General features: G+C 40.5%; 1 protein-coding gene across 1 annotated transcript; it reads right to left on the bottom strand.

The window, feature by feature from the left end:
* Nucleotides 1–5222: 5222 nt before the first annotated feature.
* LOC139655652 (fibronectin type III domain-containing protein 5b-like) lies at nt 5223–30708 on the bottom strand. Its single transcript, XM_071533104.1, has 7 exons — nt 30627–30708; nt 16220–16335; nt 12072–12173; nt 8207–8309; nt 7973–8062; nt 7064–7230; nt 5223–5264 (listed from the first exon to the last, which is right to left on the bottom strand). The coding sequence occupies exons 1-7, from the start codon at nt 30706–30708 to the stop codon at nt 5223–5225; spliced, it is 702 nt and encodes a 233-aa protein (XP_071389205.1).
* Between the last annotated feature and the right edge of the window lie 30240 nt (nt 30709–60948).

Below are 60948 nucleotides of genomic sequence, written 5' to 3'. Positions count from 1 at the left end.
AGAAAATCTGGAAGCAAGAAACTTTCTCCAAGACAATTTTACCAAGTAAATGTCCTGAAGTTACATTATCTGGAAAAAAAATGTCAGAACTGGTAAAAATGATCTGCCAGTGCAGTGAGATTATTTCACAAAGAAAAAATCCTAAAATAAGCTTGATAAGTCTGGATACAGGATAAAATAACTTCACAAGTTTATCAGGTTTTGCAGTGTAAAAGACGGAATCAAGGACGGAAAGAAAGAAGGAAGGAAGGTAGGAAAGGAGGGAGGGAAAGGAACAGAGAGAGAATAAGGCGGAAACGTATTTGTTTTTTTTTTGCTCTGTTCTACTTTTGTGTGTGAAGGTGAAGGAGGGCCTGCGGTGTGTGATGTGGAAGAGCCTCCTGTGACCTTTGACCCCAGAAGCCCGCAGCCTGGGCTTCATGCTCACTGTAGGGTGAAGGCGAGCCGGCGGCCGCGCTCCGCTGACATTTACCTCTATTCAAATGAGGCTGGAGGATTATGCATGTCGGCGCGCACGTGCAGCGGCTTCCTTATCTGGCTTTGTTGCTGCTGACCGGCTCCACCTCCAGGGGGAAGATGGGGAATTTTATTGGAGACCGTATGCTAATACGTACAAACAGTCTTTGACTCGTCTCGGTCTCCATTTTGACTCAGATTTGTTTCGTTCTCAGCCGCTACTGGATGTTGACTCCACTTTTTCCTGCCTGTCTAGAAATATAAAAAGGCTAGAAGGGCACTCGGAGAGCGCAGACCTCCGCCAAGGTTCGTGCTATTATTGCTTGTTCGTGAATCGGATCCGGATCCGCTTCAAAATTTTATGGGTTCTTCCTTGGCCCATGCTACACCCTTCCACGAAGTTTCATGAAAATCGGGCCAGTAGTTTTTCCGTAATCCTGCTAACAGACAAACAGACAAACAAACAAACGGCACCGAAAACATGACCTCCTTGGCAGAGGTAAAAATAGGTAATTACAATTCAGACAAAATCCACTGCATTGATTAGTTTAGATTTAGATTCATTTTTGCTCTTACCCACCTTTAATCTCATGTTGTTTCTTATGTTTCCTTTTATCAGCTTTCATTTACGTATTTATTTCTTCTTCTTTTAGTTTTTTTCTCTTGCTTGTGCTTCTTATTTTTATCTCCTTATGTATTTTTTTTTTTACTATTCTTGTTTATGTCCTGTAGAACACGTTGTAGAGCACAATGTACACTAAGTGCAACATAAATGTTTATCCATACATTTACAATACATTTAAAACTAAAATGAATGAAAACACTGTTATAATCATTTCAAGATATTTCTTTATGCATTCAACACTAAAAAGTTGAATGCTCTTTAGTTTAAATTTACAAAGAACAAAACATTACAGTCATCTTAACACAAACTCGCTAGCTGGACTTCATGAGAGGAATTCACTGGTGATTGAATAATTTTCTGGACTATTACAATAGTCTTTTTTCAGCTCCAACATTCATACTGATATTTACCTGGGAGTCATGTGCTGCTGGCTACTGGTCAGTTGCAGTGGAGAAAACAGGGGAGAAGAGTCAGTTATTCTTAGTTATTTCCCCGCCCAGATGTTCCCAGCTGGTCCAGAGATTCAAACCCACAACCTTCTGGTCACAAACCTGCTTCTCTAACCTCAAGGCTGCCAGCAGACACATTGTTATGATGGATTGTGTAAAGACAACACATGAACACAGGAAACAAAGGTACAAAGAAACACATGAGGCAAATGTGTATTCATGCACACATGAACAAAGACACTGAAGCACTGATGACATAAGGACAATACACACACACACACACACACACACACACACACACACACACACACATCTCACTCTATTTCTCCAACTCGCAGGACAGAATCTGAATCTGAATCTGACAGACTTCAGGCGCCATCTGTTGTTCAAAGCTCATATCTAATGTAACGTCATGTTAAAAATCCTTGTTTTTCCTTTATAGACTGTAGCACATTAAAACATGTATTAAATCTATAGCCAGAGGACAGTTACATTAGCCTAAAATAATGGAATAAAGTGTATTTGTTCCAACAAAATGCATGTAATTTTGCTGGCATCTTTTTTTTTTTTTTTTTTTTTTATTATAACCAGAGTGTGCTGCCATTAGTGACTGGCGCAGAAACAAAATCTAGAAATAATGTCATTATTATAAATTTCGCACAAGCATCATATCTCAGTCTGTTTGGATCTTGTCGACCTTGAAATGATAATTCAAGAGAAAGGGACTTTAGTTGCTGTTTCAAAGGTGGAAAGGTTGCTTTCATATGTGGGCACAGATATTGACAACACACATTTACACACACTGATCGAGATGAATGTCCACATGCGCGCACACACACACACACACACACACACACACGCACACACACACACACACACACACACACACACACACGCACACACAAACCCCACAATCTGTCACAAATTATTGATTTCCTGCTTATCTGCTAATCAACCTAATGCACTGCCTGGACGCACACGATGACCGAATGCTGAGTGTGTATCTGTAGCATGTGTCTACTGTCTGTTTTTGAATTATATATAAAGTCCTGTTGTCCCTTTAATTTGTGCCTAAATACACTTTTCTTATGACATTGGTTGTTGATATGTGTCTCCACACCAAGACACATTCCTTTACGTTTATTATACTTGGAGAATGAAGTGATTCTGTTTGTGAAATTATAATAAATCCACTGGAATACTCAGACTCACTAACATAATCTGATGATTCGCAGTGAGTTTCAGTCTACTGACAGAATGTGAAACAAAACAGACAATTTATTCCAAATTACAGACTGAAATTTCAAAAGTGATGTCATCATGATCTGCAGCCATTATCAACTATTACTTCTGTTGAGTTTAGTAAAATGTTTGTGTGTACAGTATTCACAACCAAAACATATTTTCCCTTTGAATAAATTAGTGAGTAATCCAACAAGTAATCACCGGCAGTACTGTGTAATCTGACAACTCTTCCATTCAATATGATTCAATAAATGGACTGTAATGAATTACAGTCCATAGTTACCGTTTCTGTAATCAGGTTACGATCATCTTAATACATTAGTTACAGTAATTACAATTGTACATAGGGTTGGACCAACATACTGGGCCGATACTGGCCTTTAAATAGAAATATCAGATATAGGCCAGTCGCTTTTACTAAACAGCTTCAGAGGCTTTTCTACCCCGACAAGAATACAATTCTAGGGGAAACACTGAATATTTTGGCATAAAAATCAAAATTCTAAACATAGTATCAACACAAAATATCAATCCAAAAATATCTGTATCAGCCTTCAAATACGCACATATCAGTCAAACCCTCGTAGTTCGTTACTAAGCAACTCTGCACCCAATCTGAGCTTGGATGACTCTGTAACCAGCCTCCTACAATGGCTGCCACAGCAACACATCTGTGACTGGAGGAGCATATTTCAACAGCAATAAAATATCCAGTCTTACCCACACTTTCTAACATCCAAGACAGGTTTCTAGGCATTCACCCTAGTTTAAAGACCCCATGACACGACATCTTTACTTCCTTGATTTGATGTATTTCCTGTTTAAACAGGATGTTGGGGCGGGACATAATGCAGGGAGGGATCAATCAAAAGTGTAAACCAATGGGAGATCAGTTAGGGAGAGAAAGGCAGTTTGATTTGATGGGAGGGGTGGGACTGCTCATCTCATGGGGACTTTAAAGCTACACCAGGCAACTTCGCACTTTGGCCTCCCCAAGTGGCAGCAAGTGATAACTGTTTTTTGTTTTGTTTTGTTTTTTAATTTGAAGGACTTCATTACCCAGAAATCATGTAACGTGACAAAAACTCTCAAACACTCCTTAGACCTAAATTTCATCATTCTTAGTGTCTGGCGAGGGTGCAGGTGGTCCAGTTTTCTCTAGACAGAGCACTTTTCTGCTCGCTGCAGCTTAGGAGCAAATTCTGGATTTCACCTTTTAAGTTTCAATTTGTCACTCCCTGTGCAACAAGAAGAGTATTCATAACCGACACTGCAATTTCAAATAAAGGCAAATAAAGGGCGATGGGATGCTCTTCTCTGTTGCAGCTCCAATTTGTTATTCAGACTGATAAGACGGGTGTATTTTTACATCAAAATGTTGCCTAGTGCAGCTTTAATAGGGATAATCCTATCAGATCCTGTCCATTTGTAAACATTGTGATTTACAATCTATATATATTCCTCCTCCAGTACCTTCATCCAATACATTCAAATATTTCACAGTTGTCTGAATTAATCTATATAACCACTGATTACTTATGTACATGTTCATATTACATATAGTACACTCTTTTACATGTTAGTACTATACATCCAGTGACTGAATATGGAATGGCGAATACAGGTGTGGTGTAGTTAAAATGTGGCAATCACAAAAATTATTAGAATTTAGTGGTTAGACAGGAATTTAGTCAAATACATGCACACACACACACACACACCTACACAGGCACACCACACACACACATACACACTTCTTCTATTCATGTATGAATCAATGGCTGACGTGATTCTATACTCTTGTAGTTGTTTCAGAAGTGTTGGAAATGACAGATCAATAAATCAGTGGCAGGCCAACATGCTGGCAAACGTACACAATAAGACTTTGACATCTGAGAGAATAAGTGAAACCGAAAAAAACGTTTCTGTACATAACAGGGAATCAGGTTGGGTGCAGTTCAGACTGTTTTGCCATCTTGTTGTTGCACTGGATTCTTCCACTGCTGCTCTGCTGGTTGCTACAGGCGGACCATGTTCAGATCAGTTCACATCAGTTCAATCTGCTCATATCAGTCCAGTTTATTCAATTCAGGTTTGTTCATTTGTGATTGCAATGCCATACCACTGTTCCTGCCACTAGAGGCCAGTACATAGCCGTCTCCGTTACAGTAAATGCTTTAGTCTTCTGCCACTAGAGAGCAGTATAGTCTCAGTATGGCGTCTGCACTTGTGTTATGCCACTTTAGTTCCATTGAAATTGCTTTTTTAATTTTCCCATATTCTACAACAAAATTTTGACTCTCAACCAGGTCTATAAATTCTGTTTTTGTCATTGTAATCCCATTTTAGTTCCTCAGGCGTAAGTCACTGTTGCTTTTCAGGCCCGTATAGCGCCACCCGTCCCGCGCCGTCCGTAGGTTGCCGCTGAGTCTCAAAACCAGCATCCCTCAAACTCTGATGATGCTGATGGAAGAGGAGGCTCTGTGAAGCTGAGAGAGGGAGAGAGAGAGAGAGAGAGAGAGAGAGAGAGGGACAGAGAGAGAGAACAGTGAAACAGACAGAGAGCGTTATATACATAAATACATGACTCATATACAGAGAGAGAGAAGAGAGAGGTAGAAAGAGAGAGAGAGAGAGAGAGAGAGAGAGAGAGAGAGAGAGAGAGAGAGAGAGTTACATACGTATAACCATGACTCATAAACATCCTGAAGGAAGTGTGTGGGTGTCCGTTCACACTCACATGCAGAACCACGTGTCTTAATGCACTCCCCATATGATGTGAGTTAAGGATTTATGAACTAATCAATGACCTATTCCACATTGTGTGTGTGTGTGTGTGTGTGTGTGTGTGTGTGTGTGTGTGAAGGCTTGACATTTTATGCTCAAGTGAAATGAGACCCGTCTGCACCCGATGGACTGGGGTCAGGCTGAGCTGAATTTCTCACTTAATTGCATTGGGTTTCCATTGCGTTCTGGTTCAAAAATATCAGACATTAAAAATATCCACTTTTTCCCTGTTTATACCTATTTCTAAATGGGATATTATTAACTAGGGGAGACAGGGGTAAGTTGAATCTGTGGGTAAGATGAGCCAGACAAAGAATGAATCATGTTTGGTGCAACTTGCTCCATCCTTATTCTCATTTTAATCTCTCATTCTCTCTCATTCTCATTTTGATGGGTTATACAATACCAGTCAAAAGTCTGGACACACCTGACTGAATGTTCTCTGTTTTTCATTCTCTTAAAGCCATTTTGATCTAAAGGCTTATGATTAAATGCTTGAAATATGTTTCTTAGACAAATATAAATAGTGGAGTTGATGCTTATGTATGAATTATATTCATACATAAGATAGTTATGATAGTTTTGATTTGTTTAACACTTTTTTTGGTCACTGCATCATTCAGTTTGTGTTATTTCATAGTTTTGATGTCTTTACTATTATTCTAAAATGTGGAAAATAGAAAAAAATTAAGAAAAATGTGGTGCGTCCAAACTTGTGTGTGATGGTAGAGGGCATCTCCTTTAGTAGGCGGGTCATTGGAACTGACAAGCAGTCCTCTCCCCTTTATAAGAACAGGTGTGTCAGTCGGTCTTGCTTTGTTTGAGCCTGACTAAGGTTTGGCATGTACCTCGCCTTGTTTTCTGCAGTACAACTGATGCAGGTAATGCAAATCTAGGATAAAAAAAAAAGACAGAAATTGTAATGTTTAGTTTGCAGTCTTACATGGTTTGTTAATTCAGATTTTATTGTGGCTTATCATCTGTGGTCCCTGTGTGGTCTGTGCTGTAGCCCAGTGGTTATGATAAATAAACTTATAAACTACTACTGCCCCTCCACCTGCTGGCTAATTACCTGGCTAACAAAGCCAAAAACCAACAGTTTGCTCCCGCTAACTTGAGCTAACTCTTCTCAAGTTACAGTGACCTAAACTTGGAAACAAATCTACTTTGTCAGACTATTCACTTTTACCCTTACTGAATGGATCTACAGCCACACCACAACAGTCTTTTTCAGGTATCTGTCTTTTCCTAGCCTGGTTGTTATATATTTAGCCAGGATGGGGCCAGCGCTGGTTGCTAGGAGATTTCTGACGCAGCCACAAAGCCTCTTTAGAGGAAACAACATATTCCTGGGAGCCTAGAATGATCATGCATTATAGAGAAGTGCCATAACAAAATAAAAGCCAGGGAGAGGGGGGGAAAAAGGTTGTTTTTTTTCTGCTTTCTGAATGAAGCCCGGGGGCAGGAAAGTAAAAGGAGAGAGGAAGTTGTTGCTCGCCACCTTGCTGCTGCGCACGGCCCCGTTGTGGTAGACGGGCGAGCTGTGGGAGGACGTGTTGTAGTAGGAGGTGGCGGCGCGGACCGACGGCCGCTTGGCTTTCTCCTTGGTGCTGTTGGAGTCGTTGTCTTTGATGATGTCGTACTGTCGGCAGAACAGGGCGATCACGGCTGGGGCGGAGGCCGAGGTGGCGAGCAGGGGAGGAGTCGGGGAAACATACGTGCACAGACACACACACACACACACACACACACACACACACACACGCACAAAATCAAACACTTGAAACAAATTCAAAATGTGTGTTCATGTGCATGTAGGCAAAGATGCTGAAACACTGATCAAATCAAGGTAAATGTACACACACACATACACACACACACACACACACATATCCACATACATACACACACATGTGTGTTGGGGGTAACACGCTACTTTGCATCATGAGTATTCAGATTTGTGGTAAGTAGTAACTTAACATGTTTTTCAATTCTTGTAATCTGTTTTTAATTACTTTTTTTTAATTTAAATGTTACATTTATTAATACACAGTCTGCTTGATCTAAATGAGATTTGCTTACAGCTTGAAAAACAGAGCAATCGTCTTGCATCGCATTTTAAAACGATGATCGATGAACACACTTGGCAGTATAAGCCATATTGCTACAGCATGCTGTTGAAGTTGGCAACGCAAAAGTTACTTTTAATAAAGACTAACTTTGTATTGTAACTAGTTACTTTTTAAGGTCAGTAACAATGTAAAATAACTGCTTTTAACTCTTAACTAACTCTTAACTTTTCCCAGCATTGACACAGATTCAGACATATACAAACACCTAAACACACACACAAAACTGAACATACACACGCACACACACACACACACACACACACACACACCAGCCTCACCTGCCCAGAGCAGCAGTACAGTGGTGATAATGAGCAGCTCTCCTGTCTGCAGGTGAGGAGTCATGCCCAGACCCTCCATGGCTGGTTCATCTGGCACAAACAGCAGATTCAACAGATAAAACTTCATTACCAGGGAAACCAAACAAGAAAAAATGATAAAAAAGATACATTTATACAGTGGGATTTGTATGTGTGTGTGTGTGTGTGTGTGTGTGTGTGTATGTATGTTTTTACGGTGGTCCAGGACTCCAGCTGGGTAATGGTCGCTCCTCTCCAGTGTCCTGAAGTGGACGGTACGGCTCGGCTGGCTGTCACCCTGAGGCCCAACAGACTGCACCTAACAACACCAAACACATAGATAGATAGACAGACAGACAGACAGACAGACAGACAGACAGATAGATAGATAGATAGATAGATAGATAGATAGATAGATAGACAGACAGACAGACAGACAGACAGACAGATAGACAGACAGATTTACTCACAGAAACTAGAGACTTGCAGTCTGCTGCACCAGTTGTAGGCTAGTTTGAACATATATTATGAAGTCTGAGTTCTCTGGAGGACCCAGAGAACAAATATAAAAACAAATTAATCCTCATACGTTGCACTAGATAATGTACTTATTTATGTTTGGTGACAGGGCCGGCCCAAGGGTTTTGGTGGCCCTAAACAAGAAATGTGTGGCCCCATAACACTAAACATTACACATGCGCAGCTGATAAACAAATTTCCTTGCTCACAGCAGTCATCACATATGGAATGAAACTGTACAGCCCGTTTCATACCAAAGCAATGAGCTGGGTAAAAGGTAGAACTGGTGGTGTGAAAGGGTCTAACCAAGGTCACCTCAGTAATGCAACCCAGACTTTTATTAGGCATTCAAAAACTTGTTATAGTCTGAAAACTATTTCAAGCGTGCTGTGTAATCTATCAAGAGAAAAAAAAAATATCATGCAAGGTTAGCTAGTTAATTGTAAGCCTGTGTGCATGGATGTGTGTGTATAGAGCGCAAACCTGGGTAACCTAAATGTAATTCAGTTTCATAAGTATCATTCAGCAACAATATTATAGCCTACTTTCTATGCCTGTTCATTATTATATTGATAACTGGGGAACTTGCTTTCCTGTATGATTTCACTGCAACAGTAGATCTATACACTCAGAGGATTCAAATCCTTGAATTATGAGGCCCCATGATGGACCACAGATGTGTGTGGCCCTAAACGAGCGCATAAACTGTTTATGCCTGGGGCCGGCTCTGTTTGGTGATGTTAAACAAACTAGGTTTATCCTCTTCCTCTTTTGCTTTCATATAAGTCAGCTAATTTTACCATTGATTGGGATATTTTTGACCATTTGTTTCCATTTTCAAAATCAAAAATGGATCAAAATTGACCAAAATTGAGCAACACTCTAAAACCTGGTGCAGTAACTGTTAGTGAGGGACTGGTGTCCCTCGGGTGTCCACATGTCCCAAACCCTTCTCCACTTTTCAGCATCCTATCTTTCTGATGGTGTATAACATTTGTATGTGATATCTATTGGTATCTATTGATCTTGTTATTAATTCCAAAACATACAAATAGGATGAAGAAATGTAGGGAGAAGCAGAGAAAGAATTGCAATTATAATTAGGGCATTTAACTGCTTTTATCCAGAAACAAATATAATATGTGGATCCAGAGAACATGCACAAGTTCTTTAAAAGAGAATGTGCAGTCTTCTTCTCCTGGTATTTTTTTTTAGGAAAATAGAGAAGCTGAGAGGGAGACATAGTACAGGAAACACAGGAGAGAAAGCTGTGGGGGGGATCTGAACCCAGACCAGCAGGAGTTCATGTGGTCTTTACCAACACAGCATCACTTACAGACAGAGGTGGGCTTGTTACGTAACCACTCATCACGCCACACCGGGCGTATTTCCAGCAGACATTATCGTAAGATGAGTCTAAGCAATGATGATAAGGAACCGGCTCGTCTGGGTATTTTTAGAGAGCTAATGGTTCTTTGTGTTTTTGGCCGGGATCCTGAACGACTGGGGGAAGACAAACAATAAGTGGAGGAGCAGACAGAAAGGTTGGACTGCGTCTCGCAAGATAATAAAGGGAATATAGATTTGAGCTCAAAACTCATTTGGGAACCCTGCCTTCTCCAGTCCGTTCTCAGTAACAAATGAGGATATGAGGGTGACAGGGTGGGCTGACGGTTAAAGGGAAAATCAAGCTTTTTAAAAACAGCTGTTGTCAGTGTACTTTGCATTTGTGGACACTTTTTGTTGTTTGGTGTATTTTTCTTATTCCTGTGGACAGCTGGCCAAAGATATTTCCAGCAGCTACAATGGAGTTTGATAGCAGAAAATGTTGCAGCGATCTAAAACGTCAATGCAAATGTCAAAGAAATCCATCGCCCCTTCTCTAGGGCTTGTTGAAAGGCATTCTGGGAAATGTAGGAAAGTAGACGTAGACAAGGCAGGTTGAGGAAAGTATGGAAAACCATAAAAATTAAACAACACTTCCATCACAAAATAATGCCTGAAATGCATTGAACATCACAGACTGATGATATATAGCAGTGGAAGAGAAGCGAAAGGTGGATTTTTAGAAGTTGTATCCGTGCAACAGCCGTGAGTCAAACTGCCCTTGAGCAAGACACTGAGCCTGAGCTCCAGGTCTCTCATTCAAAGTCACTCTGGATAATTATTTTATTCTTTATTGATCTTTACACTGTCCTCCCCCCTCCCCAGGGAGGTCAAAGGTCAGGGTCAGTTACAGAGCAGAGACCTTGGAGCTAGTGTCTGGCTCAATGACACTCCTGCAGGGCGGATCCGTATTGAACCCAGTCCTCCGATTGAAGGACAACTGAAGGACAACCTGCACAAGTTAAAGGCTGGCTGAAGCAAAATCAGAGCTGTATGCATTTTTAATTATCTCATGACTTGATTATTTTATTGTTTGTGTTTGTTTTTTTTCATTCTTTAAAAAATGTTCTATAATTGTATGATACTTCTCTTTTTCTCTTACGAAAAGCCTAACTAGGGACAGGAGTTGGAAACTAGCAATAGCTGTAATCTCTGTATGCAGAACATCAGTTACATCAACTTGTTTGTAACCAGTTGAAGTGGCACTATGTTCATTTGCATTGTCCCTATCAAATCAATCTCGGAACCCATCGTCTATCGGTCTGACGACGATTAGAATCTAATCGATCTAATAGATCTGATCTAATCGTCGTCAGACCGATAGACGATGGGTTCTGAGATTGCTATCAAATAAACTATATAAATAAAAAAAATTAAAAAAAGTCAGGCAGTCTGTAATAAAGCTAGAATGGATTATAAAATGTTTAATAGAGCCGCAATAATAGAGCCACAGATTAGATACTGCTCTATCATCCAGTAGCTGGAATTAGTGCTGGTTTATTATGTAGGGAACTATGAGCTATTATACACTTGTGCTGCATCAGAATTAATTACCAATATAATTAGTCATAATAACTAATAGATATGCCATAAAGAAAGTGTTACCGATATGTGTTGATGTTAATTTTATGTTGAGAGGAGATTCATAATTTCATAAGTTCATTTCTAAAATGCAATATATTCATTTTGGAAAATAAATCATAACCTGAAGTTCTTCAATTAAAAATTTAAAATCTTGCACAATGCAAGCTTTTTATGTAGAAAGTATCTAATTTGCAGCAGTTTCTAATTTGTAGCTCTCCATTGAAACCCAGGCTAATGAATTTCTTTTAGGTTTAGCAGCTCTTTAAGGCATTGTGACCCATTGCACCTATTCAGTGGTAGAGAAACCTTAGGAGACATTACTGCCTTTAAATGAAGAATTAATTGAAACATTTTGAACAGTGACATGTATAAATAAAATGTGATAAGAAAAGAACATTTCATTGCAGGTTTTACAGACTGTTTTTATGTAGCTCATCAGAGGCGGACGACTCTGACCGGCCGATATCTGATATTTAACGAAAATCGAATATGTAGAGCTATAAATGTGTTGAAAAGTGACACAGACATGCGTCATCCCAGACCAGACATGGTGACGCAGCCCTTTTAGAGAGGAGCAGAGTGCATCTCTCACCTGGACGCTGTAGTGTGTGTCCTCGTCCAGATCCCACAACACACACCAGCGGCTGGATGTGTTTACCTCTCGGATGGAGCGCTGCATCAGGCCGTCCTGCCTCTGGAGACACACGTGCATAAAATAATAACACGTGCCATCTGGTGGACGCTTTTATACCAGGCTCCTTACCTTGAGAGAATACATTTTTGGCACACCCACACACGCACACACACACACGCACACACACACACACACACACACACACACACACACACACACACAGAGCAATGCAGACACATGCAGATGCACACTCATACACAAACGTAACTCATATGCAAACTTAGCATCTAAATAAAAAGAATAAACCTTAAATATTAGGGATATTATGGAACTTTTCTTTTATTTTGATCGACTTTATTGATCCAAAGGGGAAAAACTCTTTGTGTTCTGTTTGGGGCGCAGATTCAGCCTGGTGGTACGACGCCCCTGGACCAGGTAGAGTCTTGCTCAAGGACACTTCAGCAGCTGCTATATGGCTATAAGGGGTTTCAGTCCCAGGCCCAGTTATGGCAGAACCTCTCTAACCACTAGGCCATCCTGCCTGCTTTAACTGTAGGATTTATTTGTTGAATCGATTGATGAGACAGAATAGTCGATGCTGGGAACATCTATTTCAGCACAGACATTGCACTGCACAAACATCCATCCCAGCAAGCAATTTCATCTCATATTAAAGGGGCAATAAGTAGGATTTGTATTGCCCCATAGCATAAAATGACTACAATATATCTGCAGGGTGTAGATAGGGATGTTGATCAATACCAATGACTCAACCATTATTATTATTAAGTGGCTTTCAAAACTTGTTTGTTTTGGAACAAAAACTCTCCACCAGCTGGAGTTTCAAGTCACTCACCCCATACACATTTCATCTATGAAGGCTAAAAAGCCTCGTTCTCAAGCCAAAAAAAAAAAAAAAGACACAGCAGTATTATCATTCCAATATTTAGCAGGATGATATATTACCTCTTCACTATATGTTTCTGTTGGATCTCTGCTCTAATAGGCTAACTTACCCATCTCAAAGTTGAAAGAAAATATGATATGAAATATATATGTTTCTGTCAATTACAGGCCACCGTAGTTCAGGGGAACAGGAAGGGGGGGGGGGGGGGGGGACTGTACTGAAGATCTGTTAAAGTTGTTGCAATTCTTAATGGTCACCAATAGAGATTGATAGAGGTACTCAATTACTTACAGCAATGTCCCTTTAAGTCTTAAGATATCAGTGAATCGATTTGAGTGATATATCTAACAGCATATGGCACATTATTCCTTTTGAGGCAAGCTGAATTGTAAAGAGACAAGTGAAATTATCTTACCCCATTGACAAATATTTCTCGCTTATTCAAAAGATATATGGATTTAAGACTTAATATGAGGAGAATTTGCTTGATAAATGGAGGGTTTTGCAGTGTTAGATTCTACTGTCTGGAGTGTTCATCAGCAGCAGCAGTCGATATAAAAAAAAGATCAAGGACAGTATAGTGTGGCATAAGGACACACAAGTGTTTCAACTAGAATTTTCTATAGCACGGATGGATGAAAAGGAGCTTTGTTGGTTACGGTTCAATGGAGGCATTTAGCTGATGCTGCAGAGCGTCTTCCAAAGACTGAGCAGATACGACAGGTTAAATGTCACGCTCAAGGACTATTCTTCAAAATATGCGGCTTTTGTGTGGATTTGAAGCTGCAACATCCCAGCTAGAGAACAGGCTCTGTGCTACTGTCCCCCCTCACACATGACCCCGACGTGATTTGAACACGCAACCTTCTGATCAGGAGCCTGGGTCCTGGTTTTGGTACAAGCTTTGGTTATAAAATTATTTTTATTCAGATACCATTGAAGATACAAGTCCAAATTCTAAGCATTGGCAACTTACAAAGGAAATATTGGCAGCCGAATCCATTTCAACTGTGGCATGTGGCGATCCATTCTATATAGGTAAAGTGTAAACAAATCTCTCCACAATTGTTGGAACAGGCTTACAGGCAGTGCTGAGTCAATGAAGAAACCTCAGAGCACACCTATAGTTTGGAACGGATACTATCTGCATGCTCCAAGTGCATTTAATTGATCAACATCCACCCACATTAACACATTAATCATCAATTAACCTTGTGTTTACTGTATATTATGGTTATGACATTTCAAAATGTCAGAACAAAAGCTCCATTTTGAGATTTTATTGCACCCATGCTACATTTTGTGGTGTGCAGATCCCCCCCTTTTGACATTTATACTTTTGAATTACAATTGTTGGGAGTTTTTGTGTCTCAGATGGGAAATCTTGATAATTAAGAGCAAATTGGGATGCTTCCTGTGTGTGTGTGTGTGTGTGTGTGTGTGTGTGTAACCATATACTGTATGAAAGCACGGTTACATAACGTGCGATTCTCACCAGTCTGTGCTTGGGCGTCTGGAAGGACTTCAGATGAGTGAAATAAACTCTTTGAGCAGATTCACTCGTCCTGCTTTCTCCTTTGAAAGCAGAAGACTCTTACAGTAAGATATCTGACATAATCTCTCTTATAGCTGAATATCTGAGAATTTGAGCCTAACCTAAGAATCTCACTATTCTTATGTTTTACTCATAACTGACAGTATTGCTTTCTAAGCAAAAACCAAAAAAGCAAAAGCAGTGCCTGACTGACAGAGTGCAGTAACTTTGCATATAACTGCATTTCTTGAAAAGCCAGTCCAGTCCGTCGGGTATATTTTACCTATTTTACATTTTCAGCATTTACAGTAGCCGACGCCGTTATCCAGAACGACTTCCACGGACCTCGACAGTAGAATAAGTCGAAAGATTAAGCTCAGTAGATAAAGCCCACTGGATAACCCGCGATACACCTGCCCTCGCCACCTTTGCTTTTAATATTTGAGTAAGGTTTTAACGTAAGTGCTTTTTGAGGTTATGGCTCGAGATGCTTCGGTGTATTTTGAAGCCGTGTTGCATTTGTTAAGAGGCCATGAGGTTGATGGATTCTGAGTCAGACGTGAGGCGACTTTAAAATCAGAGCTGTTTGGCAGCGCTGCTACTCGCGGCTGTGGATGTTCTCCTGTCAGGCGAGTCGCAGCCAAATAATTTCCTCTAATGGAGACAACTCCCACTCAGAGCCCAGCTAATGTCTAATTTGCCTTTTGCCAAGTTGTGGGTGGTAAAACCTGATTAAAATGATTCAGAGTGAGTAAGCAGGCTGGGTTACAGTAGATGTGCGCCGCTCTCTGCTTTGGCTGTGTAAGCCGAATGAAATGAGGTGATATATGATCAAAATAAAAAGCTAAATCCCCATTACAAGGTTCCAGCTCATTCTCTGCTAACTTAATTTCAAGGCTACTGCATGACATATAGCACAATTTCCATGTCCAATATTTGCGTTCATTTGTTACATTTTCGCTGATTCGGTGATTAGAAAGCCCCAGGCCGTGTTTCGGCTTGCTAAAACTCTTCTGTAATCAGGGGACTTGTTTTTTATTGTTCCTTCAAAGATGCGACCCGCAGCCAAGCTTCACATTAAATATCTTTTCAATAAATTAAGTGAGCAGATTCCCCTGGCATTTCTAAACTTTGAAGGAGACTGTCTTGTAACCGGAACGTTCCAGAGTTCAATTCCTCATCACCCCAAGTGTCCGCCATGCAGAAAGTGCCTTTGAGCAAGACGCTGAACGCCTGCTGGCCTCGTGGCTCACCCTGCATTTTTGAAACCCTCTGCGGATGGGACCAGGGAGGAAAAATCACATCCACTCATCAAGAGATAAAGAGTATCGCAAAAATACATAATTCAACGCTTAAAAAGCTACTTTTCTGGCCCTCAGCGTGGCAGGGTTCCAAGTTTTTGGCCATTCAATTTATAATTTAAATCCCTTCAATTTGTATTCCTGCAAAATTAATTGGTCTGCTACCAAATGAGCGCACAGCAGGAGAACGGGGTAGATCGGGATAAAGTGACAGGAGAGGGATTGACTGAAGTTAATGAGGAGTCTGAGAAATTAATTTAGGAGGATTAAACCAACAAAAAAAATCACACTTGGAGCTGAATTTGCATGCATGACCATTCCTAGTAGATATTCACGCACGCACACACGCACACAGACACTGTACCTGCTGTGAGATGGCATATCCAATGACAGTGTCTCCCTGAGGAATATTCCAGGTCACCATGGCCGAATGCGCCCTGAGCTGGGTGACCGATACGTTCACTGGGGCCGCTGGCACTGCTATTAAAACACACACACACACACACACACACACACACACACACACACACACACATTTGTATTACTGTACTTGTGAGGACCTTCAGTGAATAGATTAATACATTCATTCATTCAATCATTTATTTATACAGGAGAAAAAGGTTAAAACGCCACACAAGGTATCTGAAACACTTTGGCCCTACTCAGCAAAACTGCCGGTTTGCAGATGGTTCCTGTCCTGCAGCGGCAGAAAAAGAAGACAATAAAGTATTTAAAAGGCAGAGGATTCACAAGAGATAGAAGAAAGAGATAGGAAACTCCCTAACCCTAACCTTAACCCTCTCCTCTACATGCTTAACCTTAACCCTAACCCTAAACTGAACCTAGTCCTAATCCTAGTCCAAATTCCAATCTTAAAGGAAAGCTACTAGTGATGTACCTTGCAATTTTTGGCTCATTTTGTTGTTTGGTGGTGTATTTGTATATTATTTTAATCGTAATGCTGTCAAGGGAGGCTTGTCGATATGTCATTACAGAAGTGTTCATATCAGGAAGGCGGGGCATACAAAATTGTATCTGCCATTGCTAAAATCTAAAAGCATGTATCTGAGATTAGAGCAAAAACGAAGCCTTGATAATTGCTCTAATTCAGTACAGAAGATGGAGGAGAGCCAGTCAACGCTGGATTTGGGAGCATGAGACTTTGCTTCCTCGCCGTGTTAAAGGGGAGTTCAAGGTGAGTTTGATGCGGACAGATTTGAGTCATACTTCAGGTTGAACAAAGAGCAATTTGACATCCTGCTGGAGAAGGTGAGACCCCACATCACAAAGATGGACATGAGAAGGAACGTTCGGCCATCTGTCTCCGGTAAGTGGACCAGAGCCGTACATCTGGTATCGATTGTGCCGTGACACAAGCACTTCAAAATGAATCTTATGATTCATATCTTTCGATGTTTCAGCACTATGTTATATTGGGGTAATATAATATGTTCTGTACCCAATAGGTCTTAAGTGAGGTGCCTTTTATAAGCCAAACGATGGCTCAATGCCTGGAACAGCCAGTGTTTTTAAAATGACACACAACATCAGAGTGGACAGGCTGCTTCATGATGCCTCCAAACTGTAGAATATGGAAGGCTACCGCAATACTAAAATAATCAGACTCATTGATTTTTAAGCATCTCAAAACGTACTTTTACATTCATCATGCTTTTAATTTGCTCGTAGCCTCTCTCATATTTTATATCGACCTTGGTATTGCAGCTATTATAACATCTGGTGTCGCTCTCCCTGTTTTAATCTTCTGTAGCCTGCAGTGTTTTATTGTTTCATTCCCCTAAATGAATGGTATTTCCATTCATTATGTATCTAATGTTATTGTGAATTATACCTAGATCTTTCTGTGTTCTCCCAGCAGCTACCCTGCTACTGGGGATTCATGCAGCAGCATCGCCTCCAGCTACCGTGACAAGTATTGTACCCTCCGTTTCCAAGGCGATTCGGGACTGCTTGGTGGCACAAGACATGGCAGTTCCCAAAAAAGAAGATTGGAGAGAGATTGCCTGTAACTTTGAGCAGCGATGGAGCTTCCCAAACTGTATAGGGGCAATCGATGGGACGCACGTCGTGATCCGGTCTCCTGCGTCATCTGGATCACAAATCTATAATTGCAAAGGCACCTTTTCCATATTTCTGCTGGCTGTCGTCGATGCCAGGTATTCAGGGATGTTGGCTGTTGGAAGGAACAGCGATGGAGGATTTGGAAAGGCTCTCAAGGCAGCTGGATCTTACCACTCCCAAATCCTGAACACCTTGGACCGGTGTTACAGATCTACTGGTTTCCAAGTTAACTTATGAGCTTAGCTTGAATGCATCATTGGTTACTTGAATTTAGCGAACCTCGCAAATGCCTTAATAATTGCTGTGCCAATTTTAACTCTAATTTCAATAAATATTCATCTTATTTTGATGTTTATCTGTAAGTTCTTGAATGCAGATGAGCTTGTGACATTCATCAATTAATTCTCCCCCCAAAAGAAAGAAAAAAAAAGACCCCACACAGGATTTGATAAAAATACTACTACACTAAAGTCGGAGAAGAGGCCTTTCCTATGAGAAAAGCCTTTTCCAGCTCTCCAGAAACCGTCATGTTTTTAACTATCGTCTGTCACGAGCTAGGCGGATAGTGGAGGACGCCTTCGGGATCCTGGCAGCACAGCGGAGGATTAACTGTACCATTGCATCATACGTGTGTGCCTAGAGAATGTGGACAAGCTGGTGGTGAAGGCAACGGTGATCCTCCACCACTTCCTCTCCTGGAACATCACAGATCCACCAGCGTTAAACCAGAGGCTGGCAGCCCGACCCTGCGGGAAATCCCCAGGATGGGAAGCAACAGCGGAAGCCCCTGCTGTGAGGGAAACATACACTACATGTTTTTCCTCTGCTGCTGGTGAGGTGCCATGGCAGAACAGTCGAGTGTGAACTGAGCTGTTCCCCCTGTGTGTCCTGAAAAAAGGCTTTTTTTTTTAAAGCCAAAAGCCACAAATTCCAAAAAGCAAGTCTCACCACCTTCACATTTTTCATTAGTTCTGATGCCATGCTTGCAACTCTGCTACTCATTTTCATTTCATACAGTATTTACTCCTTATTTCCTCTTTAATTAAAGGGAATTCAGTGCACTGCTGTGTTGCTATTTTATTGCAACACTTTAAAGTGATCAACTCCATATGATGTAATTATATTGTGCATTACTGAAAGCTGGTGTAATGTACAACAGTAAATTGTTGACATCCAGACTGCATCATAAACATGTAAACAAAGAGCTGTGGAATCAAGACCAAACAGTGCATTGAAGCTTCATATTTGGAACTACAAGGAACCTGAGCATTTATCATGTGCACAGTAACATATATGGTGTCGCAACAGATGGAATCACACCAGTATTTCAAATCCATGACAAATTTGTTGTGAAAATCTATAAGAAATACAGTATATCACCGTACTCAACAGATTTACAACACCACAGTGAGCAGGTAAACTCAAACAAAGGCTGATATGAACTGCGTACTGGATACAAAAATCTGAACACAACTAAAAAGAAATTTTAAAAAACCCCAAATTTACATTTTTACCAAATATAAACACACCTTTGACAACCTCAAAAATCATGGAACACTAATGGTTAGCTGTCAAATGCTGTTAGTCCTTGTAGTAAAAGGTTCAGAAAATGAATTTCAGAGAGAAAAAACATGATGTTCTATGATAAATTTGAACAACAAACGAATCCAATACTTCAATACCAGATCCTGTCAGTTGGTTCCAGAGATCAAAACATTAGCAGCTGAGGCAAACTGGGCTTTGTGCAGTAGGCTACCGACAACAGTTCAATTCTGGTTTGACTTTGCTTCTCTGGGCATAAACTCCTCAGCATGGGGCCAAGGCTCAGGACGAGTAATTCCTCGGGGTCATGCTGTTTATTCAGCTCTAACATAATACTCTCTTCCATGCTGTCATCTGAATTTGGATGAGCTCTTTTTGCACTTGCTGTCCTGCCTGTACAGTTATTGGGCTGGGCGGTTGTTTTGGAGGGCTGGACCTGCTGAGCCACAGCCGGGTATTGGACTGCCTGCTGCAATGCTGGTTGTATAAAGGTGACTGCTGAGGTTTGGGCTTGGTGGGGTGTCATGGGGGGGCTAAAGAGCAATCTGTCAGAAATTAACAGGTTCTCGAGGCAAAAAAGCCCTTGAAAGTTCATAAAATGACCCCAATAATTAGAAGTACCTTTTATTGCATTTCACCCTGTTGAGAATATTCGCATATGAATGTGACTACTGTCCCCTGTGAGCCACCGTATGAGATTTGTGGGAGCCTATGACTGTGCTATTCTTTCTAATGTGTTCTGGGCAAGAAAATGGAGCGATTTTTTTAATCTGATAGCAGTAAAAGAAAATCCTTACCTTACAAAAACCACTGTCAACAAAAAAATAAAACAACCAATATTGTCAAAAACTGAACAATCGAGGGATGGAAGATGGACTGGTGGACCCAGCATCAGTGTCACTGAAAATAACGTCAGAGCGGCCGGACACGTCAGTCACTAGTGATTGGTTCGGGGAAAATCACACACACACACACACACACACACACACACACACACAGAAAACGGCTAACGAGGAGGCAATCTCAGGCTGAATAATGGAGTGGAAACTAAATGGCCATTCAGTCTGGGAACCCGTGTAACGTATAATAATCTTCACTCTATACTATCATTAGTAGGTCTCTCCTGCATAAAAGGTTCAAAATAGACAACAAAATAGAACTATATTTCCATCTTTTAATCCTTCCTTTTGCTTGCTTTCACTCTGTATTTTCCTTTCCTTTCTGTTTCTCAGGTTTTTCAATTTTTTTTTCACACTCATCCTCTGCAAAGACAAAAAAGAAACGCAATCGATGTGTTGCGTGTCATTTACATAAGACCTGTAAAATCATGTTGAGAGAACCAGAGAACCTCCTTCTATGGGGGCTGTCGAATGGCATTCTGGGAAATGTAGGAAATCACTAACTTCAGTAGAAGTAGATGAGGCAGGTTGAGGAAAAGTGGGTTCACCAAAATTGCATGACTCCATGCATCGAACATCACAGATTAATGAACACAGCATAAGAGCATCCGAAGGTGGAATTTTTCCTTTAATCCTAAACCCAACTCTAACCCTAAACCCCTTAAAGAAGTTACCACTGGCAAAATTTCCCCATCTTTCTATCCTTTTGAAGACATTTAGTTCTTATAAGTATATAAATAAAAGAACACACACACACACACAGAGCAAGAGAGACACACACAGAACACATTTTACATCCTTAATTGACTTAACTGGGATCAAAGTGCATTCCACACGCTGAGAACACGATAGTCCTCACATTTACACACACAGACATTTCACTGCACGGGAATTAAAAACTGCCAAAACAAGTTGTACTTTAATGAATGAACGCATTATGTAACAGCTAATGAATTTCACATGAACAGTGCAGCCTCTTACAGTGCAGTGAATGTAGTTCACACCAGGACAAATCCTCCTCTACACTAATACAACTCTCATTTCTCATTGCCCATTTTCTACTTTGTCCAAACACAAAAAACACAGGACAACCTATCCAGGATTTCTCTGACCGGAGCGGGTCCTGCTGGGTAAAATGCAAATTCCTGCCACACCTCGCAGTGTCCTGGGCTCTAATTGGACGTCCCGGACACTCAAACCGCAGCCTGCCACACACTCTTTCATGCGCACGTGTGTGTTGTTCAGCTGTTTCCATCAGCGGCCATGTGTCCTGTGGAAGAGTCCTTGAGCAACACACTGATGACGCCCGTCCACTCAGTCACTGTGATTCGCTCTGGATGGAAGTGTCAGCTAAATGGCTAAAATGTAAATGTATATTCACACGAAGAGACACACACACACACACAGACACATAGACATGTACAGGAGTGCACGGACACACACACACACACACACACACACACACACACACAGAGGCACGGACACACCCCTCCAGGCTCATATCAATTACTCTCTGGGGCGAAGTAAAATTGATGGGTAATTTGAAGTGTTCGCAAAGAGAGTGTGACAGTCATTATATCACTAAATCACTGTTAAAAGCTACGACCTCCACTCAGAGAAAGAGAGAGAGGGAGAGAGGGAGAGAGAGAGGGAGAGATAATCCCTTCCCTTTCCCTCCCTTCCCTTTCCTTCCTTCCCTTCTTCAGAAGGAAAACAGCGGGAATGAAGTAAGAAAGGAAAAGATAAATAAAAGCAAAAAGAATGAAAGAGAAATATACAAGGGAGAGAGAGATAGAGGGAGAGAGAGAGAGAGGGAGATAATCCCTTCTACCTTTCCTTCCTTCCTTCCTCCAGAAAGAAAACAGTAGTAATGAAGGAAGGAAGAAAGACAGAGAGAGAGAAGGAGAGAGAGAGGTAATTCCCTTTTCTTTCCTTCCCTCCTTCATTAGGAAAACAGTAGGAATGACGGAATGGTGGAAGGAAGCAAAAATTAAAGAAAGAAAGAAAGAAAGAAAGAAAGAAAGAGAGGAAGACAGATAGAGAGGAAGAATCCCTTCTTCCTTTCCTTCCTTCCCTCCTTCAGAAGGAAGGCAACAGGAATGAAGGAAGAAAGGGAGAAAGGAAAGGACAAAGAAAGAAAAAAGAAAGTAGGAGATGGAGAGGAAGAGAGAGAGATAATCCCTTCTACCTTTCCTTCCTTCCCTCCTTCAGAAAGAAAACAGCAGTAATGAAGGAAGGAAGAAAGAGAGAGAGAGATAATTCCCTTTTCTTTCCTTCCCTCCTTCATTAAGGAAAACAGCAGGAATGATTGAATGGTGGGAGGAAGTAAAAATTAAAGAAAGAAAGAAAGAAAGAAAAAGAGGACAGAGATAGAGAGGAAGAGAGAGATAATCCCTTCTTCCTTTCCTTTCTTCACTCCAGAAGAGGAAGAGAGCAAGATAATCCCTTCTTCCTTTCCTTCCTTCCCTCCTTCAGAAAGAAAACATGGATGGAAGCAAGAGAGAGAGAGAGGAAGAGAGAGAGAGAGAGAGAGAGTCTGATGGGAGAGATGAGGAGACATCCTTCCATTACCTTACTCTTCATAATGATACAATATCTAATGGCATCAATAACTGGGCTTTTTACTGAATGTCAGGAACTATTGATCAGTCGGGTATTGGTCCAATCTAACTTCTTTAGTGCAGGATAAGAATAGCACTTCACTTCACTTCACTTCACTTCACTTCACTTCACTGAAAGCAATTAACATGTGCCTGGAAGTGTGTATGTCCCTGTGTGTGTTTGTGTATTCGTTTATGTTAGAGTGTACGTGTGTGTGTGTGTGTGTGTGTGTTTGTGTGTGTGTGTGTGTGGTCCAAAAACACCATCAAAAGGGAAAAGGAGCCTGCACACCAGCCAATTAGGGCATTAAGCCTAAAAAAGGAGGATTTAAAAAAGCTGAGTTGGTTAAAAAAAAAAAAAAAAAAAAAGAGGTAAAATTCACTTTTTGCACCATGTCAAATTAAAATAAATTATTTTATTTTATTATTTATTTTTACTATCTCAGCTTCTGAATGCCATTTTTTGAGGCTTGATATGCTCCTTTTCCCTTTTGATGTTTTTGAACTTTGCTTTTGCACAGTATCATATATCTTTAGTCACAATTTCATGCATGTGCGTGAATATAAGTGTGTGTTTGAAAGCTTGAACTATGTTAAGTGTCCTCGAGTCTGAAAAAGGCACTCTTAAATCAAATTCATTATTATTATTATTATTATTATGAACTAACAACATGCCACCATGTTGGGGGAGTGACAGAAAATTGAGAAATTACAGCGTTATCGCCTCCTCCTCCCCGACAAGACAAAGGAAACTAATTTCTGTCGGCGGTAGGAGGATTGGCAGCGTCTCGCAAACCGCATGATAACCACTCACCAAACATTTTGTGACAGGCCTCTATTAAAAATTCAATAGAAAGAAAATTCAGTCCATCGCCAAATCGAAAAGGATCCAGTCAGCCTCCATTGAGTGTGACCAGGAACGTCAAGCTCTATTCCAGCTATTCTAACCAGCTAACCGCGGCTCATTTATGCAAACCAGCCTTCTCCAGCTCCCTGCAGTGCACACCGGCCCGCCTGCCAAAGCTGGTTAGCCACAGATACTCTTACACTATAATATACAGTATCATCAGTCAGTAATGTTCAGTGCTTTCCAGGAGTCATTTTGTGATGAAGTGTGATGTTTTTTGTGGTGTACCAAAACTTTCACTTTCCCTCAACCTGCCTCCTCTACTTCTACTTCAGTGATTTCCTACATTTCCCAGAATGCCTTTTGACAACGCCCCCCCCCCCCAGAGAACAGGCATGAGCTTGTTGCATTCAGTATGTGTGGGTGGAAAGAGCGATATAGCGATCGCATTGTAAGAGCAAGACAGCGAGTTTTCCCAGTTGGGAAAAAAAGCGAGAGTTGTGATCTTTTCTCAAAACACAATCTGTCTTCTGGCTGCAATTGCATTCTGGTCTATTGTGGGTGGAGAAATTGGTCTCTCGTCTTCTTCTACGATGGATTTCTCCCTGTGTGATTGTTGAACGTCTCTCGGTGCAAAATGGCGGCTCTAGAAAGAAGCCCTCGCTCTTTGATTCTGAGGGACTGAAAACCCCTCCAAAACCAAGATGTTTACCGCTGATGTTTTACATCCTGAAACATTTTCTCATATCAAACTCAGTTGTAGCTACACTGGAAATATCTCAGTATGACATCAAGTTGTTTGGCCAGTTAACCACAGGAAGAAGAAAACACATTGCCAATAGCTGCTTTTTAACAGTGTGTCTAACAAGTGTTTTGGGGTGGATTTTTCCTTTAAGTGGGAAAGAGAGCAGAATACATATAGACACGCTCGAACGCACAAAGCCACAAATATATGCAAATAGAAAAACACACACACTCACATACTACATTCACAAACATCTCCCACCCTCCCCCTCAACACACACCTACACACATATCCCACCGAGAAAATATATTCAAAACCACGTTCCTTGTCTCTGACAGCAAGATCCCCCATCACAATCCACGGCTGCTAAATCCCAACCCCTTTCATCTGCAAGGGCTGGAATGGAGTGCACACACAGTGAATAGACTTCTGCAATTACATTATACACACCAGGAGAGAGGAGATGAGAGGGAAGAAGAGACTTAGGAGTCGGAAAGACAGGGAGAGAGAAAGGGATGGAGGGTAGAGGTAGGGAGAGATAGAGAGAGGAGAGAGATAAGAGGCGAGAGGGAGAAATCGAGGGAGATGCAGAAACAGAGAAGGAGGATCAGAGGAGACATAATATGACAGAGCGATACAGAAGAGAGCGAGGGATGAATGAGTCAGAGGGGAAAAAAGATAGAGAGAAAGGAGAGAGAGATGAGTCCGAGAAAGAGCAATTATCTCGGACGGCTATCTCAAGAGATGGCGAGCGAATTTCGGTCTTTTTTGGCGTCGCGAGGAGACACGCGGGGCAAAGTGAGATGGATTGGAAGGAGAGGGAGAAAAAAAGATCAATGATGGAGGGAGTGGTAAAAAGAGAGAGACGGATGAAAGACAGTGGAGGAGGAGGAGGAGGAGGGGAAGGAGGAGGAGGAGGGGGAGGGGAGAATGTGGATATTGATTAAATGATGAAATATAGCAGTTCAGATAGACGTATGAGCATGTGAGGGCATGAGTTTGCGCACACACACACACACACACACACACACACACACACACACACACGTTCCTCCCATGTCCTTGTTTGTCCTTCCTATTGTATGCCTGTCTGTCCAAACTATTTATTTATTCATAATTTTTACGTTCTCCCTATCCCATCCCATTTTGTATTTTGCCTGTTTTTTTTCAGGCCCGCTTCGTAAATGAGAATTTCTTCTTAACTGGCCTACCTTGGGGTGTTAAAGGTTTTAAAATTGCAATTGATAAAAATTTAATTAAATTAGATTATTGAAAATTCTCATGTCAGCAGTGTCCAGGATGCTGAGGGCAATTGGGAAAGTCCCCATCCACTCTTGATCTCTCTCTCTCTCTCTCTCTCTCTCACACACACACACACACACACACACATGTTTGCATTAGTATACTTGTGAGGACCTTCACTCACTACCTTCATTCCTTAGCTCCTTCATAACCTTAACCCTCTCCACTACATCCCACACCTTAACATCTACCCTAACCTAACCCTAAACCCAACCTTAACCCTAAACCCTAACCCTAAACAAACCTTAAATGAGTTTCCCATTAAATGCCCCCTTAAGTAGTTTTCAAAGTTATAAAAAAAAAATACTTTTTCCATACTGTACGACAATGTTATATACATATTCTGTATCTGCTCGTTATGACATTTCATTGAAGCTACAGCTGCTTATATATTATAAAAAATATTAAATATTCAATCCCAAGATTCAATTTTTTATGGCTGCACCATTACATCAAATGGAAAAATCCAGATGTCTTGTGCATCATTTTACACACATTTCCCTGTAATTCAGCCTAACATATTTGGTATCTTTGGAAACTTTGGGATCTTGACTAGAATTTACAATAAAGTTCATGTGGGTTTGAACAAAGCTTGGCTGCGAAACGTGTTTGTAGTAATGATCCTGCATGAGGGACCTCAGGGTAGAAGTGTTAGCCTAAACCAAATCCTAATTCTAAATTTAACATGAAACCCAAGTTCTACTCTTAAACTGACGCTTTAAAGAAGTTAGGACCGGCAAGACGTCTTTACTCTGGAGGATTTGCCTCGTCTTTGTATCCTCGTGAGGATATTTGGTCCTCACAAGTATAGAAACACAAGGAAACACACACACACACAGGGGTTCGATCCCCACTGGGGCCGTCACGGTACAGTAAGGCGCTTTGGACAAAAGCTTCTACCAAATTACTTTCTTGTCAAATCAAAGGCAGTTTTTCCCCGAACAACAGGATCACGAGGGCGACTCCAAAAACAAAAACAAGCCTCGTGACAGCCCACTGTTTACATTGTGTTTCTCCTGGAGTGGAGTAGAGTAGAGTAGAGTAGTTTTGTGACGTACGATCTGCCTCGGACTGACGACCGTAAATCACAGGGAAGTGACGGTTTGCAGATAGACACAGACAGACTAATCTGGCTAATGGCTGGCCTGTGACGGATGGCTGTCTGTGTATAAGAGTGTGTGTGTGTGTGTGTGTGTGTGTGTGTGTATGTGAGTGGGTGTGTACTTGGGACTAATATTGTTGTTTCTGCGGTAGCTAATGTTCTGTGCATGCTGATTAAATTAACATATTTTAGCATTACATAAGGTGAGAGACGATTTTTTTTATAAATATGATTTTTGATCAGGTTTTTTTTTTTCGCTTTCTGTGAGGAAAACTCCAACTGGAGCCTCAACTTGCTAATGTTTTTTCTGATTAATGACCACATTATGCAACATTGTTCAACCTGACCCAAGTGGCAGCAATTAAGTGAGCATTTTAATTTGTCCTGAGCGGGTCAGGTTGAATCACGTCCCAGAAGGTCCCATCAGGCTTGAACATAAATGTCAAACTCTAACTTCTGCTGCATTTTTGAACAGGGCTGTGATGGCAGCGACGCATCCGATAATTCAGGTCTCAGCCTGGTGGAAGAGAGAGAAAAAGAGATGCAGCCTTGGGATTGGAGGGTCGCTAGTTCAAATCCTCAGATTGACTGGGAAAATCTGGGCGAGCAGCATGAATTAATAACACTCTCCCCTCCTTCAACATGGAGCAAGGCTGTGATGTGAAGCAGGACGGCGCTGAAAGAACCCCTTTGCTGGATAAATAAAGTTAAAAAAGAAGCACTTTGCCCTGCTCCTCTTCAGTGAAGACCTCCTGTGTCCGATGTTGGTGCTTCACTTGACATTTACATGATCCCCTAAGTGTTGCGTGCGCTTCGTTACTCTTCGGCCTTTCAGCCCCACTCTAAACCCATTAAGGGTTTCAAAAGTCTGTGGTTTTTCAGTCTGAAAGTGAGACTTTTTCTCACTTCCCATTAAAGTTGATTTGGCGATACCAGGTTTTCATCTTAGAGCAGTGACATACAAGATAGAAGAAACATAACCACAGCCTTCTGACTTTGTCTTCGTTTTTCGATGAACTGCCAACACTGCATTGTCCATCTTAACAAGTTATGAGTACTGTGTTTGGAAATCTTATCTGTCTTATAACAAGTGGAAAGATTTGCCAAAGGGGTGAGATAATTCTTCTAGCCTCCAATGCAAATCAATTTGTTTCGAAAATTATCTTGATTCAGCGTCATTTTCTTGATTCTGATGGAGTGAGCGATAGGATTTTAAGATGCAAGTATAGTCACTTGTTTCTAGAAAATTACTGAAACAAGTGAAACTGGATTAGAGGTGAAATGATCTCACCCCATTGACAGATTTCTTTTACTTGCTTTGAAAAAGTATGGCTTTAAGACTGAATTCAAGACTAAATCACTGTTTAAGATGAAAGATGAAGATTTTGCAGTGATTAATCAAGTGTCAAGATGCAAAGGTATTTATTGTCCCCAGGGAAATTCAGTTTGCAAGGCGAACACAGAAAACAGTGTGAATCACACACGATAATACATCACATTATTGGAGGACACTGAATCTTTGGGTTGTTCTGCTTGGTGAAATGAGGGACATGTAGAAGAATTAAAGAATAGTCTGACCCTGTGAGGGACACTTTTAGGAAAATATATTTTTGAATTTTATACTTACTATAGTGAGTAGGAACTCAAATCATTCTTTTTACTCTATTTTCAATGGAAATTGTTGCCTCAATTTCACCACTCAGTAAAAAACAGGTATGATTATGGCCTCAAAAGTGTTCGCTATTTTGTATGCAAAAATCTGTTCATCACCCATTTACTTTTTTTTCCAGTGGATATGCCATTTATGAATAAAATTATTCAATTACACCCAAGGCAGCAGCAATGAGCCGCTCGATTCACTCCAGTTGAAAAGCCCCTTTAAGGATGAGATGTTTATGTCATGACAGGAGAAGATGAAGGCCATGTGGGGAAATATCAGGCATGTTTCATTGGCTAAATCAATATGGAGCCTCATAAACACAGATTAACCACGTGCTGGTACTCAGCAAAGGCCGTGCATGTTGTTTTGGTTTGGTTTCCCAAGGTGGTTTTGCATTAAACACAATGTAAAGGAACGGAGAAGTGGGGGCTGAGCAATGATATCGACATAAGTATTGTTGATTGAAAGTGCCTCTGCATTCCTGCTACAGCTAATTAAACAGCTGAGAGAGAGAGAGAGAGAGAGAGAGAGAGAGAGAGACTGCTTTGAAAGTCTAATCCCCTGACAGACATTCAATTAAGGCGCTGACAGTTTTATGACAGCTTTTTGTCAAATTGAAATATTACGCTGGAGGCCTGAATACAGCAAATACAACTCTCCAGATAGAAAGACAAACAAACAAAAACAAATTAATAAATGTAAACCTAGTGTTGTTGTCATGTATTCTCTTGATCATGTAAATAGGCTAAATTTGATTTGGAACAATGAGAATTATGGAGCACATTTGTGAGAAAAAAAGACAGACACAAAGAAAGAGAGAGAATGGTCTTTTGTTGTTATAGATATTGTATAGTATATGTTTTAATCCAAATAATTAATCATCTCAATGCTGTTTGTTTTTTACGGTTTGTTTCGAACATCGACATTTTGTAGTTTTTGTCCACTGCTTTGGCAATATTGTTTCTGATCAACAGTCATGCCAATAAAGTCAGTGAATTGAATTGAGAGAGAGAGAGAGGGAGGGAGAGAGAGAGAGAGAAAGAGAGAGAGAGAAACCTAGACACCTCAACTGTCCAGGCACTGAAACATACACACACACGTACATACACAAACACACTCGCACGTGCACACACTGATACAAGGGGAGGGATTTAATTTCATTTAATGTACAAATGATTATCTTTAAATGTGCGATGCTTTGGCAATATTGTTCTCAATTTTCATGTCAATAAAGCACATTGAATGGAAGTGAATTGAAAAAATTGCGAAAGAAACACATAGAGAGAGCGAGACAGAGAGAGAGAGACAGAAACAGAGGCAGAGAGAGAGAAACAGAGAGACATATAATTTGACATTTGACATATCAATGTTATTTGAATTAGAATTTGTTGACTTTGCTTTGGCAATAACTGCTTTTGTATTTCATGCCAATAAAGCAGCTTGAACTGAACTGAACTGAAAAACTGAGAGAGAGCGACAGAGACAAAGAGACATTGAGACAGATAGAAAGAAAGCGAGAGAGAGAGAGAGAGAGAGAGAAAGAAAGAGAGAGAGAGAAACACAGTGAGAAAGAGACAGAGAAAAAGACATAGAGACAGATAGTTGAAGTTGATGTTTGAATCAATGCTTTGGCAACATGTGCACATGTACGTCATGCCAATAAGGCTCACTGAATTGAATTGAACTGATAGAAAGGCAGAGAGAGAGAGAAAGACAGACACACAGAGAGACAGGAGAAAGAGAGAGAGAGAGAGAGAGAGCGAGAGAGAGAGATACGAACACAGTGAGAAAGAGACTGAGAGATGAATAGAGACAGATAGAAAAAAAGACAGATGGAGAGAGAGAGAGAGAGAAAGATAGAGACACATAGAGGGGGACATAAAGGGAGACAGACGGTAACAGAGAGACATAGGAACACAGTGAGAGAAAGAGAGAGAGAGAGACCTAGAAAGAGAGAGAGACGTAGAAACACACGAACAGAGAGAGACTTACTTCCTCCAACCATCATGGGTGTGTGCCAGCAGGCCAGCAGGAGCAGCAGCAGACCGGGGTTCGAGTCGAGAGAGGCGGTCATGACCCTCTCTCTCTCCATCCGCATCTCTTGGTCTTATTCTCCTTTCTTCCCTCTCAGCTTTCTACTGACAGTCTGGGAAATGTCCCCGCGTTTTACTGGAAGTTTCTGCCAAACGCCAAGACATGCTGCATAGACCTTCCAATGGTCACCAGTATTACTGTTTCCACACCATCCTTCATCTTCTGTCTTCCTCTTAACGCAGGCCTTGGTATAAAAATAAAAAATCTTACACAGAATGTCGTTTTTCCTTCACGATTGAGGCAAAAGTCAAAGAAATCCCTGCATGGATCTTCAACCCTGAGCGTTACAAATCAAGCCCAGAGTCGATTTATTTCCAACTTGCGCAAAAGTAGGTCAGTAGGTATGCAGTCGCAATTAAAATATGCTGAATGAATATTAAACACAGTCGTCATGACCTCGCTTCTCACTGCTGGGTTTCAGCCGCTGGTAGCTGCTGTTAAATTTCCCATCGCCTGGGTGTCAAACGCGCAGCACGTTCCCCGAGCCCGGAGAAGCTAACAGGTAGTTCAACCCCTTTCTACCACTTGTCTCCACCTCTGTCAGTTTCCATGTGGGTCGATTCTGCGTCAATAATCAATAGAGGTGTGTGCAAATTGGCAGGTATGATCCGTACCGTACCTTGCAGCGAAGGTCGCCGGAGTTTCAGCACCGCGGACAGCGCTCATTCCACAGAAGAAGAAGAAAAAAACATCTTATTTAATAATTTAAAAGAGAAAAAAAAAACAGAGAGGGAGAAGAAAAAAGGGGGGAATTTTGGGTGGTAAACATGCGACGTTTCACAGGAGGAACCGAGGAAAGCGCCAAAAAAAACAAAAGAGACAGCGGAGCAGGAGAGCGCAAAGGTGGTCTGTCTCATCTGGAGGGCAGCATGTTGGTTTAATCTGGCAGATTATTATGGGAAGCCCGGAGGATCAGAAATCGCCTCTGCAGGAGCCTCGGTTTCTCCTCCATCCATCCACACCAGCAGCCCTGGGTACATCTTTCAGCGCTGAGACTGACGTTAAAAATCATGTCACTACTGAGAGGCTGGAGGGGGAGGAGGAGGAGGAGGAGGAGGAGTGGGGGAGGAGGGAGGGGGGGTTGTGCATTTCATTACTTGGAATTACCTGCATATTGTCAGTGAGAAACACAGCTGAGGTAGCGACTATGGTAGTAATGTTGTGATTAGGTGATACGATTATAGCCTACCTAAAATAGCTATAGAAACTATATGATACATTTTCAATGGATAGCTACAATACAAATATCACAACAAAACTGTAAACTATATATGAGATCACATAGTAATATTATAGTGATGCCATAGGAGACCAGAAACAAGTATAAGGTCACTACAGAGAAAGTGTAAGTCCCAATTGGAATATTATAGGAATATTAATACCATAGGATTAAAAAAAACAACCCATAAATATGTCACTGTTATGGTCACTGTTAACTCCCTATTGAGTAGGCTACCATACACACTTTAAGTCCCTATAGGAACATCAGTGATGCCATAGGAGAAAAAATACCATGAAGTAGGCTACAACAAGCTTCACTATAAAACCACTATTGAATATCACAGAAACATTCAAGTCCCTAGCCTATAGTAAAATTTAGTTATATAGGATAGTGATTTTTCATGAAGGCAACATAATCAGGCTGTAATCAGGCTGAAGAGAGCTTTCATTACAGTTAGCCTGCATTGTGTAATGTTCTGTTCCAGATATTTCAGATTTCTTCATATAGCCTAATATTAAAATGAAGAAGTTACAAATATGAAAAGGGAGATAGAACATATTGGCCTTGCGTTTGTGAAATACTAAATAATAAAAACAGTGCACACAGCCCAGCTAGCTAGGCTAAACCTTTTTTGTGGTAGCCTCAAATCCGTGCTAGGGTTAATTCAGAGTTGGCCTCATCACTCAAAAAATTTAATTACTCATTCCATTCCATTTTAAAAATGTAATTTATCACTTCCTTGCAGCAGTATATTTTAATTCATTACACTCCTACTATTGCTTTCCATGATTACACTCTAATATTGGTGGGTGTTGTCCTCCCGCTTACTTTCGAATATCGCAATATTCCAGTTCCCTCTGTAAGAGATCTTGAAACCAAACAAATTGGTGACTTCCTTTCCACCCCAAAAAGTCAATTTTACTAGGCTACCTTTTGTCATCTAGATTAAAGGACATTGACTAATTCTGGTGAAAACTAATTGGAAGACGGGGTGGGATTTAGTTAACAGGTGATTCAATGTCTATCTGATATTTAGAGGGGGTGACAAAAGAAGTAATGACATGTTTTTGATGGATGAGTGTTGTTGTTGCTGAAATTGAAGTAGTAATTCGATGCACTCGTGACTGGGGAAAGTAATAACATACAGTATAACTCATCACTACACAACATACAGCCTGTAGGGTCATTGTGGTGAAGCTGAAGGTTTGTTTTCTACAGCTAGCTGGCAGTGATGAAGGGTCACACTCACTCCCATTAAAGAGTCCATTAAAATGAGATGTCAGCTCATAAATACACATACAGGACTAAATGAGGTCTATAAAATGATGCCTAATGAATACAGGAAACACTTTATGAATGAAAATGAGATAGGCTAATGCTTTGGATAAATATACATTCAAAAACCAGCTAGCCACCTTCAGAAATGAAAGGTTTCCATTGTCCAAGCTACATTGTCAAATGAAGAAAATAAAATCCCCTTTTCACGCTACTACATCTCCATCGCTAAGTTCCTCAGTTGATATGGGCACCTTGCAGAGTTGAGGTGAATGATACATTTAATTCAAGACTATAAACGGTATCGGTTGGGCTTGACATTGAAAAACAATACATATCTTGTCGGTGTCGGTACTAATTTTATGGGCTCAAACGTTATCAAGAGGTATTATCATGCTTCAAAAAGTTGGAATCTTAGAGCTGCACTATAGGCATGATTTTTATGTAAAAATACACCCGTCCTATCAGCCTTAATCACAAAGTGGTGCTGCAACAGAGAAGAGCGTCTCATCCCCACTGATTGAGACAGCATAGATTTGCCCTATTTGCCCAAATTCAATTCTGTTGTCAGGCATGGACACTGGCAGAAAATCTTCTCCGCACATGCATGGGAAGTGACAAACTGAAACTTAGGAATGAAGTCATTTAGTATACTGATGTAGCATTACATTATTTCTGGGTAATGAAGTCCTCCTTTTGAAAATTCAAACAGTTATCTCTTGCTTCCACTTGAGGCCGCCAAACTGTGAAGTTGCCTATAGTGCAGCTTTAAACTGAAAACTCAGATTTTCCTCTTGTTCATGGCAGTTTACACAGAAGAGATCAACTGACTGTGGTCTGATTCTATTAAGGAGAGCAGGGGGCATGAACAAATGTTACACCAAAATAATTTACTCTATTGCATAATGAAAAGTTCTTTCATTCAACAAAGAGAGACATTAAAGAAAGTATTGTGCTGGATATTAAATCCGGTACCAGTATCATTACATTACATTATATTATGTCATTTAGCAGATGCTTTTGTCCAAAACGACTCACAATAAGTATTAGCATTGATAAAACCCCAACAATACCCAGACATAAGTCTAGAAGCTTTTTAACTTTGTTTTAAAAGCAATGTGGGCACATATTTGGAAAATAACATAAAATACAGCTACAGGGGATCTCATATTATATAAGTGGATCACAGTGAAATGACAGTTGTTATGACAAGTGTAGCCATTAACAAAAATGATCAACATTTCTCCACTGGAGTGCGGTCTGGTTTGACGTTGGAGTGATCATGACCATTACCATCTACTGCAGTCTAACTGAATTATGTCAACACAGCTTCAAATCTATGGCAAACACAATGGCACTCAATGGGACCCAACAGGACCCAAATGGATGCAACCAGACCCATTGTGCTCAGGTCAAGAGCTGAATTTCTCACTTAAAAGCTATGATTATTAGCAATGAACAATCACATAATTATTATAGCTGTAGCTGTCACAAAAGTTCCACTTTGCATGCTTGCTGAGCTGCACTTATGTTCTATCCCCAAGAGGAGCTGTTAGCAAAAAAGGTTTTGCTCTCTTTTTTGTTATAATATGATTCTGCTGTGTAATGTCCTAGAAAAATGTTCTTAAGTACTAATACAGATGCAGCATAAATGCATGAAGGTGGACCTCTACACTGACTAACACAGGATAATACAAGATTGATTCAGGATAAATGTATGATGGGAACTTAAAAGGATAGCTGTAGAAATGTCAGGCTTTGGTCTGGTTTGGGCTGACAAAACATACTCCTCTGGATTTGGGTTTGAACAAATTTTTGGTAGTCCACATTGAGTCAGGCTCAACTTTTCAGGCCCAAATCAAGCTCTCCACACCAATGACAACTCTACAATTTCAACTTTCTATAGAAGCAGGATTTGGTATTTAATAACTGAGATTGATGCTGACCATCGTGGAAGTTTTCATGAAGGATTCTACAATGCTTGCAGGCCCCATGCAGCTTTTGTCAGTCTTTGATGGATCATCATGATCATGATTGTACTGAGTATGAATTCTATTTTTGTAAGTCTTTTTGTTAACTCAATGTGATGTGAAGGCCTAGTGTGGATCCTTTCTCATAAAAAAAAAGATTATTTGTGCTGTATGTTTTTGATTTCCAGCAATACGGTTACTGTCATGAAACTGAGTGCAACAGCTATGACATGACTGATTGTTTACAGGTTTGATTATCTGCAAGTATAATCCCAGATGAAAATGAAGGTCCTGTTTAACTGTTACTAACACTTTTATTTGCTGAAGTGCATTTTTTCATTTTTCATTTCTATTTCATGGGATTTCTGTGTACCAACACTCTCCACCAAGGGGAGCTAGCAGCCTGCAGAAGATTATTTGTCCCTTGGCATTGCTGAGATTATGAGTCAACCAACTTCAGAGCATGTCTTCCTCCAGCAGAGCACAAATGTCCAGTGCAGGCCCAGAGAAAAGAGGAGGGGCATATGAGATTTATAAATGTCATACCACACCTTGCAGATATATGACCAGCGCATTTGTCAACCTTACCAGACAGTGAAAAGCTGGATTTAAAAACAAAGGGACTCAGTCAGTGCTATAGCTGATAAAGGGAATTGAAACCCCAGCACCCATGGACTGCACCACATTGCATTGCCTGAGGAAAGTAAACTGCATTCAGCTGAAGACAACAAATTTCAAGCCTGAACTATTACAACATTTGGGCTACAGCAAGATTCACTAAATAGAAAAACACACATGTATGACACGCATATAACCAGCCAGATCTAAAGAAAAGAAATGACCAATGGCATCCGCTTGGGGCATAAATTCACAGTTTACCAGACAAGAAAATTAAAAGTAAACAACTTGTGTCATGGGTGAAGGCACAAACTATGTTCTTGTGACCAGAGCAGGCAACTAACTGGCAGATTCAAGAATTCACAAGCCGCTTTCACTATTTCTCCAGCCATGCAAATAGAAATTACTCCAGTTAACGTGCCAGAGTGTCAGGTACACTGTAGAGACATTAACAGCACTTGGCTGGTGGCTGCTGGTAAATTCCCACCCTACTTGTGATGTTGTTACTTTGAGTTGACCTTTGACTTGCTCTTTGTCACCCCCCACAGGCCCAATCCTCCTTCTCTCACATCTTTCATATAGCAGAGATGGAAATAAAGCAATTTTAAAGGATTTATATTTATAAAGATATTCATCAGGGGTGTTTAAAGAAAACACTGTCAAAATTGCAGTTTGAATGGATAGATTTACAGTTAGTATCCATTCATTTTGTTTTCAGGTAGTTTCAGATTATCTCCAGCTAACACATCACAACTGGACTTAATCTTGGTTGTCGTTCCTCCCTAAACAACAATTTAAATCCTCCCAATAAAGCAGATTTGAGTAATTTTAACTGACACATCCTCCTCTGAAATGCTTCCACTGAGCAGGTACAGTCTATCAATCAGCGTCCAGTGTTGTGACTAGGGTTTGAATTATAGGGGGTTTTTTTTTAAGGCCGATAGCAATATTGATAGTTTTCATTTGAAGCTGCCAATAGCCAATATTTAATATCTTTAAATTTGAGCCAAAAATTTACAAGTATTCGGTGTTTCCCCCAGATTTTTCTTCTTGTCAGGGTGGAAAAGCCTCTGAATCAGCATTTAGACCGTCATGGGACACTAAAAGTTCAAATTCATACTAATAAAACTCCTGAAGGGAGGGTTACCCATCCCAATGGGAGGGGAAACTGGGATACATTACTGCTTTTAAATGAAGAATTAATTAACAAAATAACACTTGAATGATTGAATAAATGGAAAAAATGTGCAGAAAAATAAGATTTCAGCCGGTTTTCCAGGGAGAAACCTCCATGATATCTGCAGTGGATGATATGACTGCCCAATATCCGATAAGTAATAAAATGACGATATTTTCCTGATATATGGACAAACTGATATATCGGTCTAACCCCAGTTTTGAGTGTTCTGCGTGTAAGAATTTCCTCTTTGAATTAATTTAAGAAATATCAACTAACTTACATTTATTTGAAAAACCTTATGAAGCACAATAAAAAAAAAAAAAGATAAAAAAAAAACGATGTTCTGATGTAAGTCTAGTAATGTTGGGTTTTGTTTTGTATGGATGTTTTGTATTTATGTTAGGATGTTTTGTGTGTGATAATTGTATTGTATAAGATGTCATGTTTTGAAATGAAAATAAAATCATACAAAAAAAAACAGAAGAAAGCAGAAGAAAACAAATTCATGACAACTCCCCTTTAAAAAAGTGAATCCCAATTTTTCCCAGTTTAGTAGTTTATGCTACCTAACAATATCCCTAAGATGTAAATTACAATACTGATAATGACAACGATGACAGGAAATATGCTACACATCACAAATGCTCCCTAATGGAGTTTGACAGGTTCATGAACAGCGCTCTGAATGCAAGAACTGTCCTGAAATGACTTTTACTAGCCTACTTGATTCAATACTGTCTCACATTCTCAGTTACCTATTGTAATTAGGTCACTTGTTCAGATTTTGCGTACATTTCACGCACTCGAGCCTTGCACAGCTCGACACCCCCCCACATCAGTAACAGAAGATTGCCGTGTCATCGCTTGAGGGGAAAAGAATGCTTGAAATTACAAGGCCTAATTTGTATTTTTTATTCTCTGCTAATGATGAAAGCCAGCCATGCATAGGCTAAGTGAGCAGATCCACATATGGTGCTGCGTGTGCTGCAGCCATGAGGAATGTCAGTTTTAGTAACCAGCAATCGACTGTGTGTCCATATCCATCCTGCAAAATGCTTTTGATTTTTCCATAACCTGGATGAATGAAAGAAAATTAACATGATAAAATGATAAAACGGCGGAATTGCACTGTCAAACATATCTGTTCTCACTATCTGTTCCAAATTAATGTGTATTAACACGTTACAGCGATCATTGCCTTTGTCATATTTCACATTTACTACTGTAACACTGTGTTATAAATAATTAGAAATAAAGAGGTATTGTATAGTAGGATGTTAAAGTCAATATGACTCAAACTATCTTGCTGCCAATTGCGTGTATTTGCTGCTCTATGGTTGTTCATGCATGCAGGAATTGATCAAATTAATCGTTTTTGGCAGATTGGCTTTGAGGAAAGAGAGGGCTCGTAAAGTTTGTCACCCCATAATAACATTTAGAAAACTCAAGTTCCCTCCCTACAGCAAAATGGAAAAGCCCCTTTTGGCTTTTTGAAAACTTAAAAAAAAACTGAACATCATAGTATGATTTCAATATTTAATTGTATGTCTCAATATCCACAAGCTGTTTTTTCTATTCCTTTATCTCTTTATTTATTATTTTTTGTAGCTTGTGCAGCTTATTTTTATATAGCTGTTTATCTATTATTTGTTCTATTTATTTGTTCATCCATTCATTCGTTTTCTATGTATATATGCATTGTATGTATTTCTAGTAATATACCAGATTTAATAGTGCTGGAAATAAAGAGAGAGGCCATGTAGTAGCTGGAAAATTGGTTCAATCCCTGATGCTGTCAGGGGGGGCAGTGTGTGTGAATGTGTGTGTGTGTGTGTGTGTGTGTGTGTGTGTGTGTGTGTGTGTGTGTGTGGAGGGATTGGACGGGAGCCAGCTACCAGGACGTAGCAAGGGAACTGCTGTCGAGGTGCCTGTCAGCAAGGCACTGATCCTGAAGCTGCTCCAGGGGCGCTGGAAGGTTGCCGGTTTGATCTCTGACACCGACAGGAAGGAGGGAGCTGGAAGAGAGCCAGGCGCTGCGGAAACACAGAAGCATCTAAGATAAACTGTCCAGAACTTGATGCTGGTGGGTAAAAACAAATGGGGTTTGCTCTCAATGTTCAGTCTAATGCATGGAACAGCCCATTATAATTTCATAGAGACACAAGCACAAAATATCTTTGCATCATCCTGACTCACGGAACCGTCTGCCTCTGTCTCGATTTTCTACTTGTCATCTAGATTTGTTACTGTTCGATTGCTGTTTCTTCTGAGGGAAGCTGTTTTTAGTCACTCAGGTTTTGGTTTTCATCTGCCTGTGTTTCAGCATTGCATTTCATCACTTCACTTTATTACTTTTGAAAATGAGAGTAGGCACTTTCAGTTAGTGTTTTTTATTCTCTATCTAGACTGTGGTAAATTAGAGAGGGAGACGCACGGGGGAGAGAAAGATCTGGCAGGATTCGGTCCTTGGTCAGCAGCAGCACGAGTGTGGTTCCAGAGGTGGCAGACAAACTAATCAACTGTGACATTTTCATATACTTAAATGTCCATTTTGCTACTCTCTATCACCAATCGATATAACACAAGAGTGATTCAACCTATATGCAGTTGATGAAAGCTTTTCCATAGTCTGTTCTAAACAGCCGGGGTCTGGCAGCTTTTTCCTGGGAAAAATCCTCTGCCGCACACATTTCCGGTTTGTTTGGAATAAACAGAAGAAGAAGAACTGGGTAGTTAGCATGAGCAGCTATACCCACCATGGCTGAACAGACAAAGAAAAGAGAAACTCAAACTGCATCGACACAAAATCCAAGCTCCGCCCACACTGTTTGATTGACAGGTGATCTGTGGGAAGTGCAGTGCAGAAACACCACAGCGATGAGGCTGAGCAACAAAGATGGAGACTAAATAAAAAATATAAAAAACAAGGAATTATGGATTACCACTGAAATTCATGTTATTAGTACTTTAGTTGTTGCATGATAATAATCAACATATACATATTGTACACACAAATACACACATACACAGATGCACATGTTTGTATTACTGTACTTGTGAGGACCTTCAAGACTACACTCATTCCCCAACCTAAACCTAAGCCCTAATCCTAAAATAACCACTTAAAGAAGTGAGAAACGGCAAAATGTCTTCGCTTTGGAGGATTTTCTTCATCTTTATACACTTGGGAGTGCACAACTGGTCCTCGTAAGTATAGAAATACAAGAACACACATACACTTACGCACACAGACACTTGCACACACACATACATGCAAACAGAGACACTTCCAGTATATTCAGGGCATCAAGGCTTCAGTCCTACTGACACCCAGGGGAACTTGTGTCCTTTGTCAAAGCAACTGGTTCTGCCACACTGGCAGCTTCAGCTAGGAGGCAGCCAGGGCAGTTTCTGTGTGTGCAGACGAGAGACATGAAGGAGAGAGAGAGAGAGAGAGAGAGAGAGAGAGAGAGGACAAGAGATTCACTGTATATCTTCAAGCAAGGTGGGTGGTGGTCATGCTACAGTAACTGCGTACAGTATAAGTAATTCATTTTTCTAGTGTAGGCTATGTCTCTGTTTATGTTATTAAGGTCAACAACCACAATGAAGTTTTGGACTTTATTATCATTGATGAGATGCATGATCTGTTGAGATGCATGGTTCTATCTGGAAAACTGGTAAAAGAAATGCACATCAGTATTGGAGAGGTGCTGATCATGAAAGATTAAAGGACTATGCTGAAAAAACTTAATCAACAGAAAATCCAAATAAAAAGATGACACAATGCAGTGCAAAAACACCACAACAATGACCACTTAGCACCAAAGATGTCACCAAAAAAACAAAAAACAAAAACATATCTCTCAGATGACCACCTTGAGATCAAAGATGAAAATGCAAATATGTTTTTGACTTTTTTTGTTATCCTTGATGAGATGCATGGGCTTTTGAGATGGATCTTTCAATCTAATAAAATGGTAAAAATAAATAGAAATGCACACAAGCTTTGGAGAGGTGCTGACCATGGCCGACTAAAAACTATGTTAAAAAAAGATTGTTGCACACCCATAGTTAGCATGCATCCATAATTCATTTAAACAATTTAAACTAATTATGCCTTATTAACTGTTTGTCTAATGTATTATTTTCTCTTTTCATTTATTGTAAATCCACCCTGGATGTTTCAGTGCACTCTCCTGCCACTTGAGGCCCCTGAGGTTGTCTTGAGTGTTTGTGGTTTGGCCCTCTAACTTTGCTCGCGTCAGAAAATGTCCTTCTGAGATTCAGCGACGTTTCTCCATATGTGGGCGAGTGTGTCTCATCTCCAGCCTCTGGCGTGGTCAGGTCCGATTTCTATCACTGCGCTCTTTGGACGGGGTGAGAAAATGGTTTGCTCCGTCACTGCAGCACACCAGTCTTCCATTTGTTCATCCATCCACCCATCTGTCCATCTATCCATTCATCCGTTCACTTATGCACCGATAATCTATCCAGTAGTTTGTATGCATCCACGTCTGCCCATTCATTAATTTACCATCCATCTATCATCTATCCATCTATCCATCTATCCATCCATTCATCATCCGTCCATCCACCTCTGTGCTGTAAATCATCTCCGTTCCAGATGTGTTGGTACATCTCCGTACTCCCTGCCCTACAGTTACCGTGCCCATAATCCCCTAGCTCATATCCCTATAGCTCAGCACAAGGTTGCCCTCCTCATCATCCTCATCTGATTTCACAGCTGTATGTGCCCTGCATCTTAACATGTCAGATCTCATCGGATGGTAACAGAGGATATGACTCTAAATCCTACCGGGATTGTTCCAGGGAGCCCACGTGTCGGTGCGTTGTTTTGATTAAAATAGATTTTCCGTCATATTTGCTATGACTCAATAGCAATGTTCTGTCCTGTACTACCACCAAGGTAATCCTTGGATTGAGCGGACACTCTGAGAAAGACTGTGTCACTTTCAACACCTCTGTGTATCTATTATGGGACAACAAACATCTGTGTTACTTTCAATGCAACATATGTGAATAACAACACAAATCGACACAACTTATGGTGTTATGAAGCCCGCCCCCCCCAACCCCCCCCTCCATGGTTTACACAAAGATGTTGACATCCCAACCCCCACACATCACCTGGACCATATATACGATACGACTCGGAAACTTTTGCGTAAAACTATATCAGTATAGTATAATTGGGATTAATTTTTTCACATACAGGACTGTGAGTGTATACCTAATGTCAAGCAAGTGCCTGCATATACAGTTGCCACTTTGCATTTTACCTTTGTACAGTCTCAACAAGACCCAGCAGGTCAGAAAATTGATGCACTCTATTAAATTAATGGGGAGCGCCCTTATTGCAGAGTGCAGGCTCTTACGTTTGTTTTGGACTGTGCCCATATTAGATAACGCTAGACAGGCCAAGCAGCAGTCAATTGGCTGCTGTTTTGAAGTTTAGATTTGAAATGTCAGCTTTCAAAATGTCCCTCCATGACTTTTCCAAGACCCACTTTCTGGATAAATTTTCAAAATCTCACCAGGAAATCATAGTTAAAATGGTATTTACCCCCTTCTACGGTATTTACCCCTTGTTGACCTAAACTGGGAAATACAGTATTTCTCAATAACTGTGAATGTTGTCAACTAGTGCATGTGCTGAATGTGATACGCACTTTTTCTGTGGTGGCATTGCAAACTGAATTTCCAGTGAGATAATAAATGTTATTCTATCTTGTATCTTTCATTTTGTATCTTGTATCTTGTACCTCTAACACTGACAAAGCAAGAACACAGTGTGAGAGCCCAGAGGAGTCAGACACAGTTAAAGTTCCTCACCAAACTGAAGTCTATTCATCATTGGTTTTTGCCGTGAGGCAATGTGTACCCATTACTGGCTGCATTGACCACATCAGCAGAGAGGGTCAGGCGATATTTTCCATTAGGGACATGGAGTTGCTTTGTGTAGGACAGCTTTAGAGTTATGGGGGAATGCTTTTAGAGCGTGCAGAACACTTATGGAGGGTTTATTGTTCCCAAGACAGTAGAGTGCTCCTCTTTTGGCTATCGGGGATAAACCTTCAACACAAAGGAGGCTGGTTTGACATTATAAAAGGGGTAAAGAACCACTATATTCCTTTTTAGTTACTTTTATCCATGTTTAAGTACAGATACCTTTAATCATGTCTTTTTATTATTCTCCCGGATTCTCCCGACCCTTTTTTTTTCTCATATTCCACAAATTTAAAAATATCTGAATCCTTCTTATGAAGAACCATATGTCTTTTTCAGATGCTTATGGGTTTGAAATCCCTTTATAGTTCAAGTGTTATGTATACTCATACTTAAAGACAGTAGGTCATGCACTTTCATGTGACGTCAAACATCCACTCTTAAAATGATTTAGACTGGCTATACACTAATCGGGGGGTCACCAAAGATCCAAAAGATGCCCATGAATGCCCCTTGAGCAAGGCACTTAACCCTCATTTGGTCCAATGGTATTGTCCAATGGCCAACAGTAGAAGCCTGTGGTGCTATTGGTCAGCTCCCAGGTATGAATGAATGCCAGTAACTCAATGAAGGTGAGGTAGTGCATTGCTGAAAAAGTGCATTAATTCTCAGAACATCTTCCTGGGGTAAATAAAGGTGAAAAAAAAAAAAAAAACAACAAATGCTCTACTTACGTTTAACAGCCTGGAAAAAGTTTTTCAGTCTGAAGGCTTTTATCAAAAGGTAGACAAAGTTTCTTTTGATCCTGGGACTTTTGATAATCACTTTTGAAATCAAAGGCTAGAGATTTGATGACCATCATACCTCATATGGTACAACACTTTTCCTTTGAAACAATCCAGGGAATCTTTGTTTCTGTTTTGGGCAGTACTGATGCTGTGATCTATAGGGCATGGGTGAAGCGCTTCAGTGTTTTAGAGAAGGGAGTTCAAGTCCAGTTTGTATAGCCCATAATCACAGTCAATAGACTGAGCCTCTCTAACCACAGCAGGGAGACTGTTCCAAAGAAAGGAAGCATGGTAAGAAAAAGATATGCTGTCTAGTTTTCTTTTTGACTGATGGGATAGCAGCATCTTGCAATTGGAGGGCACATGTGGAATATATGGTACAATAAGATCTGATAAATAGGAAGGTGCAAGCCCATGTAATATTTTATATGTTAGCAGAAGCACCTTGAAGTCACATCTGACATCAATTGGGAGCCAATGTAGGGACGACAGGATAGACATTATTATGGTCCAATTTTCCTGTTTTGGTCAAGATTACAGCAGCAGTGTGTTCGAGCTGAATATTTTCAATACTAGCATTAGGTAAACAGGATACAATTGCAGTAATCAAGTCTCGATTATACAAATGCATGTACTAAGGTTTCCATGTCTGCCGTTGTTGGATTTTAGCAATTTTACGAAGATGGCAGAATGCAGTTTTAGTAATATCCTTGATGTTTGACCCTAACCCGAACAAGAGAGAAGAACTTAATGTAACCCCAAGATTTTTGATAGCAGTGCAGTTGGAAATTGCACAAATTATTGCCAAAATTAATGCCAAATTTATGGATAATTTCATTGAGCGGTAGCATGTAGATAGAGAATAGCATCAGGCCATATTGTCATATTGGGAAGGATCATATTGTTCTTTCTAATAGATTGGATCCAAACCACAAAAGCACCAATCCTTGAATACCACTGTAGTTTTCAAGATAATCAAAGAGTATGTTATGGTCGACCGTATCAAAAGCTACAGTCAGGTTGATTAATAATAGCACTGAGGTTGAATCAGAATCAATAGCAAGCACGAGGTTGATGAGATGAGTGAAAAGATCTAAAACTAACTGAAACGGTTCAATTACATTGTTAGTGGACAATCAGTGAGTTTGCTGGCTACAATCCTACAGTCCAGTCCTCTGTCTGTCAATACTTAGATGCTGTTGGTTACTCACGGAAAATCAACACTAACTGGATAGGAAAGTGTGGCGGAATTAGCTCAAACCCAATGTGACCCTTCTCCCTACTAGTCAGTATCACCCTCGTCTACATGCTGATACACCCACACCAGTGTTCCCATTGTGGCCCTGATGTAAAATTACATGACTTTTCCATGACTTTCCATTACTAAGTTGGAGCGTTTCCATGACCATGAGCGTTTCGTTGATGTTGTTTTTCAGCTCAGAAAAGTTCTGTTGAACAGTGTGTTTTCCACTCTAGTTGGACTTGCTGTGGAGGAAAACAGCTGGAAGCCACCATGTAATGCAATAAATGTGTGAAACAAGTTGGGAAATACAGTGCATTCTGCTATATTCCTGTATAGTGACCCATTTGTAAAATTCCCGGATATTCCCCAGAGAATTTTTCAGATTCCCTGACTATCGCTTTCTGGAACACACCTCTATAAATTCCATGACCAGTAGGAACCCTAACACACACACACACAAACACACACACACACACACACACACACACACACACACACTTTATGCTATACAGCACGTGGGGACTAATCTCACAAACAATCTCAACATGCTAAAGTAGAATTCTGTCTCCCAATATCTGTGTCTCTCTCATTGTCTCTCACACTCTCGCTGTCTCTCTCTCTCTCTCTCTCTCTCTCTTTCTCCCTCTCTCTCTCTCTCTCTCACACACACACACACACACACAAACACACACACATACCACGGTTCATTACATGCTACCTTGTGGGGTCGACTCTACCCCCTTTTGTCGCCACTCTCGTGCGCTCGTCAACAATCAGTGGGATTGACTGTCCCTGTGATCTCCCTCACTCTCTCCTTCACGCCCTTCTGCCTCCATTAGGACCCTGGCACCCTGATAGGAGACATGGGTGACTATGAGGACGAGCTCTCATACAGAGGGGGGGGGGGGGGGGGGGGGGCAGTTACGGGGGGGTCTGCGTTAGGTTGGACCAGCCTGGGTTCGTCACCTTGCTGGAGGCTATAGGAGGGGATAGTTGACTTATAGGGTCCTGGCAGCTACCCCAGCCCTTAGTGTGCCCATAGTCTCCCATCTTGGTCCTAAACTCCCAAACTGCACCTCCTCTCTCCTGCTCAGGAGCTTCCCCACGTCTTGACTGGTAAGCACTTTGACCTTTGACCTAAGGACACGCTTTGTTAAAAAGGCCTGATAGGGTATGCTGGAAACTGCTGTAATTAGAGGTCAAAGCTCCAGCAACACTTGTAGTATATAGAACAACTTTAATGTTAGACCAGTCTAACATTAAAGTTGTTCTACATACTACAAGTGTTGCTGGAGCTTTGACCTCTTTAGACTTTTTTTCCCTTCTCCATGCACCTTGGAAGTAGGTGAAGTTGTGCCAGAAACCCCTACTCAACTGCTGTAATTAAACAGGATCCTTTTTTTTTTTTTTTAGCTTTTTTGCTTGTGGTTTGTTTGAGACATCTACAATTCACAAACACTAAATCAATTCAGTAGAGAATTATTTATCATTTGCGCTTGTTTGTTTAGATGGCTTATTATTTGAGCATAATGTGATAAACAGGCCCTCTAAGCCATGGACACTACTCTGTCAAACGACTTTTGACAGACTTTTTTTTTTTTGCGCGATTTCTCAAAGGACTGCGGGGCAGAAGAGAAAGCACATTTAGAATTGATGAAGATTAGACTTTACTCAATTATACAAGGATGTTATGTAAACATGGTTTCTCCAGGGCTGCCACCACTCTTGGTTTTGAAGGTGAGCCAACAGTGCCGTTCGAATATAAAGCAGATTTCCTCTGACGTGGTGCTCTATTTTATTCCACACACTATTCCTTTGCCTGTTATGATTCAATGTGGAGCAAATTTAATGCTCTATTTGTAGTTTATCCCATGGGCCATTTTACAGTTGAGTGGGTAGGTAATGGAATGGTTACCATTTTGTGTTGTGTAGGTACAAAAATTAAGACCACACAGGTTTTGGAAGCCTCATTACAGACCCTTTATTTTGTTTGAGTAGGACTAAGACGAGATTTGGATGGAGAGCATCTGTGCAAATTCAAAACAATTGACAATGAGGTGAAACACGTTCTTCATTGTCTGCGTTGCCCCTAATCCAAACAGCATATCCCCACGGTTTGCTTTTCCCATTGGCAGCTCCCCTAAACACAGCATTCTGCTGCTGCCGCACTCCAACCCTAATAATGTCAGATTAAGCTCTGCACAACTGTCCATCTGACATGAGGGCTGGATTTGTGCTGGATTGGAAAATCTGGATGGGCTGCCTCCAAAGCTCTCTGTAATTCTGCACACACACACACCCCCACACACACTCTGAAGCAGATTAAAAAGCTGAGGAACAGAGAGGCTAGAGAGGATATGGATGTCACGGCAGTGTGTTTATGCGTTGGCGGTGGTGTGTGTATATGTGAGAGTGTGTGTGTATGTTTGGTTTGACCTCTACTTCTTGAGGTGCTTGGTTGGATCTCCACTTCTCTGCAGCATCAAGCCCAAACTCCCTCAACTGCCCCTCTCTGCTGGCCACAACCAAGCACTAGGGGAGCAGTGTCTCGATGTGTTTTCAATGGTGGTTTCAAAGGTGCTATTAGATTGTCCAGCTAGGTTTTCTCTGTCGATTGTTGTCAACAACGACAAGGACGATAGCTGGGTGGATTTCGGGGGTGTTCGACCGTCCGCTGGGACAGATGAACGCCCCGGAGGCTACAGTTCTGATTCAGACCACCTCATCACCACAGACATGCCCCCACGATGCCCGCGTGCCTCACTGGGCATGCCCCCCTTTTGTTGCAACTGAGGGGTGGGGGGTGGGGGGTGGGAGTGATGGTCACCCAGATTACGGCTCATCATACGGCCTATTTACACGAGACACCAAACACCATTCGTTGCCGGGGTTTTGCACCGCAACAACAAAAATTGTGCTCATTGAGGATGCAAGCCAGTTTCATTTCGTCATATAATTTCGAGAACGGTCACGTGTTCTTCTCGCCGCTCATGTGACTTGGTCGTACGGACCAATAGGGTGACACGGTTTGTGCTGGGCAGAGCAAAAGGAAAAGGGGAAAAAAATAATTTTCCCTCTGCGATTTTTAATCTTTTGCACAACGTCGAAAGTGGTCGTCATCTACAGTGTCCTGCGCTACATAAAGGTAAACTCATTTTTTGTGGTGATTATAAAAAAGGGTTTTTAAAATATGTAGCTTAGGCCTTTAGCATTTATTATTCCCCAGAATGCCAATCTTCAAATGCTAATTTATTCTTGGAAAAAAATATATTTGAAACATGAAGTTGGTCTTTGGACTTGGTGTCAAACTGTTTTAGAACATTTCTTGATGATCTCAAACTTGCATGAGATACTGGCCCGTGGTGAGTTGGGTAACGACATCAATAATTAATTAACTTGCTAACTTACTCACAGCCAAGAGTAATCGTTAACCTGATAATGAGCCGTGACACGATATGACTTATTGACTCGTTATCTAATTTGGTTATTTGAAGTAGATGTAGTTAACAATTTAAGAACTTATCCTTAGTGTGTCCAAATAAGGTGACTGCATGTGGTGCGGAAATATTCCGGTATTCCCCAGAGAATAGCCAATTTTATGGTCAGTTGATTTTTTTTTTGGGGTCTCTCGATTGTCTTTGTTTGGGTTTTCATTGTCTTGGCTTAGTTTCAGGCATGAGTGATTTTATTGTTGAATAATTACGTCCGACTGCGGAATGTGAAACAAATGAACGATAACTGGAATGGCATGTATTGAAGAACTGCTGTTTTTCTACTGTTGAGTATGAAGCTGGGCTGACCTTGTTCACTGCAGGAATGATAACGTAACATGATGGCCAGGGCAATTGATATATCGGGTCCCTCGAGATCGTTATCCCAATTATCGTCACAATGATATTAGCGCTGCTGATGGCCTTATTCTTGGCTAGTCATAGTCCAAAAATGTCACTCATCGTTACCTCAGGCTAACTGCAGTATCGAACTTGAAACACAGAGATGAATACCTCCTTTGTTTAATCCAGGTTTGGGTAGAAAGCTTGTCGTTTTCCCAATCAGTGAAAGTCTAGTATGGCCACAAAATGATGTTCTTTGACGAACGGGTGAAACAGAAAGAAGCATTTGTTAAATACAGCAATGATTGGACAAGGTGCAGAATGAATGAGTATTTATTACAATAAGCTATAGAGGGAAGCCAAAGAAAAGCGGACATGCTGTGGACCCATTCTGCATGACTGCTCAGTGAAACCCTACGCATATGGAAGCCATGACTTTGTGACAAGCAGTGATCTCACATTACAAATTGTGGCAAATCTAAAATGGCCGACTTAACGCTCGGCTCTTAGCACCGTATTCACAGCACAACATGGTGTGCCTGCATTGTAAAGCCTTTTACACTGTGCCATGGCCAACGCAGACTCATTGAACCCCCCCTCCCCCCTCTCCTCCTTCACCACTGTGCTGCGCTTCACCCTTGTTAAGAGAATACATGTACTGTACAGGGTTTGCAGCGTAGGGCTACTTGATGCTAGTTGCTCCCCATCTCCTCCTCGCTCGCTGCATTCCTTGATTTGGCTGGTCGCGGTGAGTATCTAGTGAGGATGTGGTGGCCGCGGTTTTGATTGTGATTTAGGCTGAGGTATCAGGATGCTGGGCTGCTGATGTGGGCTGACAGCTCTTGAGAGCACTGTCATAGTGGCGTATAGGAAGGCCGATTGGGTAGACGCCCCCCCACCCCGCCGCATCGCACCACACCACATACAACAAAAGCCTGCGCCAGACGAGACAAGAGCTGCTCATATACCAGTGAAGTGAGGGCGAAAAACCACAGAACTCAGTGTAACTCGGTTTCATTCTATTCGATCCGTCTGCAGTTAGTGTAGGTGACAGGAGGGGCGATCGCCGGCAGTGCCCCATTACTTAGCGTCCATCTTTTCCTGACTCCCCTGTCAGGAACTTTGTCTCTGAGGGGTTTATGTTTGTCACACGTTAAGTTGAATGTTAAGAGTTAACGGTGACAAGTTTCTCCATGCGGAACTGAGATGCTTTGAACAGGTCTGGAGAAAACATATGGATCAACGAGGTCACCCTCTGTGCCCCCCTTCTGCTGTCCTATATCCATGCTAATTTTCCTTTTGTTCAGTTTTAATTGAAGCACAAACATGTACAGTATGTCGGAGGGATCCCAGTCATGAGCTGACATATTGGCTCCATTAAAAGACTCGAGTTACAACAAGTAAACCTTTTTCCTTGGCTTGCAATTGCCGTTCCAATCCATGCCGTTGGATGGATTTGAATCTTGCTGTATTGTTTGCAGTCCTAAGTCCTCAGTTCCCTTCCTCTTGATTCACTGAATGCTAAAGTTAATGATAATAATGGTAACAATACATTTTCTATATTTGTAAGAGGATTTACAGTATGGCAAACACAGTAAAAGCAATTTAATACCATATGTAAGCACCGATAAGTAGAGCATGGCTCTAATAATGTCAAGGATAAGGATTCAATTCTCACTAGGGCCACCCACACTAAAATGTGGTTTGGTTGTCTACCAATGGGTCTATGTAGAATTTTAAAAGGTTTTCATTGGATTAAAGGAGCCAAGAATGTTTCAAAAGGTGCTATCATTTGTTAATCAAATACTTTGTGGTGGCAATGTAAATGAAAAGAGCTCAGTAAGAATGACTGAAATGCCAAATTGAGAGCGAAAGAATATGTCAAAACACAATGTAAATGAAGGTTTCATTCCAAACTGAGATACCAACCTTGGGACGCGGATCCATAGAGGAAAGGGAGGATGATTCTTCCCAAAAAAAAATAATTTTTCCCCTTAAAAACCAAGTTGTTACATTGTTGGGCCATGCCCTTTTACCCTGAAATTAACCTAGCCCTGTCCATTTCAGCGTTCTGACACTGTTAGCTATCTTATTATCTTAAGAACATTTCTACAAATGCAATCACCTCTATTTTTGAAACACTGAGTAAAGAATATTGTGTTGCAATACAAGAGTTAAAGGTAAAAAGGTCAAGGGGCACAGAGGGGACACCACACCTGATGTATAGCTCAAGTGCAGATGGACTCAGCTTAAGTATGGGATTCATTAAGACCGTTTTAAAGGGCAAGTCCGTTTGGATGTAGGATGGGCTGAATCTGTCTACTGGCATTTCTCTTGGCTTCTGATTAAAAGACTTATCTCCAACTGCAAAACATCACTAAGGGACAAGAACTTTAAATGGGGACAGTATATTCAAGACAATTTTGACCATGAAGTAAGACAACTGGTAGATTGTTGCCATTTAAATCCCAAATGTGTGAATTTAATATTAGAGAAACTCGCTGACTTACTTTGCCTTCTTCTGTTCAAGGCTACGCAGTTTTATAAGCATTAATTATAAGACACTTTGGGTTGAAGAGGAACAGCAACCATCTTGCATGCACCTTTTGTGTTGTCTCTAACCCAGAAACCATTGAGGGTTTTCATTACAAAACATGATATTTCCATTTTGCAAAACAGATTGTTCCCATAAGTGCATTTTTAAATGTTTCTAAAATGCTCCTATCCTTTGGATAGGATACCAGAATTTGTGTTATTTCTTGTGCTATCAATCATTCCATAACAGGAGGTCTCACTTTTTGCAAACTATTTTTTCGAATGGTGGAAACCTCATTTTGGAGAGAAACTCTTTAACTGCAGACTCCATTTTAGAAGAGTCTGTGTTGCTTTACAGCTTTGGCTTTGGCTTTGGTGTGCAGTCATGAAGGGTTTTATATCAAAACGTCATAATGACATATCTCTAGATATGTGGATTAGGATGGAACAGATGATGGGGGCTTTGGCCTAGATTATATTGCCGGCCCGTCCATTTAATGATTTTTTTACAGGATTTCAGATCTCTCTCTCTCTCTCTCTTGCTGTTGGAGCTATGCTATTGACAGTGTAACTGCATCTCTCTTGTGATTATCCTGTATTTGTATGGCAACATGATAATTGTAATATTTTATTTAAGATGACTAACATGCAGGGCAACAGTCAAAAAAGGTGATTGTGTGTTTGTGATGCTCCTAGCTAGGGTAGACTGATACAAAGGTTTGCTCATACATCGGGCTGATATTGGCCTTTTATTAAACATTGGATATCGGCCAGTCATGTGGTCCACCTCTGATATGATGGAGGCTCCTCCCTGACCACAGCTACATAAAAACAGCTATAATACCTGCAACTAAATTTTATTTTCTTTGCACACTTTATTTATTCATTTAATTGTTCAATCATGTTTTTGTAAATTAATTCTTCATTTAAAGGCCTAATGTATCCTATAGTTTTCCTATAGTGTTTCAATGGAGAGTTTTAGTGTCCCATGATGGTCTAAATGCCATTTCAGATGCTTTTCCAGCCTGACAAGAACAAAATTCTGGGAAAAAACTGAATCCTTGTAATTTCTTGAAATGAAAATGGTCGGATTTAAAGACACTGGATATCAGCACAAAGTATCACGTATGAGAAGTTTCAGTCCAAAAATAACTGTATAGGTATCAGCCTTCAAAAAACTGTTTCGATCAAACTGTACTCCAATTTTAAGCAGCAATCATGTATGCAAATGTCACTCTGTAGGCCAAAAGCAGGGAAAGGTGGTTATAGGATCGGTAAAGGTGAATAACTGAGGGCAATGAACAATGGAGAGAAAATGACACCAACACAATGAATTGCATCCATCAAATCCCTCTTGCAATGCTAAACACCAATAGCTTTAGAATTGATTCACCTACATTATGTATCCATATGCGATCTGGTTCATTTGTTTTCTGGCAACGTAATGGCAAGGTAGTTTTTTAGATGTATTTTAAATATTGTCCCATGAACTAAGCTACAGTAAAGTGGACAGGGTGATGTGGACCATGTCAGAAGGGCCACAGGACCATGTCCAAAACAAGTTGATGGTCACTTAGCTGTGCAGAACTCAGTGGCTCTCTCTCTCTGGATTGCAGGGCTCGGTCAGAGGGGCGTCTGATTTTCATCCCCATAGACAAATGCTTCTCTGTGGCCTGACTGCTGTAATGAGATCCCTCTATATCTGCAACCCACTCTGCTTTCTCCCTGTCAGAATAAAGAGAACATAAAGGAAGGAATACACTATATAGCAATTGTTATCTGATGATGATTGCTCAATATTTTACCAAAAAAATGCAAATACAGTACTTGCATGCTCTGAAACATTGGTATACTCAAAGTAAGGGGTTCAATAATGAGTTTTACTTTCATACCAGCAATCATCTCAGATTAGGTGTCACATTTTCAAATGGTGATGGTGATCTTATTTTGGAGCAAAACAAGGATGACAGACTGTTCCCTCTACTTTTAAAGCTCTTTGGACCCACAGTTCTTTCCTATCTTTTCCTCTTCATCGCTTCATCTTAAAAAATGCACTTTCCCTAATGTCAAATGTTTCTCCCTAATTTTCCTTTTCCTTCCATTTGTGAGTGTTTTTCTATCATTTACAGACCAGTGGCTCTGCATAAGAGAAGCATCTCCTCATTGTTAGGAGTGCATAAAGGGGATCAAGAGCGATAAAGAGAGAGACCCTGGATTCAAGTTGAGCTTTCTTCAAGAGCAATGCACGAGTCTTTTCTGTGGCGAGCGCTGAGCAGACATAGGGAGAGATGGGAGGCGGGGGGGGAGAGAGCCATTTTGTGCGCTGCGTTGTCCAGCCGAGCGTAAAGCGTGATTAATTCAATAGCCGCCATAGAGGAGGAGGCTAGCAGCACTGCAACACCGAGCATGACCCACTTTCCCCATCAGATGTCATGAAAAATTCTCTACCCATCCCTCTCTATTTCTCATTTCCCCCCTCTAACTTCCTGCCTGATTAACAAAGGGATGGGGGACGAAAATTACAAAATCAATGCGTGTACAATATGTTTGAAATTACCAGTACACTCACATTTATGACAAGAGACCAATGACCTCAGACATACACTCTTGGGTCAGTCAGTGATTGCTGAGTGTACTTGAAATATGAGTGAATTTGTATAAGCATTTTCGTATGGGACAATGAAAGGACAGATTGACCATATATTTCTGTTGCCTACTCTCCTCAGAATTAGGCTTACAAGTTATATCTTGAAATTTAGTAACTGTAATTGTCCTGTTTTTATTCAATACAGTACAAAATATAAGAACTACAATAGGCAATAAATACAATCCGTACATAACACAATGTACACTACAATACAATTTATAATACAATATACAATATAACATACAACACCAGGAGCGTGAGTGTTATGAATAATATAAATGCTAAATGATAAGTGATATATGGTATTGCACAGTAGATAAGCGGTAATATGATATAAGTAGTCAACACTGACGGCACAGTGGTAGTGCAGTGATGAGTGCAATAACAGTACAACAGTCCAACAACTGTAAAATAACTACAGTGTCTTGTGGTTAGAGGTTTGCCCAAAAATTCTCCATTGACTGTCACTTCAACACATCAACCCAGTCTGATGTCTAAAAAAGTAGGCCTTCTTGTGTGTGTCTTGTGGTTAGAGGTTTGCCCAAAAATTTGACTTTGAACGTGGCATGGTTGTTGGTGCCAGACGGGCTGGTTTGAGTATTTCAGAAACTGCTGGGATTTTCACGCACAACCATTTCTAGGGTTTACAGAGAATGGTCCGAAAATATCCAGTGAGCAGCAGTTCTCTGGGCGAAAATGCCTTGTTGATGGCAGAGGTCAGAGGAGAATGGCCAGACTGGTTCGAGCTGGTAGAAAGGCAACAGTAACTCAAATAACCACTCGTTACAATCGAGGTATGCAGAAGAGCATCTCTGAAGGCACAACACATTGAACCTTGAAGCAGATGGGCTACAGCAGCAGAAGACCACACCGGGTGCCACTCCTGTCAACTAAGAACAGGAAACTGAGGCTACAATTTGCACGGGCTTACCAAAATTGGACAATAGAAGATTGGAAAAACGTTGCCTGGTCTGATGAGTCTCGCTCATCAGACTGCTGCGACATTCAGATGGTAGGGTTAGAATTTGACATAAACAACATGAAAGCATGGATCCATCCTGCCTTGTATCAACGGTTCAGGCTGGTGGTGGTGGTGTAATGGTGTGGGGGATATTTATTGGCACACTTTGGGCCCCTTAGTACCAACTGAGCATCGTTTAAACACCACAGCCTACCTGAGTATTGTTGCTGACTATGTCCATCCCTTTATGACCACAGTGTACCCATCTTCTAATGGCTACTTCCAGCAGGATAACGCGCCATGTCACAAAGCTCAAATCATCTCAAGCTGGTTTCTTGAACATGACAATGAGTTTGCTGCGCTCAAATGGCCTCCACAGTCACCAGATCTCAATCCAATAGAGCACCTTCGCATCATGGATGTGCAGCCGACAAATTTGCAGCAACTGCATGATGCTATCATGTCAATATGGACCAAAATCTTGTTGAATCTATGCCACGAAGAATTAAGGCAGTTCTGAAGACAAAAGGGGGTCCAACCCGGTACTAGCAAGTGTACCTAATGAAGTGGCCAGTGAGTGTATACTTCAATTTAATAACAATTTCAGTCAATATGTTCATTTTTTTAAGCTTTGGAGGTTGAGCTGGACATGCAAAAGCCTCTGATTGTGCTTTATGGGTTGTATGGAATTCAGACCTTCAAATAAAAAAAATGGGTATTTGCTGGAAGGTTTTAGCCCAACGGGGCAAATGATTCATAGGGCCTTGACCTAATTCTATTATGCTACAGGATGTATGAGCAAAATACTGTCTGGGAGGCCAACTATTCAAACAGAGCTCTTAACGCTGACCTCGTTCATCTATGAGGTCCAACAGACTAGTTTTTGTTGACCTAAATCTACGCCAGAATATCCCAGTTTCTGTGTCTTAATCACAGCGAAGGAGTCTCTTTGAAGATTTTTTTTAGGGGCAATTCTTTATTGTGCAGAGCAAGCAGAGTGGAGAGTGAAAGGTAAGAAAGGAGAAACAGGCAACACAAGCAACTAATCTCACATATAGCTTGCTGAAACAAATGAAGAGTTCATTTACAGACATTATATATTCTCTTTGAAAAAAACAAAGGTTTATCCTTCAATATTTATAAAATATAGAAGAACCAGTCTATACAAGTGTTATCATTTAATAAATCAGACTTCACCTGCAAACTTTCGAAAAGTAATCTTGTTTTGGAGTGAAACTCTTCAAATGCACCTTTGCTGTGCTTAAACTCAATATCTCTGATAACTAGCAAACACTGTCATGCACCGCTGGACTCTGTCTTGTATTATTTATCAGTTCACCCCCAAAACACTCAGTTTGTAATCTTGAACGTGTACTGTTTGGTGATGATTTGTACGCCATTTTTCATGAATGTTAGCTTGATTCCACAGTCTTAGAGGGTTTATTTCTGTCCCCTACCCCGCCCCTGGAGAGGACCTGCACCGCTGGCTTGGGTCTTAAACCCGGATTAAGGCTTTTTATGTAATCTGGTCTCCTCTGGGAGATTGGAGAGACAGCTGGCAACAGAATCCCTGTCCTTATCTCTCGAACCTCCCCTGGCTTCCAACCAACCTATCCCTTAGCTCTCCTCTACATACGCTATAGATTAGAGATGGGACGATTTCCGGAGCCAGTGGTGGACATTATAGTCATACTTTTAAAAAAGGGTGTTATTTTCAACACATCTGTGGGTCTTGTTTGGAACAACACACATTTGAGTAATCGCAATATACATGTAAAAAACACATATTGACAACCCATATGCTGTTATTGACGTATGTTGTGCTGAAAACGTACCTACGTAGATGTTTGCACACAGTAGACACACAACTGTGCTGAAAATGACACATTGTCTGAAAGAATGCACCCAGTTGCCCTGATGAGGATATGTTTGCTGAAACATTAGTTTTCATGCATTAAATTAAGAATTATTGACGATGCTGCTACTGCTTTTTTGTTTTAATATCTGTCTTTTTCCGTTGTCAGCTCCTCAACAATCTACTTGCATTCTCTCTATCTTTCTCAGAATGTTGTAGTTAGCATAACAGTCTGTTAGTGTCTATTAGTATAGTCTATTTTTGTCTGAGCTCACTTGTGTGGATGCTGTTTGCAAACTCACATTTGAGACATCAGGCTGGTTTATTGAGGCCACTGACTGAAAAATACTCCACCATGAGTAGTATGGTTCCTCTGTATGGTGCGTAACCAGAAGGTCACAAGATCACACCCCTAAACAACCCTAACTGTCCATCATCGATTTGAGAGAGAAACTGAACAACTATCTGCTCATATTTTAGGTTGTTCTGGATAAGAGTATCAGCTGAATGCAATTAAATCTAAAACTGTCAGTGTATTCCCTGCCTAGCTTTACTGTGTTTTGCCTTCCGATGCTGGTAGCAGATCCCTTAGCACCCAATCAGCAGAACTATCTTCACCTGTCTGTACTAGTGTTCCCCATAGATTCACTCAGCATTAGTGGTCTGCCACAGTAAGGACACTGCTGACACTGCAGGAGGAAATCTAAAATAAAGTACATTAGTCAAGATTTTAACATAAAAATACACTTATCAGCCTAAATCACGTGGGACTGCGATAGAGAAGAGTGTAACATCCCCACTAATTGAGACGCTGTAGATTCACCATTTGAGCAAATAAAATTTTGGTGTTGGGTATAGTTACCTCTGTGAAATCTTCTCCGCCCAAAAGAAGTGAAATCCATACTGTCTCTATCCAAACTGATCTTTTCCTCTATCGTCTCTTTGGTTTCCTTTGGTATAAAGCATCACAGAGCGGCCGGGTTGCTAAAAATGAGCGTGCTGTGTGATTGTGTGCTGTGTGACTGACCTCACTGCACAGGATTTCTGGGTACTGAGGTTAAAATTATTCAAACTGTTACCTCTCGCTGCCATTTGTTGCCAACTTGCAAAATTGCCAAGCGCAGCTTTGACTTTTCCACTTCCTAGAGTTTGCCCTTCTTTCTGGATAAAATATCAAAATATTCGGTCACAGATTCAGTGCTACAACTTGCACTAGAAACAAGACTGAGGCCAAAATGGGGCAGATGCAGAAGCAAACCCCAAATAGTCCCACAAATAATAACATACAGCTCTGTAGCCAACTTGGGCTGCGTTCAGGGGAATGAGCACGACTGGCAGCCATGTGAGGCTACTGGCTTGTCTGCACTCTTCTTCAAAAGCCTCAACAAAGGCCTAATGGTTAGAGAGACAGTCCTTCAACCAGATTTAACAGGTTTAACAGGTTTAACAGGTTTAAGCATCCACCCTTTCAGGTTTGTGCCACCAGTCATTCTGTAAGAACAGGTGTCACAGTTTTCAGATGATGGATATCTGATTTTTTGGTAACACTTTACAATAAAGGTACATTAATTAAGGGTTAGTTAATGCTTAATAAGCATTAACTAACCCTTAATTAACAGTTAACTAATGTGTCTGGTAATAATTTACTAATGGTGTTCATGTTAACTAAGGTATTAATTTATAAATTATTTAATAGTTTATAAAGATGCCTATTAAATAATGTATAAATTAATACCTTAGTTAACATGAACACCATTAGTAAATGATTACCAGACACATTAGTTAACTGTTAATTAAGCATTTTATGCTTAATAAGCATTAACTAACCCTTAATTAATATACCCTTATTGTAAAGTGTTACCGATTTTTTTTATCAAAACACCTCAACTGTATTGCTAAATTTGCTGCCTTGGAACTCATTTGTGCTATCATTTCTAATTAAACGCATAGTTGGTCATGTAATAGTTTATCACTTAATAGCTTCTCAAGAACCACCCAAATGCATCATGATTCCAACCATTTCTCGGCTTTTCTTTCAATTACAAAGTATTCTTTCATTCCTCTTTCATTACAAAGTATTTCTCTGATTTCTTCACAGTCAAGACAACTGCCAAGATAGTGACTCTGAATTCCATTAGCTAATTAGCAGTTACACAAGGAAAGGAAGCACAGGAGTGATGAGTGAGACAGAAAAAAACATTGTTCCATTTGAAAATCCACACAGTAACAATGCCTCTGATTGCCAGACAGTGGCATTATCTGTCTCCTCAGTCAAGGTCACACTCTCCAGCAGCTTTTCCTTCCCCTCATTCTCTGTTTTGAATTAGCGGGCCGGGATGCACATCAGAGAAAAACTAAACATTAGATAACTGTAGATAACAATTTTGCACATATGTTAGCTTATGTGTGACATTCATCTGAATGAGAGATCTCCTCCATGTCAGAATGTATCAATCAATTATGTTCTTTTTTTTATCATCCCAGAGAAATGTTGTTAGTTTCATTTCATAGTTCATACAATGCATTGGAAAATCATTAAGAAAAGCTTCAGTCACACATTAATTTTCATTTTGGTCCTTCTCAAATTCAAAATGTGATTGTTCTCAATTCCTCAGTGCTTTAATAGCATACGATAAAGACCTCATCACTAGCTCAGCGTTAGATCTGTTAAGATTCATGGTGGTAATTTCTGTGGCAAGCTGTGTGAAACATCACAATAAAATCATCAATGTGATTTACTTACTTTCGCCAGCACTGTTTTTCTGTTTACTTGGCACAGAGGCACGGAAAAGAAATGGGAAATCTGTAATATGAACGAATGTCCGTTCAAATCTTTTGGACCCACTAACTTTATTGCAGTCAGATTTAAGAAAGTTTCCTTTAAATTGCAATCCATTACCAGTTTCTTGTTATCTGCTTACATTTGCAATCAGTGATGTAACTCACTAAGTATAAGACAATTTAATCAGTCTGTTTCCCCTCTTTGCCCCCAAAATTTACACAACATAATCATAAATGGATAACCTATTGCATTTATTTTTCACTCCCTCTCAATTACATTCATTTTTCATCATTTGAGTTATGTTATCATCATCTATAATCATTATTTCTAGTTGTGTGAAACTGTTCGTGTCTGTAGTCCCACAATATAAACGCCTTTCCCTTCACACATAATTGGATAATTTATTCCAATTTTACTGATAACAATTTGAATTGTGTTATTATAATTATCTACAGCCATTAACTAAAGTTGGGTAAAATTGCAAGTGTCTGTAATCTCACAATCTAAAGGCCCGTTCTGCTTCAAATATATTTGAGTAATCATGATTTTTGTATTTATTTATTTTTACAAAAGTTTGCAATCTGCTTACTGTGTTTTTAAATTGTGGCAGATTAGAATTTCCCAACTCTGATTGTAGTCTACTAAATGTTGAGGCCCACTGGCAGTGAGAGAGATCTAGTTCCACGCTAGAGCGGACTGAAGTGCCCTCTTGTGTTGGCTCTCATAACTGAAGTCTGGCTTGAGTCATTACATCACTTGTCAGCCAGAATTAGATGGTGTCCGGCTGAAATATGGGCTTGATAAAAATAAATACGGTGCTTAAAGTTCGATGGCTCATCTCATGACTGTAGAGACATATGCTGACCTACATTGATGATGGGTTTTACTGCAAACTGCTATATATTGCATTTTTCGTTTAGGTTTTCTGGGGTGGGGTGCCTAATTTTCCAAAGTATAGTTGATTCCATATTCTAAAATGTCATTCTTTTTTTTAACCAAGATCCAATATCTAACAACTACACTGACGTTCCATAATGAGTTTTATTTTCTTGTCATTTTATAAGAGGAGATGTAATTTCTTCTTAATGATGGCTATCTCATTTTGGAATGAAACACAATTTATACACTGTACGTACAGCCAGACAGTCAATAATTAGACTGTCAGTGGATTGCAGCAGGATGGAGGTTCATTTCTTTTTCATCATTCTGGGAAACAGGAGACTCTTTGGCCACACTGTATTTGGATAGTTCAATGCTGATACTCAAATTAGTTTCAGGTGATACAAAAGTGAGAAAAGTAGTCAATTCAATGTCTGGGTTAGGGTTAGGTTAAGGTCGGGG

Source organism: Centroberyx affinis, unplaced genomic scaffold (assembly GCF_046629955.1).
Source record: "Centroberyx affinis isolate AG114_WGS23_722 - 3 ecotype Tasmania unplaced genomic scaffold, CSIRO-AGI_Caff_v1 ptg002323l_1, whole genome shotgun sequence".
Taxonomy (NCBI): Eukaryota; Metazoa; Chordata; class Actinopteri; order Beryciformes; family Berycidae; genus Centroberyx; species Centroberyx affinis.
This window is presented reverse-complemented; position numbering and strand designations above follow the sequence as displayed.

Excerpts from the sequence above, each read along its gene's own strand:
- LOC139655652 (XM_071533104.1), bottom strand. The coding sequence starts at position 30,708 with ATGACCGCCTCTCTCGACTCGAACCCCGGTCTGCTGCTGCTCCTGCTG. Across the intron at positions 16,336-30,626 it reads ACCCATGATGGTTGGAGGAA|CAGTGCCAGCGGCCCCAGTG; the intron begins GTAAGTCTCTCT and ends GTGTTTTAATAG. Across the intron at positions 7,231-7,972 it reads TGTACTGCTGCTCTGGGCAG|CCGTGATCGCCCTGTTCTGC; the intron begins GTGAGGCTGGTG and ends CCTCCGCCCCAG.